Source organism: Amphiura filiformis, chromosome 19 (genome assembly GCF_039555335.1).
Source record: "Amphiura filiformis chromosome 19, Afil_fr2py, whole genome shotgun sequence".
NCBI lineage: Eukaryota > Metazoa > Echinodermata > Ophiuroidea > Amphilepidida > Amphiuridae > Amphiura > Amphiura filiformis.
The window spans coordinates 18,832,860-18,904,948 of NC_092646.1; the positions used below are offsets into that span (position 1 = coordinate 18,832,860).

The 72,089-nt window shown below is 36.1% G+C and overlaps 1 protein-coding gene across 2 annotated transcripts; it reads left to right on the forward strand.

Moving 5' to 3' along the window:
• Positions 1–11,065: 11,065 nt before the first annotated feature.
• LOC140141016 (galactosylceramide sulfotransferase-like) lies at positions 11,066–28,643 on the forward strand. 2 transcript variants are annotated; one of them, XM_072162791.1, is made up of 3 exons: positions 11,066–11,210; positions 26,390–26,512; positions 27,111–28,643. In XM_072162791.1, the coding sequence occupies exons 2-3, from the start codon at positions 26,403–26,405 to the stop codon at positions 28,366–28,368; spliced, it is 1,368 nt and encodes a 455-aa protein (XP_072018892.1). In that variant the 5' UTR covers positions 11,066–11,210; positions 26,390–26,402; the 3' UTR covers positions 28,369–28,643. The 2 variants fall into 2 exon arrangements, with proteins under 2 accessions (XP_072018892.1, XP_072018891.1); XM_072162790.1 differs by having other exon boundaries at positions 26,393–26,512.
• The last annotated feature ends 43,446 nt before the right edge of the window (positions 28,644–72,089 follow it).

Below are 72,089 nucleotides of genomic sequence, written 5' to 3' on the forward strand. Positions count from 1 at the left end.
AAAACAACTTCCAAATCTGTCCATATCTTTGGTCAGTGGAGAGAGCCATGGGATTTCAAGTGGGTGATTATTGAAACCACATGTTTCTCATTTACTTGTGTGATACAATCACAATTACTTTGACAAGTTTGACATGAGTTGTGCCATCAACAAAGTTGGTTTAATAACAATATGCAGACATTTTTATTGTTCTCATTTGGTTTAACATAGTTGAGCTGTTTTCAATGAGTTATTAGCTTAGTTTTATGGGGTTTAAGTCCTGCAAAGGTCGTGGTGAATTCTGCTGTAGCCATAACTGAATAATGCTATTAATCACACCACTCTTCGCCATACATAAATTCGCCCAGTCCCATTTCCCAAATATGAAATGGAAAAAAAAAGTGAATTTCAGTTTGGCAGAGGTGGGCCTCGAACCCACGCCGCAGCTGCATGTAGAATCTCCAAATCCATTGGACCACATGAGTTGTTGGTAGCCGGATTGAATTTTAAACATATAGGTTATAGGCAACTCCAACATTTCTCGGGTATAGCATAGAAATACAACAATACGTGTATTGTGATGCACACAGTACATAATATCGGTCCGTGCAATGTACAGGGAGTCTGTCATTTTCTTGTAGGCCTATAGTCTCCGGAGTATAGACGTTGTGTTTCCCCCAGTTTATTCAAGATTTTCATATAGAACCCCCATAGATATTTCCTTTTTTTTTGAGCGTTTATTTTCAGTAAATTCAACAAATATTTTGACGTATATAAAATTGAAATACAAAAAAATTATTATCCCCTCCTAAACAACACCAACTGTACCACAATTGGGTATCACGAATCGTTCTACATGTTGTGCAGTTAATATTCATATATTCCTTTATACATAGAATGCTTCACTTTTTACACAAAAAATATTTCAGCGAAAACCCGCCCACTCGGCTATTTTATAAAGATAGCCAGACTTCCCAAGAACATGCAATAATTAGCATTAAAACCAAGTTGTGTTTACGCATTTTAAAAACACTTTGGCCCGATGGCGAAGGCCGCTGTAGCTATTAATTGATAGCATCAGCAAGACGCAATATATGATGTTTTAGGCAGGGGTAACGTAATGAGCCGAGGTGTGTCAATACATTAGATTAGATCAGAGTCGAGTAGTTGATGGAATGGGAGTAGTACATGAGTTGTCTTTTTTGTATATCGGAACTACCTTTGCCATTTTTAAATCATCTGGCACAGTACCCGGGTGGGCGTTGATTCCTGTACAGGAAGGTGTACAGGAATTTTCCACGGTTTTGGGGTAGGTTCCTACCCTTTCAGCGATTTTGGTATATCGATGGGTCTGTTATCAGTGGAGACCAATACAACTAACTGGGTACATATGGGCAAAAGTGCCCTGAACTACGCCAAAGTATGGCCCATTTGGGTACTTTTTGGGTGCTTTTCATTAAAAAAAAATTGGTATACATGTACTGATGAGTTGCAAAAAGTAGGTATGAATAATTAAAGTCTTCATCCGAAAGTCTGCGTGGAATCCCAGTACAAATTTATTGAAGAACACCCCCTGGTGCCATGTGCTTATGGATACAGTAATACAGCTTGTAGCCCAAACTAGCACCACCAACTTGTTCTTGTATAAAGGATATGGGTCAAGAGAACCTTTTAATTACATTTTCCATGGTACTTTAAAATTTTATGATATACGAAATAAAGTCATCATCTAAATGTGAAGCATATATACGGTATGCCAATATTTGCATGCGGAGTTGATGGATGGGTGGGTGGGTTTGTGGGTGGATGGCGAGGGGTGGTTGTTTGTTATTTGTATATTCATGTCACGCGTCCAATCTACAAGTTTCATGTAGGTTTGAAGGATATAAATTGATTTTTGTGGCCATGTTGAATTGTTGGCGGCTATTTTAGTATCTGATTTGTATCTTTTAGCCGAACAATTATCCTTGTAATTGAATTCCATTTCAAAATAGCTTTAATTTGATACCAAACATGATATGTTTATCCCATAAACAGTTATTCTTTTACAATTATTACGTTATAAAAAGGGCGCGGCTTAAAACGTCAATACAAATGGCTTCCAAGTGATCTATAGTTGACTTATATATAAACCTTATATTTACAATCCATATGAAAATAGCGTTAATTTGATACCAAACATGCCGTGTTTATACCACAAACTGTATGTTTCATAATTATTACGTAATCAAAAAACGGGCGTGGCTTAAAACCTCATTAAAACTTTTTGCCCAAGGGGGCCATTTTGGCACCGTCATATTCTGAAAAAAAGACACCCTCGACTACCACTTTCTGCAAAAAAAAAAAATCGTATTTGTATCTTGTGTCACGCTTTTGTCATATTTTCATAAGTATCCTCTTAACTATGATGCTCCTCCTTTCAGAATATATACAGGGTGTCCCAGAAAAAAATTACCGGGCGAATGAATTTGGCCGTAAGTCGAGATATAGACATCAGAATCCAAAAATCTAAACATCAGTGTGTAACCCATCTTATTCTGCATCCTATGCGTTAATTTTACTAGAATCGATTGACCGATTGCGAAGAAATGAGCGATTACATAACGCATGCATCAATTCACCTCATTCCAAGTTTGAGAGAAAGATCATTCAACACAAGGCGCACTATAGTGTTTAACTGTCAATGGGCTTCATGTTTTGTTCTGTGAAATCCTTTTCGTTCTTTTTAAACAATCTGCTTCTTACAAAGCATTTAATTAGGTTTCGTTCAAATTTGAAAACCTGCACGATATTGAAAATGAAAGCTTGCATGTTCGGTACTTGTAAATATCTTTTTTCGTAAATGTTGATATAAATGTTGCATAAAGAATTATTGCATAAAAGAATTTCAGCTAGCTTAAAAGATTTCTCACACACATTAAAGTTTTAGGAAAATTTCGTAGACATTGTAATGGCAAAGTTTAAATCTTTTAAAACTTTTAAAAATCACACGTAAACTGTAAGCACTTGATCAGTGTCATTCTTGGCTCAAATGTTCTTTGGAAAGATACAATATAGCGTTGCACAACCTAAAGCATTAAAGTTGGAACGCTTCCAATAACTCGGGCCAATAACAGAAATAGAAGTTTTCTGGGACAAACGGTTATTCATCTTCAGTGAAAGCATGAATAACATAACAATGTCGGATTATAAAATAGATAATGTGGATTAAATTTAATGCGATACACAAACTTTAGGAAGCGGTGAGAGAGCATGAAGAAAGCTCATGTGATCAAACTTGGAATGAACTGCATTGATGCTCGCATTATGTAATCGTTAATTTCTTCGCAATCATTCAACCGAATCAAACAGAATTTTCGTACGGGATGCACAATAAAATAGTGTATGCGCTACATTTTTAATTTTTTGATTTTGTTGTCTACTTCACGACTTAAGTTCAATTTTATTCACTCGGTAATTTTTTTCTGGGACACCCTGTAATTGTGTTGCTGAACACGGCGGTAAAACCGGGCACCTTATTGTTAATGTTGCACCTTCAAACATACAAACCATCTCAAACGTTAGATCTTTATAGTAGAAAACTTTCTTTCGCGAAGGCACCATGTCAACAATGCCTAGAAAAGTAGCTTTTTGTCTTGTAAAAGTACGTAATTTTTCGCCATGTTCTGCTATTCCTTTTCTCCGATCGGCACCAGATCGGCACCTTTTTACGCGCTATCAACCAATCAAGGATCGCAGGGAATTTGACGTCAGACGCAAACTAGTCTTTTTATCTTTGTCTTTTATTATAGCAGACTACTTGTATCTTTGTATGTTTGAAGGAAATAAATTGATAAATTATCAGAGCCCAAGGCATTTGGTAGTCTTCAAGGTCCAGTCACGAAAAAAAGCTCTCGCTAGTAACTGTGTTTTTCCGTTTAGAAGAAAATGCTTTTTTCTGAGGCCCGATTTGTAAACAATTCAATGGATCTGTTTTTGGAAGGTATGTGGCCTTATTAGTAAACTAAATAGTGAATATGTATGTATTTATTTATTCATTTATAACATTTGGCACAAGGCCAGGCAGATCCAATATTGATTACACAATAAATTGAAGGATTTCCCTTACATTCAAATCAAGACATTACTAGAAAATACATAAAATCAATAAAGAATAAAATAAAACAAAAAATAAATTATGGAAACTGGTTAGAGGAGGTGGGACTGAATGGCCAATTTGAAGGCCTGGAGAGAAAAAGCATTGACAATAGCCTCAGGGAGATAATTCCAGATGGAGGAGGCAAATGGATAAAATGATCTCTGGGGTAATGAAATCCGGCGGAAAGGAACTTGGACAGCGCAGGAATTGAGGTTTCGTAAAAAAAAACATGCTAAAGTTAAATTATCACTTTTTTCTTGTTGTTCCACACTTTTTCTATGTCAAAATCAAATCGAAAATTGAATTTACATTATGAAATACGAGTGTACCCTAAAAAGTGGAATCAAAAGTTGATGAAAAATAAGTTAATTACCTATGGCTGACGTGATGAATGAAATATTGTCAATACACATAACGTAAACTTTAAAATCAATAGCGTAGAGGAATGCGCTGGCGGTATATTGTAGTTTGTATCAGTTCCCACAGATCAAAACAATTGGTGGGAGTCACAACCTAGTAATGGAAGAATTAGAAAATTATATTTATAGTTCAGTTTGACAAACTATAAATCAAAAACATAATGGTAACTGCACAGGTATAAAGTAACCTGGTCAAAAAGTGAAATTAATATTTGAAACAAAAATGAATAACTAAATATTATACATTCAATATCCCCCCCCCCCGAGACCGTGGACTTTCAAAATAAAGTAGGGTATAAAATATCAAGAAAAAAACCCATAATATTGAAAATAAATTGACTCAAACTTGTACAGGAGAAATGATTGATACATGCTATAAATTTCGCGAAGATTCCTTTATTCAGTTTAAATATGTGATGTGATCCGTGAAAACCCTTATCAGGGTGATATTTTTAATTCTTGAATCTTGTAGGCCAACAAATAAAAAATCAAACAACAAACAAACAAACAAACAAACAAACAAAAACACGGACATTGTTTTCAATTTGTACTATGAGCAAAGAAGGATTTAGTCTGGTGCCCAAGCGCAAAACCCAAAAGTAGCGTCCGCACAATGTTTTTTCCTTGTTTCTATATCACCAAGACCTACTGATTCAGAAACTGACTGATGCCACCTCAGCACCCTTGGGCATTTCGAGATATCCAAGATGGCCGCCGAAATGGCTGCCATCACCTATAAATAGCCATATATCAGCTATATAAACAAGTATGGTGATGATTTTAGTGTCTTTGAATGGGTTTTAGAGGTCAACGAATTCATATCTGTTCTTATCTAAACCACAGAAGTCTTTATTCAGGCTGAAATCCAATATGGCCGCCAAATTGACCGCCGCCATATATAAATAGCCATATATAAGCTATATAAACAGATATGGCGATGATTTTAGTGTCTTTGAATGGGTTTTAGGGATCACCGAATTCATATTAGTCCTTATCTAAACCACGGAAGTCTTCATTGACGCTGAAATCCAATATGGCCGCCAAAATGACCGCCGCTACTTATAAATAGCTATATATATCACCTATCTAAGCAGGTATGGTGATGATGTTATAGTGTCTTTGAATGGGTTTTAAGGGTCAACCAATTCATATTTGGCCTTATATGAACCACTGAAGTCTTCATTCACATTAAAATTCAATATGGCCGCCAAAATGGCTTATATACAGCTATGGTGATGATGTTAGTGTCTTTAAATAGGCTTTCGGGGTCAACAAATTTCATATTTGGCACATATTTATTTTTATATCTAAAACACTTAAGTCTTTACTCACATTAGAACCGAAGATGGTCATCATCTTTTTAAATGGATTGCTACATCTGAGTGCTGACTGTGCTTAAGAACTATAATAGTGATATAAATAGCTTTGATTATTTTGAAGGGGATTATGTGGTCACTTATTCATCAGGTACAACTACATTACCGGTATCTGACAATGTCACATGTGTCAGAGGCTTATTTTCATCTTTCAGCCACCCCAACTGACATGGATCCAGATCAGGTGGATGATCAGGGGGGAATGAAAATGCTCGCTTCCACATGATAACTTGCAAATGAGCTCGTCAGCAAATGCCTCAGCTGTTGGTGGCAAGTTATTCAACTTTGGTGTGGTTGTCAGTCACTTTCCGTTTGCAACTTTTGACAAACAAGTGCTGTACCGAACCGCTGACATTGTCCCAGTTGGCTACAACAAATGTGGTAGCCTCTGCAATTCTGCCATCCACTGATTGCTCTATATCACCTGTCTAGCTTATGGTCCTTTAGAAGTACTTTGATAACAATTGCCTTGCCAATTCTTCAAAGATATGCCATAGTGTCACAACCAGAGAAGGCATGATCAGCCAGAAGTTGTGGTACAATATATACATGCTTCTTTGCGGTGGCTGAAATATTTATTATTGTATGCTTGGAAAAAGTACCTTCCCATCATAGAAAGGTTACATGTAAGATTGCTGTGATGTAGCTATATGTGAGCAACAGGAACGCATTCGTGTCATCACATATGACTTTGATCTTCTTAATACCTGGGTTGGCAATGAAGACAACTTGCTGGGACATAATAACATCAGCTTCGCATGGTTTATTTTCATATCAGTCCGATGGATCACAATAACTTCTTACATAACAATTGACTTCTTGTGGGACAGAATAAGATCTTGCGCAACAAGTCGACGTGTTACAGTATTTGTTTTTTCACACTATACAACAAAAAAACATTGTGTGGATTAAGACGATATTTCGGGTTTCGGCACTAGACTATATTTACGAGAAAGAAATTAGACAAATCAGTGTACACAAGCTGAGATGTTGAAGCATACAATACTGCATTGCAGTGGCAAGCATTTTATGAGCATTCTGCAAAAGTGCTGGAAAGCAAGCCAGTATTTAATATCAGCTTGGCCTTATTAGCTCCCTGCTACAAAAGCAAGTCACACTTAATGGCATTAAGAACAATGTTCAGATCATCGACATCATTTGTCAACAGCTCTGGGATCGTGTGAAAGATCTTCAGCAAACAAACACTGTAGCTCATCGATGTATTGTGACTGTTCCACAAGAAGTCAATTTGGGTATTGTGATCCAGCGGACTGATTATATGAAAACGAACCATGCGAAGCAGATATTACTATGACCTAGCAAGTTGTCTTTATTGCCAACCAAGGGATTGAGAATATCAAAACCATGTGTGATGACACATGTTGCCCACATATTACTACCTGTAACCTTTCTATGGAAGGCATATTACTACCTGTAACCTTTCTATGGAAGGTATTAGTTCATAGTGTGCAAACATTAAAGTATTACATCGACCGCAAAGAAGCATGTAGATACTGTACCACAACTTCTGGTTGCTCTTATCCTTCCTGGCTGTAACATTGTGGCATATCGGTGGGAAATTGGAAAGGCAACTGTTATCAAAGTCCTTCTAAAGGGCCATAAGTTAGAAGTTTGGTGATATGGAGCAAGCCGTGGATGACATAATTGCAGAGGCTACCGCCTTTGATGCAGCATGCGATACAAGCAGTCAACTGGGACAATGTGAGCGATTTGATACTTCAGCACTTGGTTGTCAAAAATTACAGAACGGAAAGTTGAAACCTTGCCACCAACAACAGGGGCATTTGCTGAAAATGTAAAACGAGTGTATTTGCAAGTTAGCATCTAGAGCCAGTGTTAATCCAGGATCCCCTGATCGATGTCAGTTGGGTTGGCTGAAAGAAGTGACATTACCAGATATTGTGCAACCAGCATATTCAAAAAAATACTCAGGATGATATGTTATGGTTGTCATGGACAAACACTGTAGCTGAGCAAAGTGATCAGGAGGATTATGATAACAAATCTGATGAATAAGTGACCACATCTTCCCATTCAACATAATCAAAGCTGTGGCATTGTTATACCTCTTAAACACACTCAGATGTAGCAATTCATGTACAAGATGGCAACCACCTTGGATTCCAATGTGAATAAAGACTTCAATGTTTTAAATAAGGAAAAATATGTGCCAAATATGAACTCACTGACCTATGACCTATTTAAAGGCATTTACATCAGCACCATACCTGCTTAGATAGCTGATAATAGCTATTTATATGTAGTGGTCACGGCCATTTTGGCGGCCATATTGGATTTCAATGTGAATGAAGAATTTAAATAAGGGCACATATGAATTCATTGCCCTAAAACCTATTTAAAGACGCTAACATCATTTCCATACCTGTTTAGATAGCTGATACGTAGCTATTTATTATGTGGTGGCGGCCATTTTGGCGGCCATATTGGATTTCAATGCGAAAGAAGATTTCAGTGGTTTATATAAGGACAGATATGAATTCTTTGACACCTAAAACCTATTCAAAGACACCAACATCATCACCATACATGCTTATATAGCTGATATATGGCTATTTATATGTGATGATAGCCATATTGGCGGCCATCTTGGATATCTCGAAATGCCCAAGGGTGCTGAGGTGGCATCAGTCAGTTTCTGAATCAGTAGGTCTTGACGATATAGAAACAACAAAAAAACATTGTGCGGACGCTACTTTTGGGTTAAGTCGATATTTTGGGTTTCGGCACCAGACTAATTGAAAAAATAAAGAAATATCTATACATATTTTCTATATTTTCAAAGTAGGATAATGCTACATATAATGCTATGTATGAAGGGCTTTCACATTACATATCAACCTGCATATTAAAAAAATGATTTTGTTAAAATGTGTGATGTTTTCTCCAGTAGTTTTTCATTGCGCTTGCTTAGTTATGTTTATTTACATTCATATCCATGTGCATGGAAAACCTTAATGGATATTTGAAACCTACCCAGCAAACACAAAACGTTTTCGACATCATTCGCAAAAGGTTATAAAAGGTTGTCAAAAAACGTTTAAATGCTGTGTTATGTAAAGGGTACATTAATGGTATAAAACGTTTTCATAACATTAAATAACATTTGTTGGTAATTTACTGCACAGCAAACACAATTTTTTTACAGAAAACATTTAAATGTCGGGTTATATAAAGGGTATAAAAAGTTTTAATAACATTCCAAAAACATTTTTGAAAACTTGGTACAAATCATGAAATAGATGCATTTGTAGGATTGTGGAAATTAAACTTGGTTACATTTTATGATTGCCAAATCCATAAAATACTCACTAATTTTAAGAACCAAGCCTCCGAGAGATGAGAAAATCACCGGAAGCAGCGGCCAAAACCGCGGGAAAAGTGGATCCCAATGGTCATTTCTGAAGAAGCCATCAGCCGAGATGGCGAAAGTCTAAAATTAGTGAGTATTTTATGGATTTGGCAATCATAAAATTTAACCAAGTTGGTACAAATCATTCTAAACAGAATGTTATTTTGGGGTTGAAAAAATATTTTGCAAAAAATGTTTGCCCAAAATATTTACAATAACGTTTTTAAAATGTTTTCTCGACCTTTATATAACACGACATTTAAATGTTATTAAAACGTTTTGTAAAAACATTTTAAGAACATTGCTGTGTTTGCTGGGTGCAAATATTAAAGTGTTGACAAAATATTTGGCCTAAAATGTTTGCAAAGATAGTTTACAATGACATTTCGAAAACATTAATTTTTAAAAATATTGTTGTATTGTGTTTTCATACGAATCGTTTTAAAACGATTTTATGACCTTTATATAACCCGACATTTTAATGTTATTAAAACGTTTTTACCTAAACCAAAACCCAAAATATAACTTATTTAAAACGTTTTAAAAACGTTTTTGTGTTTGCTGGGCTATATGGAAATTTGAAACCTCCTTATTAATTTGAAACCTTTATGGAAATTTGAAAACTTTTTGATAATTTGAAACCTTTATAAAGTTTTGAAACATTTATGAGGATCTGAAACTTGAAAATTTGAAACCAGTAAGAAATTGTAACCTTTTGAGCATTAAATACCCTTTTGGCGGTTTCGGCCGCCTATATACAGGTTGAGTCAAAAAAAGTGCAATAGAGAAAAGAATCAATTTTTATTTAAGAACCCAGTTGAACCTTTTAGGTTTTAAAACATTTTATAAATAACATATCCATTAGTGATCTTGTGCGAAAAAGTCAAGGAATTAGCATTTACCGCTTTGTTTTAATGACACAATTTATAGCGATACCCAATTTTAATGTTTGTCCAAGAGACACCTAAAATTTGAATGTCAGCCCACTCTGTGTAAGGTATATTTGGAACAACTGCCAGTTTCCTAACCTCATTGGCATTGAAATAAAATGGAGCACCCAAGTGTTATTGCCCTTGTCTTGTTTAAGGAGAAGAAACATTATTTGTTGTTATTTTCATTTCCCTTTTACTTTAAAGATGTTTATTCTCTATCAAAACCATATAAATTTGTAGGCGGGTTTTTCAAATGTCGAAATGAAATGCGCGCAAATTGGAGTGGAGTGAATTACCAAACATCCAGTAAGTTGGACATATTAGGATTTAAAACAACTGGAATTGGAGTCGAGTGAGGTATGAAGGACTTAAAGTAATGTTAGAAAATGTGTTTGAACAGAAAAAACGAAATAAAAGTAACACAAAAATCAACCTTATTTAAGTTAAAGTCAGTTTCAGAGCTGGTGCATTTATCGTGTGCTCCAATACATACCTCGTGGACAAATAATGAAATTGGGTATCGCAGTAAAAGGACTCATAAATTTTAAACGGTAGCAGTGAGTCACTTCATTTTTTCACAAAAGGTGACTATTGAGTGTGGCATTTATAGGAACGTTCAATAATTGGAAAGTTCAACTTGGTTCTTACATATATATCGATTCTTTGCTCTATTGCCCTTTTTTTGACTCACCCTGTATATACATGGACCTCTATGCACGATTAGGTTTATACAAATACTTCATAATTGAGGCATAGAAAAAATGGAAATAGCAAAGTCGATATAGAGAATGGAACAATTGATCCATGACGACTTTTAGCACAAAGTTATAACGAATATTATATACATGGCATCGTTGTTGTGCATGATATTCCTTTTCGCTGATTACTCATAGAAACAGGACGGGTATAGGAATTATTCTCAAATTCAAATATTTCTGCACATTTTAGTCTTTATTGGCAGTGCCGTGGTTACATGTAAGTACATTATTCATAGATTTAATTGTTTTCCTAAATATTTTGTGCATTATAATTTAGTATTGTACGTATTTTTAAATGATTTTGTATCGGCTAATGTCTATTGGATATTTTGTTAAAATATATAATGGTATAACTTACAAATAGATCGAAGTTTTGGTATAATTCACCATTTAGCTTTTATGTTGGTAATACCTTAAATACCAATATTTTCTATTTTGCTATTATATTTATGGCACCAGGCGTATTAAAAGTTTAATCACCTTAGGTTTTTTGTCCACACTGATATTACCACACTATAATGTGCTAAGGCATAATGCTGTAACGTGAACCCTCATTGAATGACTTGCCAATGAATTGGGTACACAATATCAGGTTAAATTTGAAGCAATGGTTGTTAACTTGAGGTTATGGCAATATGTCACTGTGAATGCGGCTCATGGTCATATTAGTAATGAACCCTAATCATGCATGCCTGAATTTCAGCCCAACCATTGTAACTACTGTAGTGTCTGTTTTGTCTTGTGTAAATTCAGCTTATCAGTATATCCCGAAAGTATTTGCGTTCGAAGCCAAAAATACTTCACATGAATGCGCACATCATGATGCAGTCATGCATACAGTAGAATTCACCACGACCTTTGCAGGACTTGAACCCAATTAAAAGCTATTAAACCAAGATAACACTCATTGAAAACAGCTCAACTAAGTTACATCAGATCTTCTCTGGTAAAATCCACACACACATGTGTCTGTTTTACCTGTGTGATGAGCAATGAGCTGGTATTATAGTTTCAGTTGGGTGAACGATTATAAAGCAAACGAAAGGTAACAATTACTGTGTAGCCTTTGTTCACGAAATGAGACAATGCTGTGCATATTGTTAACCACATTCTTGAAAATGAGAAACATAATGGCTGTGGGCCGTAACACGGTTTGGAAATAATTTCTTCATATTTTTTGGTGTTATCTGTCGTTAACATATCCTTCCTAAAACACCAAAGTGCGAATATTTCCCAACACCTAAATTAGCTAAAAATTTAGGACATGTTACAAAACTATACTTTCGAGAATTTCAGAAGAGTACTTTTAATATTGGCCGGTTATTTTTCACACAGCGACGTTAACTAGGCAATGTACTATTACTAGGGATGCCCACTGTCAATACAGTTGCCACTAGAACGATTTTCCATTTACTGTGTGCCTGCACTCACACATGTATTGTCTATGAAGAAACTGATCGATACAGGAAATCCCAGGCCTGTTAAATGGCGTACAGTATACTGTGTTGATCCAAATGTAGGCCTATATCAGGGTGTTTCAAGAAATTCCTGATTCCACCAGAAAACATTAACCAAACTATTTTCTGATTGGTCAGTAAATAGAGAGGACCTTCCTTTATGAAGAGGTTAACTCTCTTTAAAGAACAATTTAATGAGATGAGAACTACAGCAGGTTGAAGTGACACCATTCTGTGCATCAGGTGTTGAAACGCAATTATCTCCGAATTTGGATTGATTCAGACAAGCAAACTTACATACTCATAAAATTTAACTATTTTTGAAGACAAAAAACTTCTGACCACAATGTCCATTTTAGATATGCTATACAGGGTGTCTCAATAAAAATAGGCCCTCTGGGTTCTTGCTCGTAACTTGAGTTGCGTAAAATATAATTTAAAATTTCAGGTATATTTTGAAAGCTTATAATATTCTTCATCGATGGTATCAATTTATTTCTGATTCATGCAAACTTGAGATAATCCCGATTACGTAATGCGTCCCAAATTCGGTCCATTCCAATGGTAAACGCATACACGTTTTAATACAAAGCAATGCATATACAGTAGGTTCAATACCATTTCCGTATATTATGATCAACACCTGGGGATCAATACGACATACATGGATATAGTCATACCAGCAAAAAAGAAAAGTTCATTAATAAAAAAAAAATTAACCTCAATTCTTCTGAACATGCATGTGTGCCTTTTATACACTTTTCATAAATAATTCCTGAGAGTTGTTTTGAAAAGTAAACTTTCCTTTGTTATAATCATAAAAAGAATCGCCAAAGTTGTCAATATTTTAAATTGACTGTAATAAATTGTAATTTGGAATGAGATTACACATTGTGCAAGATTTAAATTGCGTTCAAAATTTGCTGCATCCCTTACCAAACATGAATGCCTATTTGGCATTCTGTAGGTATTCGCCAAGCCCTCGAGTGCCAAGGATAGCGGTACTAGGTGGTCACTAGCACTCAGCAGCTAATGAATGCCTATAGAGCTGGTTCACAGACATTCCGAATGCCTCACAAGAATGCTACCGAATGCCTATTTACTCATTAAGCCCTCGTTAAAGCTCAATACTATTAACTTAGGCATTCCTAAGCATTCGTAACTTAGACATTCCTTTAATTAGGCGGTTTGCTATAGGCACTCAGTGGCATTCGGATAAGTCATAGGCATTCGGTTAAAAAAATTCTTAAGTAATAGGCATTCCACTGAAAAATTTCTAAGTATTAGGCATTCGGTTAAAAAAATTCTTAAGTAATAGGCATTCCACTGAAAAATTTCTAAGTATTAGGCATTCGGTTAAAAATTTCTAAGTAATAGGCATTCCATTCAATTAGGCATTCTGCTAATAGCCTTGACTAGCATTCCTTAGTGGTTGACCCAAGGGTCAAGCAGGTGCATGATGGGAATATATTTCTAACTGCCATTTTGAACTGGTGTGAATGCAGAGATGATGGTTTCTTAATCCTTTCATGTTTCCAGCTTTATTATAGGCCTTATTTTTCACTCTTTACATTTGGGATGTTACATATGACAATGCATATTATGTGGACAACATCATACATGTATGGGATCCATGTAGTTATCTTTGTGTACAATAATTATGCCACAATATGGATGGTGTAAGTATAGGTAAGCTTAAATATGACTAGATGTAACTTTGAATATAGGTTTTTATGCAGGCAGTTTCTTGAAATATGGAATGGTCTAGTGTTAGGAAAGAGGAGCTAGTTACCATATTGGGGCATTATTGGTAACATTAATAATAATAGTGTACAGTTATACCATGCACTAATCCACTAAAAAAATAATTATGACGTAGCTATAATTATTTTGTGTATTTATAAAACACACTGATCCCAGTGGGCACACCTAACGTTGAAATCAGGTTGAAATTTCGACGTCGACTAGTTGAAATCGGGTTGAAATCAGGTTGTATTTGCAAATGGACTTCAACCTGATTTCAACCTCCTTAAATTTTGCATTGAAAGTTGGTTGAAACCAGGTTGAAATTTCAATGTGATTTCAACTAACCGTAAGGTTAAAATCAGGTTGAAATCAGGTTAGGTTGAAACTTCGATGTTGTTTCAACGTTGATACAACATCAAAATCCTAACCTGTGCCCACTGGGATGTACTATGTACTCAATTTATCAGTTATCAATTTGATCATGCAATTTATGCTCTTGCTGATGCACATGGCTATATTTGAGTTAAAGGGGCACTTCGTGATCCACAGCCTCATCCCCCCACTTTCCTCAAAAAAAAAAAGTTGAGATTTTTATATCACTGGAAACCTCTGGCTACATAATGTTTATGTACAAAATATTTCTTGCAGATTATAGTTTTGCAAAGATATCGTGAAATTTTAATTTAGTTCTGGTGCACCAGAACGAAATTACAATGCATTGTCTATGGAGCAGTGCCCATATCAAAAAATGAGACCTTTTTCGGATAACTTCCCGATAGTCACCGGGTAGACACCGGCAAATTTCACATGCAAATTAGATAGGTAGCGGGTGACTACCCGATACATTTTTGGGAAACAATAGTGGATACCTTTCAGGTAATAGGTACCGGATGACTACCCGATGACTGTTTTGGGAAACTAGCGGGTAACCACCCGATGACTTTTTTGGGGAACCAGCGGATAACTACCCGATAACTTTTCGGGGACCTAGCGGATAACTTTTGGTGACGATATACCTGGTGACCTCATTGGAGACTTCCTGTTGACCTTTTGGGGAATGCAGAAATACAAATTCATGAGTATGCACAAATTTATTAGGCAATTTAGCTTATTATTTGAATTGTATAGTTTTTGGAGAAATACAACTTTGCAGTCATGGCAGTTGAGCTTGTGCTATCTTGCTATAAGAAACTTGAAAGTGTACAGTGTATTGTAGTTATTGTACAAAAATATTCTTCTGATTTAAATTTCAATTAATGTACAACCAAATTGATATCAGCATATAAACATGTATACAGTACCTAAGTGTGATCACATCACTGACACAGCCTATAATTTCTATATCAAATATTATAATTTATTTACAACAAATAGCTTAACATAAAGCTTATAAGTTAATTGACACATTAGCTGATGATTAGTAATTTAATTGACATTAATTTACTGTCAAAATCATGTATGATTTACTAGAAAAGATATAAACTAAACATTCAAATGTGTCATATATTAGGTACCGGTACATTGTGTATAAAAACTGCATCAATACAAATCATTTCATACAAATTTTCCTACCTGCATTGTCATATGAAATCAAGCATTCAATGCTTTATAATTCATAGAGCATGTTCCAGACTAATTATTAAACATCTTGTAATGTCCTACATGTAAATCCATACATTTTGGACCACAAATAACTTGAATATTCTGCACAAATATATTCCAACTGCCAACAGCTAGCTACTCCATTTTGAATTCATACAGTGACCTTAATTTGACCATATACCCACCCACGCATTCTTAAGATGCTTAATGCTATTTTCAAGGTCAAATTAAAAGCGGATAACCACCGGTAACTCCTGCAAAGAATATAAGTTTCTGGGAACCTTCTGGGTAACTCATTTGAAATATTTGAGTTTTTGGGAGACTTCCTGATGTCTACCCGAAAACTTTTGGATAACTTAATTAGGTATCCGCAAGGTATCCGCTAGCAGGCACTTTCGGATAACTCTGGAAAAGGTACCCGAAAGGTTTCTGATAACCACCGAATGGTCATCGGATGGTCACCGGGAAACTTTTCTTTTTGCTATGGGTGTAATACACATAATCCTGCATAACTCGCAAACGCAAAATCGGAATCAACTGAAATTTTGGGAATATGCTTTTTTCGTGGATATGTACTGAAAAATGTCATAAAAAGAGGATGCTAGGATCGCGAAACACTCCTTTAAATTTGTGCATATTTTTAATCCTTACTCTCCTAGAATTCCTATAGCAACCCCTATAGGGGTTCAAGTGCTATCTCGGGAAAATATGGGAAATCATATGGAAAAATATTTATCATGAGCCTCATTTGATCAGGAAAATGGGAAAACTAGCGGAAATTGTCTTTTTTTACTCTTGACCTAAAAATATCATAGACTCGACAAAGACATACGCTGTACTGAACTAAAATGCCTCTGCATCTGTCACAATGGATAAAAAATGGTTCTGGGCTCTTACCATGTGCGATTTTCTGCAGTGCATTATATTCCTATTTGTCACTCTCGTAGAATTGCTTAGCCAGCATATAGCTATATAATTATATAGTGGTTCGAGTGCCTCACCTGTAAGTGGTTGGAATACCTATAGGCGGTTGGAATGCCTATAGGCGGTTGGAATGCTTCTGAGGCGATTATAAATTTCTTTGGTGGTTGGAGTGCTTCATAGGCGGTTGGAATGCCACTAAGTGGTTCGAGGGCCTAGCTCATTTACATATTTCGCCTCTGAGGAGGGCTTATGAACCACTTACGAACCGCTTATAGCGGTTGAGGGCTAAATAAGTGGTTCGAGTGCTAACCGGTAGGCGGTTGGAATGCTTCTGAGGCAGTTGGTATGCTTCCTAGCGGTTGGAATGCTTCCTAGCGGTTGGAATGCTTCCTAGGCGGTTTGAATGCTTCCCAAGCGGTTTGAATGCTTCCTAGGTGGTTTAAATGCTAGGCGGTTTGAATGCCTCCTTAGTGGTTCGAATGCCTCCTTAGTGGTTCGAGTGCTTAGCTCATTTACATATTTCGCCTCTGAGGAGGGCTTATGAACCACTTATGAACCGCTATAAGCGGTTGAGGGCTAGCAAACAGGCGGTTGAGTGCTAATAACCGCCTATTAACTCAATGTTATAGTATTGGAGGCATTCATCATTTAGGCATTCATTAACGGTTCTTTACCATTCAATGGAATGCCTAGTGAGTGCTTAGGGAATGCTAGTTTTTTAGGTAAGGGATTGCACATAAATAAACAGGTCATTTAACCAGTTTTCAGAAATATTAATAATTGACTGTGGGTGACTTTAAACAGTCTCCCTGAGTTTGTTTCTTCTTCTGTTTTCTGAATTTGTTTGCCAAATAAATAGAGAGTTAGAACAGTTTCACCAATATCAATAAACACAATTATGAAATAATGTCAGAAGTCTATCAGTTTCTTAGTCATTTTATCCATTAAAAAGACTCTTTGTGTCTTTCTTTATTTGGATAAGTCCATTATCTTTCTTGGGATATTATCACGAATATGCTGCAGCTCGGCCCTCCACTTGCTGGCCATTCATGTCCAAACATCTCTGTGCTCGGACACGCATGTAAAACACAGCACGACGCACCATCCATCGCTGTCTGTTCAGATGTTGGACTGCACAGTTGATGATCAGGCAAGTTATCTCCTACCTAGCAACACTGGAGGTAATACTTCATTTATTTATTCCATTTTAAACTACAATGCAGCACATTATTGTGTATGTGTATTGCCCCATTGGAAAGGTCCAAAAATGAGTCTTTTTGTGCAAGTCCAATTATCTCAGCGATGCATGAACGGATTTTGATGGTTTAGGCACCATTTTGCAAAAGACACTCCATGGTTTTGAATATTAAAAAAGTTTTAATTTTACTGTCGATATTTTAAGTTGACCCCCTCCATCCGCATGGCCTATTTTTATTGAGACACCCTGTACATCATGGCTTCCATGCACACACAGTATATTGCTCAATGTAGTAAAGATAACCTTTGAATTGGAGCAAATTTCTCAAAATTGGCAGTGATTAATGTTACCAAACTTATATCATGATGAAATATAATCATTTTTGAAGATAAAATGTGCTGACCTTAAAAGATTGAACAATGTTTAAGACTGCCGCTATTCATTTGAAAAAAAGGCACTTATTGTTCAGCTCCTCTAGCTCTATGGAGATATTTTCCATGGCAGCCATCTATGATCATACATGAGGTTCCACCAAACAAACCATGGGTTTTGAGGTCTTATATTTTTTGTTGTATGTCAACAAATTCGTTTAAAATTTCAGTATGATCTTATTTCATGTGGTTATAAGCAAATATAATGTTCCAGATAAGATAAGGCTAGTTAATAAATACATTAAGAAAAAGCACCTTAAGATTGTACTTTCTGTTAGTATTCCATTTTCGACTTTTAACATGTTTTTATAGCAGCCCAATATAAAACCGTGACACTCGAAAGGCCATATCTCTGGAATGAAACGTCCGATTAAAATTATTTAAACGCCAAAATGCTTCTTTCATCAATTCCCAGCCAATAAGGTAGGTCTGAATCAATTTAAAAGTACTTCAATTTTTAGTGGACATGCCTACTAGTACCTATAACATACACTAAAACACCAAAGTGCGAATATTTCCAAACATTAGCTAATTAAACAAATTAGCTAAAAATTTAGGACATATTACAAAACTATATTTTCTAGAATTTTAGAAGAGTACTTTTAATATTGGCCGGTTATTTTTCACACAGCGACGTTAACTAGGCAATTACCCATACTTCTATCATACACTATTACGCGTCAATGGTAAGAGCAATGTGTATTGTGTATAGGAAAACGGACAGTAAAGCAGTATACAGACTTTTTATTGTACGTACAATATTGTATGTACAATATGTACGTTATTTAATCTATTGCCATTCTATTTCCAGTAATGTTTAAGGTCTAATGAATGTTTGATGACGTAAAATCGATACTATATTTCTGCTAGATATTGTATGTAACATATTATCGATTTTTCGTCATCAAACATTCGTTAGAACTTAAACATTACTTGAAATAGAATGGCAATAGATTAAATAACGTACATACTGTACATACAATATTGTACGTACAATACTCGGAGTCTGTATACGACTTAACTGCAGTATGTCTTTAATGCATTCGCACGTTTGTCTGGTTGGAAGTGTACGTATATTGACGATGTGCGCATCGATCGTCACGGTTTAAATAGCAAAGGCTTTCTGGAAATCCGAAATGGTTTCATGCTTCCAACTTTCCCCTGACGTATGACTTATTGTTTGAGAATATTATGTATGCATAGTTTTTTATTTGTATAGAAAATCATTCGACTAAGTCACGCTGACGCTATACGCCTTCTCTCTGACCTGCCCTGATCTATGTACTTACTAGGCGCACCCATCATTTTGGAGTTTGAACTAGAGAAAAATATAAATAAACCTCTCTTGGAGTTTGACGAATCTAAAATAAACGGTATCTTTCATCAACATATTATTTTGTATGTATGTACACTGTTCCCCTACTTTGATGTATGTAGCGAGTCACGCAAATCATTTGCAGATATCGACTAGCATCAGGAACTGTGCGTGATCTGATTTTTCAGGGGTGAGTTAGTTATGTACACATTTGTGATACGATCAAGCAAAATCAGTCGGAACTCGGAAATATTGAAGACGTGATGAAAGACTACTATTTATACCACATGGAATACCCCGGACAGCCAATGAAAAACCTGCTTTTCTGGGGAATCCCAGCAGCCTGCCCGTACACTCGCACGCACATACTAGGCTCTACCGTATGTTACTTTCTGGGATCCCAGCAGCGGTGTGTATGATCCTCTGGTCTGGAGTTCATGTTCACGCAGCAGCGTTAGAGACTACAGTGGATCGAGTCATACAAAATTAAAATCAACACACGGCATCTTTCTATTTCTTTACATTACTTTCCTGTCACTGGTATTCAGTTTATTTATCAGTTTAATCGTCGAAGTTAGCAGAAAATATTTTACGAGTGGTAGTGTTCACAGAATATTATCAGAGCTGCAGGAAAATGATATTAAAGATTTAAGATGTTTAAAAATACTTTTCCCGTCTTGATTTTTTCTGCGACTCTGAATTTTTTTCTGGGAACGCCGGTACCACGATACCGTGGATTTCGTAGCCCTGACTTTGTTGAGCTGCATGTATCACATTGATGATTGATAAAAAATCTGGCATAAAACATGAATGAACGAATGAATAAATGAATGAATGAATGAATGAATGAATGAATGAATGAATGAATGAATGAATGAATGAATGAATGAATGAATGAATGAATGAATGAATGTTGTAATTCTACGTGCACATTTGTAATATATATTCTTTATCAACGTATAAAAAGTGTTTAAAACGAATCCACTTGTTTTATGCAATAATGATTGGCTTATTGAATAGAGAACCACGGTATTCAGACCTGTTCTTCACAAATTAGATTCCAATGATTGACAGAAATAGAAAAACGCAAGGTATGCACGCCGGTAAACAAAATACAAAACATAGTATTAAAATCTTTATTGTGTCTGCATACCGTTGAACGCATCTTTGGTATGCAAATGTCAATAATGACAACATTGTCAAATACTTTCAAAATGTTGTTTTGGATAATTTCAAATTCGGAATCCCTCATGTGTAATAATTTTGCTATTCAAATAATACTCCCATTCTTTTCTGTATAGTCAATGCATGAGGATTTGGTCACGCTTGCTGGTCTTGGTATGGCGTGCCCAATGGTTCACGTACGTATTTATAAAAACGTATTTATAAATAAAGTCAAAAAGAGGATTTTTTTTCGAAATGGACTGTGAAAAGTCCATATTGTTTCATAAAATAAAAAAAAAATAAAAATTGCAATTTATTTTGATGCTTTAATTGAATGAGAAATTGTTGCTTAAAAGGACAGACTTGTAATCAGGCTAAAAAGTTAGCCCATTGAGAAATGCATACTTGTTGTGAGTATGTGGTGAGTAGACTTGAACAAATCTTGATTTTACACACCACCAAATCGGGTTCGAATCAAACTCCAAACTCAGTGTTTTATTCTGAGAACCACACCAGGTTGATTTAATGGAAAAAAAAATGGGGTGGGGTGGGGAGGGGTTGTAAGGTTGATGGTTAAAAGAAGTTGATGATTAGCATGGTATACAGATAATATAATAACATTATCATTATGAATAGCTTTATTTTGATACCAAATTTCATTTGTAGTTCCCATCAGCATTGACAAAATCATCAATATGAACATGTCGTTCAATGAGGATTTTTGCATGTATAGTGGTGTGCAACAAGAAAAACAAATCAAATAAGAATGGCGACATCCTATCTATTGCGAAGTGGCGGTTTTATCAAATAATAAGAGTTGAAACTTGAAAGTGAACAGTGTCATGTGCTTGAAAGGCTAGGTCTATATATTTAACTATAAGGCCTGATTCAATTCCATGTTTTCGTCGAAGTCAAGTTATAATGGATTTATAGTGAATTCAATGTTGATGAAGTGAGTACACAAAAATTTGTTTAAGCTTACTTACACAGTACACATATATACGTGCATGCATGTTGAACCACATTCAGTTTCAGAGAAGAACGGCAGTCCCTTACTCAGATTGACGCAAGCGCCCTGTTAATGAGCGACATTTTGACGCTTAATCGGCCAATCAGATTACCGCGTATGTTGTTATGATTGTCAGACGATTGAATCACCGATAAGAAACACACGTCCGTGTTTACGCTGTGCACGCTCTCAAAATGTAAACAAGTGCCGTTCTTCTTTGACCGAAACTGCATGTAGCTGAGCGCATGCATGTCATTGCCATATCTGTAATCGCCATAGGGTAGCAACAACATATACAAGATTATGAGCCTTTTTAAAATGAAATTGTATGCATACCGTACCGAATTTTATCGGCTAAATACGCATGCCGTTTGAAATGACGCGTCAATTATTTGTAATTTGTGACGCATCGTGAGATGGCGAACACATCCAACGAACCATTGATTAGCAAAAAGCCTGCATTTAATTTAAAAAAAATATAATTTAACTTTTCCCAGATGTTCATTTAATTTTTGTGCATTTTAGCATTCTATTCAGTAGGCAAATTTCCCAATACTACAATGTACTACAGTACACACATAACCTATGATTCTGCATGGCCATCTAGATGCTTGTTATGTAACACCTTTTGTAATTTACACCCTTAATCCAAGGTTATGAATATGAAATGAGGGCTAGCTGTTTACATTGTCTGTTTGCATTGCAATGGACCTGTGATTTTGCACAATGGATCTTGTTATTGCATGCTAAAAATATCCCATGTTGTCTAAATGGAAGAATGTTTTATAAATGGGGGGGGGGCCTAAAATTACACCCACAATCATACCCCTAATCTAACCATCGCAATAACCCTAAATCCTATATGTACTTCTAACGTATACCCTTCCCTAATTCTAAACCCTAACCTAATTTTGAAGTCGACGCCCGACGTCGCAAAATGACAAAAGCGTACGTCTAGAATAACGTCGAAAGCGAGACGACAGAGACGCGTCCAGCAAAAATCACGAAACGCGTATAACTCCCATCGTTCCGCTTCCGGCCGCCGTGCGCGCGTCGGTAGATGACGACGTCGTCGTCGTCGACAAACTCTAACTCTATGTCCGAACCCCAACATAAATATTATACAGCACCCATGCATAGCATAGGTGCACTGATGCTGGTATAATATTATACAGCAATACAGCATATACTGTGATGCAATGCACTGATCCATGGTATAATATTATACAGCACCCATGCATATAGCATGTGTGCACTGATTCCTATTTTTTAATTTTTTTTAACTTTTAACTTAAAAATGAACTTTTTCTGGTCCACTTCGAGAAAAAATCATGTTCATGCAGTGCACTGATGCTGGTATAATATTATACAGCATCCATGGTATAATATTATACAGCAATACAGCATATGCTATGCAGTGCACTGATGCTGGTATAATATTATACAGAATCCATGGTATAATATTATACAGCAATACAGCATATGCAGTGCACTGATGCTGGTATAATATTATACAGCATCCATGGTATAATATTATACAGCAATACAGCATATGCTATGCAGTGCACTGATGCTGGTATAATATTATACAGAATCCATGGTATAATATTATACAGCAATACAGCATATGCAGTGCACTGATGCTGGTATAATATTATACAGCATCCATGGTATAATATTATACAGCAATACAGCATATACTTAGATGCAGTGCACTGATACTGGTATAATATTATACAGCATCCATGGTATAATATTATACAGCAATACAGCATATGCTATGCAGTGCACTGATGCTGGTATAATATTATACAGAATCCATGGTATAATATTATACAGCAATACAGCATATGCAGTGCACTGATGCTGGTATAATATTATACAGCATCCATGGTATAATATTATACAGCAATACAGCATATACTTAGATGCAGTGCACTGATGCTGGTATAATAGTATACAGCATCCATGGTATAATATTATACAGCAATACAGCATATACTTAGATGCAGTGCACTGATGCTGGTATAATATTATACAGCATCCATGGTATAATATTATACAGCAATACAGCATATGCTATGCAGTGCACTGATGCTGGTATAATATTATACAGAATCCATGGTATAATATTATACAGCAATACAGCATATGCAGTGCACTGATGCTGGTATAATATTATACAGCATCCATGGTATAATATTATACAGCAATACAGCATATACTTAGATGCAGTGCACTGATGCTGGTATAATATTATACAGCATCCATGGTATAATATTATACAGCAATACAGCATATGCTATGCAGTGCACTGATGCTGGTATAATATTATACAGAATCCATGGTATAATATTATACAGCAATACAGCATATGCAGTGCACTGATGCTGGTATAATATTATACAGCATCCATGGTATGATATTATACAGCAATACAGCATATACTTACAAGAGGATTTTTTTCGAAATGGACTGTGAAAAGTCCATATTGTTTCATAAAATAAAAAAAATAAAAAAATTGCAATTTATTTTGATGCTTTAATTGAATGAGAAATTGTTGCTTAAAAAGGACAGACTTGTAATCAGGCTAAAAAGTTAGCCCATTGAGAAATGCATACTTGTTGTGAGTATGTGGTGAGTAGACTTGAACAAATCTTGATTTTACACACCACCAAATCGGGTTCGAATCAAACTCCAAACTCAGTGTTTTATTCTGAGAACCACACCAGGTTGATTTAATGGAAAAAAATGGGGGTGGGGTGGGGAGGGGTTGTAAGGTTGATGGTTAAAAGAAGTTGATGATTAGCATGGTATACAGATAATATAATAACATTATCACTTATGAATAGCTTTATTTTGATACCAAATTTCATTTGTAGTTCCCATCAGCATTGACAAAATCATCAATATGAACATGTCGTTCAATGAGGATTTTTACATGTATAGTGGTGTGCAACAAGAAAAACATATCAAATAAGAATGGCGACATCCTATCTATTGCGAAGTGGCGGTTTTATCAAATAATAAGAGTTGAAACTTGAAAGTGAACAGTGTCATGTGCTTGAAAGGCTAGGTCTATATATTTAACTATAAGGCCTGATTCAATTCCATGTTTTCGTCGAAGTCAAGTTATAATGGATTTATAGTGAATTCAATTTTGATGAAGTGAGTACACAAAAAGTTGTTTAAGCTTACTTACACAGTACACATATATACGTGCATGCATGTTGAACCACATTCAGTTTCAGAGAAGAACGGCAGTCCCTTACTCAGATTGACGCAAGCGCCCTGTTAATGAGCGACATTTTGACGCTTAATCGGCCAATCAGATTACCGCGTATGTTGTTATGATTGTCAGACGATTGAATCACCGATCAGAAACACACGTCCGTGTTTACGCTGTGCACGCTCTCAAAATGTAAACAAGTGCCGTTCTTCTTTGACCGAAACTGCATGTAGCTGAGCGCATGTATGTCATTGCCATATCTGTAATCGCCATAGGGTAGCAACAACATATACAAGATTATGAGCCTTTTTAAAATGAAATTGTATGCATACCGTACCGAATTTTATCGGCTAAATACGCATGCCGTTTGAAATGACGCGTCAATTATTTGTAATTTGTGACGCATCGTGAGATGGCGAACACATCCAACGAACCATTGATTAGCAAAAAGCCTGCATTTAATTTTTTAAAAAAATATAATTTAACTTTTCCCAGATGTTCATTTAATTTTTGTGCATTTTAGCATTCTATTCAGTAGGCAAATTTCCCAATACTACAATGTACTACAGTACACACATAACCTATGATTCTGCATGGCCATCTAGATGCTTGTTATGTAACACCTTTTGTAATTTACACCCTTAATCCAAGGTTATGAATATGAAATGAGGGCTAGCTGTTTACATTGTCTGTTTGCATTGCAATGGACCTGTGATTTTGCACAATGGATCTTGTTATTGCATGCTAAAAATATACCATGTTGTCTAAATGGAAAAATGTTTTATAAATGGGGGGGGGGGGCCTAAAATTACACCCACAATCATACCCCTAATCTAACCATCGCAATAACCCTAAATCCTATATGTACTTCTAACGTATAGCCTTCCCTAATTCTAAACCCTAACCTAATTTTGAAGTCGACGCCCGACGTCGCAAAATGACAAAAGCGTACGTCTAGAATAACGTCGAAAGCGAGACGACAGAGACGCGTCCAGCAAAAATCACGAAACGTGTATAACTCCCATCGTTCCGCTTCCGCGCCGCCGTGCGCGCGTCGGTAGATGACGACGTCGTCGTCGTCGACAAACTCTAACTCTATGTCCGAACCCCAACATAAATATTATACAGCACCCATGCATAGCATATGTGCACTGATGCTGGTATAATATTATACAGCAATACAGCATATACTGTGATGCAGTGCACTTTTAACTTAAAAAATGAACTTTTTCTGGTCCACTTCGAGAAAAAATCATGTTCAAAGCATACTGCCTTAACAGTTTAACATCTTTGTTTATTTTATTTTTTTCATTTGTTACAGCAGGTGGAACACAATGACATCGAAAATTTCGATGAAGGTTGTGCTGCCTCTCCTGGTAGTTCTAGTCGTAATCGTCAGCATCATGCAGTTTGGACCACCAAAGTTCATCCTTCAAACAAATAGGTAAAGTTAGGGGACAATTTTGCAAATTCCTCGTTTTACCGCGATATGATCCTTTTCCAAGTTCAAGCGTACTGAAAAATGCACAATTCCGAGATAACTGGAGCTAAAATTAACCTGTTAATCATTCAGTAGGTACTGCTGCATAATCTTTTTTATGTGGAGCTAAGTGAAACTTAGCTCATATTTTGGTTTAAAATACTCTTTTGTGTAACCTCAAACCTCCATCTACACATTCTAACATTACAATGGCTATAACTTGTTCAAAAGCCTTTGTTTGAAGCTCGAAGACACGTGTACAGTCTCCCCATAAAAGAACGGTATCACACCGATGATACCGAGTCAAAATAATGCAAGAGGGAATTTTTTTCGTCTTTGCTCCAGACATTTTTATTTTGACATCCCTCCACCCATGCCCATGCATGTAAAATTCTAAAATGTGACTTCAAAATTATCTCATTTGAAGGGAGCCAACAAGATAACGACTGTTGTGTGTTACTTGTAAACCAAATTTGGAAAACACCAATTGTGTAAAACAATTTGAATTAAAAGGTCACCTTTTTTAAATTTAAAACTATTTTTCCTTTTTCTTTCATTTCAGATTTGAAGAATTGCCAGTTACTAGGACTCCAACACTAATCCTTGTAGACTCAACTGCTATCGCAATGGTTGATATTCTGTCGAACCAGAAAAGCAATAATGAATCAGATGAAATTAGAAATACCACAGAATGTCAAGCTCAAAACAAGGCAGTGTTCATTAAAACACACAAAACAGCAAGCTCAACAGCAACGTCGATATTTGAACGGTACGGCTACAGTCACAACCTCACGTTTGCTCTACCGTGGGTTTCACATATATTTAATGCGATTGAGGTATTTGATCGTGACATGGTGATGACCTTTGCCGATATGACAAAATTTGACATGCTTACGAACCACGCCCGGTTTAATCGGGCAGAAATGGAAGCTGTTGTCCCGAGCGCTAAGTTTGTGACAATTGTTCGTGAACCAGCCGGGCAATTTGAATCGGCTTTTGGCTATTTTAGAATGGCTAAGAGTTTAGGAATCTCTAAGAAATCTAATCCTATGGAATTCTTTTTGGAGAATCCAAAAAAATATTTCTCGAAAAGTTTTGATATGAAAGTGCAAAGTTGGAACGGACAAATATTTGACTTAGGCCTGGACCATAGTGATTGCAATGACACTAGTAAAGTAAAGGAATATATAGGTAAACTAGATAAAGAGCTAGACTTAGTTATGCTAACAGAATACTTTGATGAATCGTTACTTTTACTTCGTCAATTAATGTGCTGGAGCTACGATCAAATTGTGTATCTCCCAAAAACAATTCGAAATCAAAAATATCGCTACAAAGTGTCGAGGCAGATTGCCGAAAAAATCCGAGCATGGAATGCCGCTGACGTGCAATTATACCGTCACTTTAATGCGACTTTCTGGAGGAAAGTCGATGAATACGGGATAGATTTTGAATCAGATATAAAGAAATTTCGTCAACTCCAACAAAACATGGTGCGCGTTTGTTTTGATACGAATAAGAAAGGATCCTTGGACTACAGGACAACGACATTCGTACGGAAGAAAAACGCCCCTAATATTTGCAACGATCTGCTGCGAATAGATACAGAGTTTGTAAGCCTTATACGTTGGAGACAGGTGGAAAATGAATTCGGACTTCCCAAACTACTAGCGGGTGGTATAATTCTGTTAATAGTAGTACTGACTGTCATAATAGTGTTAGTTCGTAGATTAGTGCGAACGTTTTGTAGCAGTGGAAATTCGGAGTCTCAATTGAATTGCAAGTACACGAAACTGGATCAAAATTCGGAAGTTTCATAAAACATAGCTTTGAAGATGGGGGAAATGAAATGATTATTGTTGTCAATGTGCATTGTACCAAATGTTTTGAAGTGATATTCTATATAAGACCACAAGAAATAAACGTTGAGAATAAACGCAAATGTAGGCTAATTAATCCAGCAGAAAGTGAAAACGAGGAATTGAGCAAACTTTATGCCGGACCGCATAAACACAGAAAGTGAAAAATCCAAAGTTAATCAATCGGACTTTACCAATAATAAGTTTTGGTTTTAAATAAATATTAATAAAATTGATATTGGTTTTGGTTTTGATCACCTGGTTTTCTATCATCCTGCCTAAGCTCTTGACTGACGTCATTACCAATGCATGTCCGTACCCTTTGTTAGAAACTTAAAACTTGTAGAAAGCACCTAAGGTCATCTCAGGTCAATCATGACGTCAATTCAGCTCCTTCACAACATCTTTAGAGTTCAGGAGGAGATGAGAACGTGTGTCACACGTCGAAATATTGAGGTTAGTTCTCAATAATTTTGCGTTGAATGACTGTTCAAACTTACTTTGTTGTAGAAAGCAATTTCGGTTTTCATTTCAGTTAGTTACATAATCGTGTGACCGCTGATTATCAGGTTTGAAATTACTTGATCAAAGTGTCCAACAGAATTTTTAATTTCGCTGTGCAATATTCACGAGCAGAGATATCCAACAAGTCAATTTACATTTGAAAGTGTGTTTTGTATGTTCAAATAACCCTAGGATTATTATACTGTGAAAAATATAGACCATCGAAATATTTCCACCGAGATTAAAAAAGAATAGACACTAAAGAATACGAAGTCTATTGGCTGCTGCGTCACATCAGCTGCATAAGAGTGTTTACCCCATGGACGTGATGGTACGTAAGCACGTTGGGATTTTCACATGGACTTCAGGAACTGGACGTAAAATGCGTGAAAGTGTTAGAAGTGCTGCAAATAACTTAAAAACAGAGTTTGCAACACACTGATGGCACACACCCTCACTCTCAGGTGAGTATAAATTTAATTTTGATCATTTGAATTAAAACTGGAGCAATATTTTGAATATTCATTTTTTTTTTCATTTATATTTTCACATTCTTAGGACAACGGTCTTTCAGAATACTTTCAACTTTGACAAATAACCTTTGAAATTGGGTAAAGTTGGTTTTGGACCACCCTGTACACACAAATTTGTCTGTAGTGTCATGTTAATGAAGTAAACATAATTACCACTGATATCTAACTCTCTTAAGTCGTGTTCATATGGTCGTACAGAAGTGACTTATTGCCGGTAATTAAGTGACGTATGTCCGACTGTGTGAGCCCGACTATACACAAGATGTATATGTATGTGAGTGGATACTACGAATGAGCCGTAAACTCGGCATATTGTATTCTGAGTGTAAAATGTACGTGGAGGTCGTATTCAGAGCTATCACATTTCAGTGCGACAAGTATCTCATAAACACTGTTTAAATCAATCAATAATATTATTGCTGAAGAGGATAATAAGCTTCTACCTATTTCTATAGAATAGTTCTTGTCTTTGTTTGCTTTGCATAAATCCTGTTCAAGTGGTAGATAACAAAGCATTGTATTTGGCCTAGGTATGTATAATCAACAGTTAACAATGAGAGGACATTTTTGAACCTTGTTGACTTGGGGATGATTTGAAATGACCGCCAATTATGACGTTTGATATTTATTACCAGAAATGTGGAAAAAGAGACACATGTAGAACCGATAAAAGATACAATTTTGTTGAAGGAACAGAGTTCAACAAAGCATAACCCCGCTTCTAGATATCGTTTGAAGTCAAATGATATACCATTTTAAAGCTTATGATATATATTTTTTAAACACGAAATTAAACAAAATTGACCGGCGCCGACTTTACGGCTGATTCGCGGTGTCCAGTCACATATAAGATCTCGCTCGGATGTTGATGGATTGATTCAGATAGCATTCCGCTGTGAATTCGCGTTGCAATACTTTTGATCCTCAGTATTACCTGTAAAATATCAAGGCCTATGTTTGCCATGGGTCCGTTATGCCAGACATTCCCCTACAAAAAATATTTTACACATATATTTTTGGTCAAAGGCCTAATTAGTACAAATTGCTTAATGATAAACACTGTCCTTCAGTTTAATTCACCCTAGCCAAATAAACAACAACTACACTGAAGTCCAGATTTTTGACCTAATTTTACATACAACACACAGGATGTATCAAAATGATTGGTATCCAACAATATCCACTGAGCATAGCCAAGACTCCCACATCAAATTGCAGTTTAACATCCACCTTATTTGTAGATTTGTAGATAAAACTGTACTTTGTAGTCATGTCAAATGGATCTAATGTTGAATGTGGAACAAAGCCGATGTCTACCAATCAGTTTGATACACCCTGCAGTTACAATTTTATAAAACACAAACTTGTGGCTGAATGAAGTTGTTATCCTATAGGCCTATCTAATTAATTTCATTAATGTGAAAGAGATGATGATCACACAACGAAGGAATATCATAAGGTTAATATTTCTTCCATGGTCTGTGCTGTACGCTGAGCGTACACGAGCGTAAACGCAAAAGTAATAAATAATCACGCTGATCAACGCTTTTTCAACAAGACCGGTGACATATTGGTCAACGGCGTGTAGAAGGGGAGGAGAACTCGCCGCCTCTACGTGATCGCCGATCGTCTGCGCATACCTGGACCACGGAAGCACTAAAAACATTTAATTTAGTGTTATATACGACATGCTGCTATTCTGTCCTCATATATGTACATTATACATTTTCGTACAAAATAGATTATTATTTCTTTTCTGTTAGCTTTTACTATCAGATAATTATAACCGCTTCTAGTTTTGAGCCGAACAACTAAGGCAATTAACAAATAAAACTAATCGCCAACAATAACAAGACTGCCTGATAAATGATAATGTGTGGTAAAAGTACATTTTAGGAGGTACTACACCCCTGGCCATTTTTGTTCCTATTTTTTGCCTTTTTTTTCAAAAATTATAAACAATACCTGTATCATACCCCATGTAATGAAGTACATGATTATCTATGTAACTCATCAACACCTGTGTCATGACTGTATGATAGCGTGTATGTGGTCGGAACCTATTAATTGACAGCATAGTGACAAATAGAAAGCATCAGAAAGAACGCAATGTATGATGTTTTAGGCAGGGGTAACGTAATGAGCCGATGTTTGTCAATACACGATGGGTGTAGATTAGATTAATAGTCTGCATCGTATCTTGTTGTTTGCACTCAAACCTAGTCTTAACTTGGCTATTGACTACATTGCTGATATTCAAGATAGTGTTACTTTGTAAATATAATAATGGAGCAAGGATCATGGTCTTCTCTGAATAACATGTATCCAATTCAAGGTTACATTAAATCCTAATAGGTGCACTAGATTTTTCGTCAACAAAATATAACACCTAGTCAATTGATAGGGTGTGCAGAGATTCACCAGTGGACTTCGGTTGTATATATAAATGCGCATATATAAATGCGCACGTGACATCTACAAGTCGCCATACCGTATTAAACGATATAAGGTACCCGGATGTACATAAACTCCCCGTGCAAAAGTATAGGGGAAAATGACAGGTCGCAAGGAAAATTGCTTTTGCAAAATAGTGGCATTGATTGCAAAGGGTAAAATAACTTGACCCGAAATATAAACTCTTTATTAACGTTTTCCATCACGGAAAAAAAAATAACTACGGAAAAGCTAGATATAGCTGATTTACAAACTTACATTTCATAATTTCCGTGCTAAATGGGCGTGCCAATTGGCCATATCTATGACGTAGTGCTGGTTTCATACTATCATGCTGCTTGCCGCCGAGCGGCGTGACACACGCGCATTGTAGACAAACAGACACAATCAAGACTTGTGAATGGCTGATAAGTCATGCCTCTTGTGGCAACGGCATGAAAGTATGAAAGGGGACATGATTGGCTTTAAGGTCAGAACTGTGCAGGCGGCGGATGACATGATCGAGCTGGCAACTTGTGAAACCGCCCGACCGTATGGCATTTTCCAATATGTGACCGTACAGCACGAATGAGCCGTAAATGTCCTCAATTGTATTCTGACTTACAGTGTAAAATGGGCATGAAGGTCATATTCATAGGTATTTCAATTTGGTGCTACGTGTATCTCGTTAAATGAGGTACACGTAGCACCAAATTGAGGTACCTATGAATACGACCTTCATGCCCATTTTACACTGTAACTCAGAATACAATTGAGGACATTTACGGCTCATTCGTGCTGTACGGTCACATATAGTCGGTTAATTTTGTGGGGTTCATTATCGAACCCCAACGGTTTTAGCTTGTATTTATATTATTTATCAACATAGGCCTATTTGTTTGTGATATTTCAAGCGTTTTAAAATTTCAAAATAATCCCATTCAATTACACGGTTGACGATGAAAATTTACTGAATTTAGAGAATGCAATGCGGCCACCACTTGGAACTGTGGTCGGAAATTTCAGTGATTGACAGTGAGGTAACACGAACATGGCACTGGTCATCTGGCACGTGCGCATTTATATATGCGCATTTATATATACAACCGAAGTCCACTGTTCACTGTCACTGCCGAATCATCTCTGTCTTTACGATATCCACGATTTGCCTGTTTACAATGATTGCAATGTCCGTTCTGCAAATAAAAAAAATAGAAACTGTCAAGAGAGACAGAAAAAACTACGTTGTGCGTTAAACTCTGTATGATATTTCACTTTAAGCCACAACATTAATTTTCACAAATTTAAGACAGTTGGCATGCAGTTGTGAATCTTTTATGCAATGTTTGAAATCGATTTAGCAGATTCCAATCGAACAAAAAACAAAGGAAGGATCACGACTGGAAAAGGGAATCTTGGCATTGGCAACAATTCTCAAACATAATATTAGATTAAGCTTAATGTTGGTTGATTATTACATGTTGCTGACGAACGTGGTGTCGTGGGCCTTTAGTACTTACAGGTACAATGAGTTAAACTATCGATAGGAATTCTGTGGGCCCCAGGTGTTGATGGTCGATGTAACCGATGCAATAACACTGTATAAAATTCCTTCCCTTTGGGAGTAGGGTCGACATGAATTTGATGATTATGGATTGTCTTTACTTCTCATGCATGCAGAATACTCGCGGGGAAAATATATAGTAATTAAATTTAAAGCATTTTAATGATCACCTCTATTATAATAGTCCGTATGCCTTCATCGAGGCGGTAATTGTTTATCAATAACGCAATAATGATAGTAATTTAAAGGTATACATTTACAGAAAGAAAATGACGCATGGAATACATTTAAGAAAATCACAACAAAAAGTAAATCAGTCGTGTTTGCAGCATCATATTTTACCGATGTGGAGTTGTGTCTGAGTAATATTACCAAGACACGGACTACATGTAGGCTATATATTTAGTGCAAAATACCACTTTGCATCTATCGTAATCACGTTTATATATTGTTGTTGTATACTTGCTAAGTTCTATCATTGTGATTATCACCAACAAAACTAACCTCATCAAATTTATCCACGGTTGTTTGATAGCATGTAATTTTTAAGAAAATGTGAATGTTGATGGCGCTATTTATCTGAAATCGTGTTTTCATCTTTCATCAGGGGTAGAAATTAAAAAAATAACAACAAAAACTTTAAACAACTTTTTATCATAGGAAACCTGCTATTATTTGGCCAAATAAAATTAAAAACATATGTAAATCATTATCATCATCATCGTCGTCGTCATCACCATGGTCAATGTACAACTTCAAATGTCACCTCAAAGTACAAATACTATAATTTGTCTGCAACAGCAATATATCAGAGTCATAATATAACCAGGACATCGTAATGCGTCCAATTATCTGTCAAAGCAAACAATGTTTAATGGTGAGATTCTTCCCTTTAATTTTTTTTCAACCTGGGTAATATGTTTCCTCTTGGGAATATTGCTTAGATGTTATTGTTGTCTTAGATACATCACTTTGGGATTATGTTCGACATGGAATTGATGAATATGGGTTGTCTCACCTCGCATGTAGCATACTAATCTAAAATCTAAAGCTTTTTAATGATCAGTGCTGGTAAATCAGGCGTGTTTCCAGTGCTACATTTGGCAATGTCGAGTTGAGAAGTCAGTGTAAGATGTCACTTTGTATCTATCGTGATCATGTTTAGGAATACACGACTTGCTTTATATTAGCACTTCTATGATACTAAAAAGGCGCTAAATCCAAAGGCTGCCTTGTGTCACGTTTTTCTGGTATATTTTAACATTTTAAAGAATAAAGGTATTGTTTTTAGCCGCTGGAGTACATCTATCGTCTCATTTATAACACGGGCGATATCATTATTTTAAGTAAAACAACGAGGCGGAGCTGAGTTGTTTTACGCTAAACAACACTTCAAAATAACAAAAATATTACATATTTTAATCAAACTAAATTCTACATTTTACAAGGAATTACCTAGGGCTTAAAATCGATCATTCCCGTTGTTGTAGTGCGCCTCCCATTGGTTCAAAAAGCGAGTACGCGTATCGCGTCGATGCACACGCGCTGACCCGTGTGATATCGTGTCATAAGTGTTTAAGAATGAGATTTATCCATTGGAACGGATATGTTTGTAACTCTAGCTTATTTTCTAACTATTTTCAGCATCATTTTGTCCCCTAAAATTCTCCAATGCAAAGTTTTAAAATGGCTACCATTCGATTTGGAACAAATAATTGTTTTGGAATTTTTTTAAAGATAACTGAAAAATTGTTATAAATTAATATTCCAGTGGTCCAAAGTTATTATTACTCTTAGGAATATCTTTGGAACCAAACTCTTTATATCCGTACAGGAGGCAAGTAAATCTTCTGTTTGACTTGATGATAATCCAATTGCAAGAATGTTTTGCAATCTGTTGAGGGAACTGTGACTTCGCATTCCGCAAGGTTGTAAAGTGTCTCACTTAGTCGCGGAAAGTGGGGTAGTAAATAAGAGAGCCATCCCTTTTGATTTGGGTTTGATTTCACTGAGGAGTTAGCTAACACCCTGCAGTGATCGCATTCCAAAAATGTTCATATATATTCAGATATCGTGTTGCTCACCATTGACCCACTTTTCCGTACATGATTACGCGGAGGATCAACTTTACCAATTTTGATACGCGATTTTTATTATTATTATTTATTAACTGAACTTCCTTTTTTACATGCTTACGTGCGTATTTACTTACTGACGAACCTGTTTGTCTTAAATTTGTATATCTCGAAATGTCACAAATGTATGACCTTGACGCATTATTGTCAAATGAAGAGAAGAAAAGTAACACTGAGTTCAATCTTCAAATGAAAACTATATACGAATTTAAGATACGCGATTACTACGTAAATCTTACACCAGTATGTTGCACCTGCCTCACGTTTACATTCGATTCGGATTAAGTATGTTGTAACTATTATTATTCCTGGAAGAACTTATTCTGTCTTAATATCCTGCCATGCATATTTTTTCTTCAACTTGGTTACCATTTTTCGTTGTCATCTAAAGAGAAATCTAAAAAGCAAGTTGAATAATAATTATGATGCATGGAAAAACGCAATAGATGAATTTATTCTGTCTTAATATCCTGCCATGCATATTTTTTCTTCAACTTGGTTACCATTTTTCGTTGTCATCTAAAGAGAAATCTAAAAAGCAAGTTGAATAATAATTATGATGCATGGAAAAACGTAATAGATGCATTTATTCTGTCTTAATATCCATATCCTGCCATGCATATTTTTTTCTTCAACTTGATTACCATTTTCGATGTCACGTAGGGAAAAAATTCTCAAAAGCAAGTTGACCAATTATTGTGCATGGAAGAACGTAATAGATGATGCACAGTTTATTTATTCTCTAATATCCTGTCATGCACATTTTTTCTATTGTAACTTCATTATCATTTCCGTTGTTCGCTGTTTTATATCTGCCGTCATGCGTCTTGCATTTTAATGATCTTCTTTTTTTCAGCATTTCTCCTACTTAATCACATTTCCTTCGTAAATCGGTTTCCTCTCTCTTTTCCTTTTCTTCCAAAATTTACCGACTCCACCCTCCCCAGCGCTCTCGGTCTATTGGACTTGGTGTTTTTTACCTTTAAACTTACTGTCTGTCGTTGTCACGTTGCCCTGTAAATTGTTTAAGTAGTTGTTTTGCTGATTATATAAGTTAAAATATGTGATGCGATCAAGCAAAGTCAGTCGGAACTCGCAAATATTGATTTTGAGATATAGCCAAACAAAGGCAATATTTCCTTTTCTTTCCTATTGTTTTGGAAACTCTGTAATTGCTCATATCTTTGGAACTGGTTGTTCTAATTCAATGGAGTTTTCTGCAAAATGCAGCTTTGTAAATGCTTTTTACTATTTTGTAAGAAACTGGAAATGTAATATTTCCGAGTTCCGACTGACTTTGCTTGATCGCATCACATATGTGTTTGTGGCTACACAACTTTCTCCCGAGTTTCTCCCGAACCCCATCATTGTTCGTGTGTTACTAAAATAAACTCGTAGAACGAATATCCTATTCGTAGCATTTGATATCAGACGTCAAAGGCTGTGGCAGATAAATGTTTCATTAGTGCATGTAAGAAAGTCAGGTAAAATCTAGCCGGCATATACTCATGACCGGTAGTCCGGTACTACATGTATAATAACCGGCGGCGTACTCGTAGAAACGTTATTTATTTTACAATACTTCGTTAAGTAAATCAGTAAGGATAAAGTAAAGTAAACATATCTTTCCACGATATTAGCATCAAACCAGAAATAAAAATATTATATGAAATGAGTGCCTGTATCATACCCCCGTTGTGAGTATGTCTACATTATTTTGATAGTCAAATACCTCAGACATACAAGTAATGACTGTACAAGATTATCTTTGTAACTCATCAATTTATCTGTGTCATGAACTGTATGTGGTCGGCAGCTATAAATGGACAGATTAATTGACAGCATGATGGCACATAGAAAGCTCAGAGAGAACGCAATGGATGATGTTGTTTGAGGCAAGGGTAACATAAAGAGTCGATGTTTGTCAATACACGTGGGAAGTAAATCAGATTAATGGTCTGTATCGTATCTTGCTGTTTGCACTCAAGTCTGGTCTTAACTTGGATATTGATTACATTCCTGATATTCAAGATGTATAATATTACTTTGTAAAATATAATAATGGAGCAAGCAAGGACCATGGTTCAATTCAAGTTGAATATTTACTTTTGTCCTAAGGCGCACTAGATTTGTTGTCAACAAAATATAACACTGAGTCAATTGAAAGGGTATCCACAGATTCACTGTCACTGCCGAATCATCTTTGCCTTAATGATTTCCACGATGTGCATGTTTACAATTATTGCTAATGTCCGTTCTGCAAATAAAAAAAACTTGAAACTGTCAAGAGAGAGAGACAAAACTACGATGTTGTTAGCTAATCTGTGATATTTTACTTTCAGGCAACAACAATATTTTTCACAAATTGAACAGTAAGTAGTTGTGAATCTTGCAATGTTTTAAATCAGTTTAATTCGCTCAGAAGATTCCAATCGAACGAAGGATCACGACTGAAGCAAATGAAGGATCACGACTGGGAAAGGGAATCGTGGCATTAGCAAACATTTCCAAACCCAATGTTAGATTAAGTTGAATGTTGTTGATTATTACTTTAATATCACTCAAAATATATATTAAAAGATGAAACTGTTCTCATGGACATGGTGCTGACGAAAGTGGTGTTTGCTGTCACGGGACTTCGGTTCTTTGTAGTCTTGGTTGGCTAAATAACTCTCATCTGATTTGCAATGTTATTGCTGTTTTTGAAAAATGCTAAAAGTATATCTGATCCTTTAATTGCCTAGTGTATTTCATATTGCTTCCTTTTGGGGACTCCATTTTCAAACACATTTGTAAATGCTTGAGGCCTGAAAATACCCGCAATGGACAATAAAGATACGAAAATCTAGTAATATCACACATATATTTGCTAATATGTGACCATCCAAATCGAAACGCTCGTAAAGTCGGCCCCTGGTCAATTTTGTTTTCTTCCATGTTTAGAAAATATATATCATAAGCTTTACAATGATATATCATTTGACTTCAAACGATACCCAGAAGTGGAGTTATGGCTTGTTAAACTTTGCTCCTTCAGTAAAAAGGTACATTATTTTGGTGCTACAATATATCTCTTTTTCTACATTACTGGTATTAAATATCAAATGGTCATAATTGGCGGTCACTTCAAATCATCCCCAAGTCAACGAGGTTCAGGAATGTCCTCTCATTGTTAATTGTTGGTTAACCCACCACTTGAACAGGATTTAGCCAAAGCAAACAAAGACTAAAGCTATTTACTATAAGTATAAGCTTATTATCCTCTTCAACAATAGGATTAAAGATTGGTATATGACTGGACTGAAATGAGAAACTTGTAGGACAATTATTAGGTACATTATGAATACAAGCTTTAAGCACATTTTGGACTGTAACTTGAAATTCAATTTGCCGACTTTACGAGCGGTTTGAGATGGATGGTCACATATAGGTATTGTTTACCATACAGATGCAGGGATAATGGACAAAGACTTGGAAATATACTCACAACAGTTTACGTACACTTAAAGTTAAACTATCGACAGTAATTCATTGGGACCCAGGTGTTACAATGTTCGATGCAGCTGAAGCAATAACACTGTATGAAATATCTTAGATATTATTGTTGCCATTGATACGTCCCTTTGGGAGTAGGGTCGACATGAATTTGATGATTATGGATTGTCTTTATTTCTCATGCATGCAGAATACTTGCGAGGGAAATACTAATTGAATTTAAAGCATTTAGAATTAAATCATTATCATCATCATCGTCGTCCTCATCACCATCGTCAAATGTCACCTCAAAGTACAAATGCTTAATTTATAATTTGTCTGCAACAGCAATACAATGTTTAATGGTGAGAGTCTTCCCTTTAATTTTTCTAGAACGTGGGTAGTATGTTTTCTTTTGGGAATATTGCTTAGATGTTATTTTTGTTATAGATACATCACTTTGGGATTATGTTCGACATGGAATTGATGAATATGGGTTGTCGTCACCTCGCATGCAGCATACTAATCTAAAATCGAAAGCTTTTTAATGATCAGTTCTGGTAAATCAGGCGTGTTTCCAGTGCTACATTTGGCAATGTCGAGTTGAGAAGTCAGTGTAAGATGTCACTTTGTATCTATCGTTATCATGTTCAGGATACACGACTTGCTCTATATATAGCACTTCTATATAAAGAATTAGTTTCTAAAAGGCTCTAAATCAAATATCTGCCTAGTGTCACATTTTCTGGTATTTTTAAACATTTTTAAGTTTAATGAGATTTAACCATCGAATGAATATGTTTGTAACTCTAGCTTATTTTCAGCATCATTTTGTCCCCTAAAATTCTCCAATGCAACGTTTTAAAATGGCTGCCATTGGATTTTTGTTTTTATATATCATTTTCTTCTTCGCAAGTGAGAGTAATGAGATTTGCTATTTTTTTTTTTAAATAACTGAAAAATTGTTCTAATTATTTATTCTAGTGGTCCAAAATTATTATTGGCAAGGATATTGTTACTCTTAGGAATATCTTCAAATGAATTTTATACAAAGCATCCTTTGGAGTTCGCGCCTTTTGGAACCAAACTCTTCATATCCGTACATAAAGGCAAGTAAATGTTCTGTCTAATTTGATGATAATCCAATTGCAAGAATGTTTTGCAATCTGTTGAGGGAACTGTGACTTCGCATTCCGCAAGGTTGTAAAGAGTTCCACTTTGTCGCGGAAAGTGGGGTAATAAATAAGAGAGCCATCCCTTTTGATTTATGTTTGATTTCACTGAAGAGTTAGCTAATAACCTGCAGTGATCGCATTCCACTCTCTTTCATATATATTCAGATATCGTGTTGCTCACCATTGACCCACTTTTCCGTACATGATTACGCGGAGGATCAACTCTACCAATTTTGATACGCGATTTTGTTTGCAATATTTTTAGCGGGTTTTTTGGTGAACTGTAGGATAGACGGGTATGTTACTTTTTTACATGCTTACTTACGTATTTAGTTACTGACTAACCTGTTTGTCCTAAATTTGCATATCTCGAATTGTCACAAATGTATGACCTCGACGCATTGATGTCAAATGAAGAGAAGAAAAGTAATACTGAATTCAATCTTCTAATGAAAACTATATTTGTACGAATTTAAAATACGCGATTACTACTTAAATCTTACACCATTATGTTGCACCTGCCTCACGTTTACATTCGATGAGATAGAAATGATTGATTTAATCCAATTTTCCAGTACGAATTATTATTTGTTTGGGGTAATTTTGCAGGAACCAGCTGCCCTGTTTAATGAAAATCAATCACTGACAGGGTAGGGAAGTAAAGTGTTAAATGTAAAAAAAAAGGTTCTCATAAGTAAGTTGGAACTATTATTATTCATGCAAGAACTTAAAAAATGCATTTGTTCTGTCTTAATATCCTGACATGCGTATTTTTTTCTTCAACTTGAATACCATTTTCGTTGTCACGTAAAGAAAATCAAAAAAGCAAGTTGAACAATAATTATTATGCATAGAAAAACGTAATAGATGCATTTATTTTGTCTTAATATCCTGTCATGCATATTCTTTCTTCCTTCAACTTGAATACCATTTTCGCTGTCACGTAAAGAAAAAAAATCTAAAAAGCAAGTTCAATAATAATTATGATGCATGAAAAAACGTAATAGATGTATTTATTCTGTCTTAATATCCTGTCATGCATATATTTTTTGCTTCAACTTGATTACCATTTTCTTTGTCACGTAGGGAACAATTCTCAGAAGCAAGTTACGTGTACATGTATTATGCATGGAAGAACGTAATAGATGCACAGTTTATTCTCTCTTAATATCCTGTCATGCACATTTTTCCATTTCAACTTGAATACCATTTCCGTTGTTCACTGGTTTATATCTGCGGTCCTGAGTCTTGCAGTTTTATAATCTTCCCTTTTCAGCATTCCTCCTACTTAATCACCTTTACTTCGTTAATGAATTTCCCCTCTCTTTTCCTTTTCTTCCAAAATTTAGCAATTCCGTCCTCCACAGCTCTCTCGGTCTATTGAACTTGGTGTTTTTTAGACGAGGTATTGTTGGTCGAAGCAGCCTTTAAAAAAAATCAATTTTCATTATCTAAATCAATATATTATTGTATAGACCTGGTCTAAATGGAATTTAGTTGCATCAGAACTGGACCTTTATTCTTATTTCCTTCCTAGAGTAGCTGGCAAATTCTAAAGATTTTAATGCAACGTTCAAATGCAAATGTAAAGGAACACATCCTTTCTCCTGTGGATAAATTCCACTTAGACCAGGTCTAACTTTAGACCCGGTCTAACTCTTTTGTGCATACGGAACAAGGGGCTTTGCAAAAATTCATTCCACAAATCAAATACTTTGAAACCTTGCTTGATTTGTTGTTGTGAATGAGTTATGTACGTTTTACAAAAGTGCGGTTGTTTCAGCCCTCCTTATAACATATCTTAAGAGCCACAGGGCCTACAAAAGTAGATCTGTGATATTTGAATTATTCTTCACGCTCGCTATGGAACGATCAATTTAATTCAGGCCAAAGCTCAATACCATTCGCAAGATGCTGTGAACTACCAAATCAGTTGAAAATAGTTGCTAACCTTAAACTTACTGTCTGTCGTTGTACAGTTGTCCTGTCTTGCCATTTCTTCTGTTATTGTGGTAATAACTTTTCCTCAGACATTGTATTAATATTTTTAAATAATTTGTTCTGCTGATTATAAAGGTAAAAATATGTGTTTTGTAACAGTTGTAAAGGATTTCTGGCTAGCAACTTTCTCCCGAGTTAACTCATCGGCCACGAGCACCATGTTCTGTCATTGTTCTTAGGCCTATGTTACTAAACTCGTAGAACTAAGATCCTACTCATAGCATCGGATATCAGACGTCAAAGGCTTTGGCAGATACATGTTTCACAACTAGTGTATGTGAAAAAGTCAGGTCACAATGTTATGAACATTTTGCACAAAATCTAGGCCAAAATGCTCATTTTTGGCCTCAAAATCCAAAAAAACTGTTTTTTGGCCCACTTCTTTTCGTACATCCTACCAAAAAAATTCTTGGGCCAAAAATTTGTTTTTATTAATTTTTAAAAACTCGATAAAAATATCTAGCAGTGCTTTTTTATTTTTTTTGAATTTTGACCAACTTCAACAAAAATATTTAAAATTTGGGCGAAAATCGGACTTTTTTATGATTTTTTTTTTTTTTTAGCATTTTTTGACCATTTTTGGTGCAAATTTCGAAAGTTGGTCGAAATTCAAAAAAATAAAAAAAAGCAATCTAAAACGATCATATCTCAATGTCAAATATTGACTTACGGTCTTCTTGCGCTCAGGTCTTATTGAAGACAGTTGACAGTTGTGAATCTTGCAATGTTTTAAATCAGTTTAACTCGCTCAGCAGATTCCAATCGAACGAAAAGCAAATGAAGGATTACAACTGGAAAAGGGCATCGTGGCATTGGCAAACATTTCAAACACAATGTTAGATTAAGTTGAATGTTGTTGATTATTACTTTAATATCACCCAAAATATATATAAATGAATGAAACTGTTCTCATGGACATGGTGCTGACGAAAGTGGTGTTTGCTGTCACAGGACTTCAGTTCTTTTTAGCCTTGATTGGCTAAATTATATATTACTCTCATCTGATTTGCAATGCTATTGCTATGTTTGAAAATGCTAAAAACAAGTCTGATCCTTTGATTGCTTAGTGTAGTTCTTATTGCTCCTTTTGGAAACACATTTGGAAATAATGTAAAGCATTGAAATAACCGCGAAGGACAATTTTATGGAGATACATAAATCTAATAATATTATACATTTTTTTGCTAATATGGCAATTGTTTATCATACAGGCATAAAGGATTAATACTTGGAAATATACTCACAACAGTAACCTTACAGGTACACAAAGTTAAACTATGATGAAGTTAAGCTGATGGTCGATTTAACTGATGCAATAACACTTTATAAACTTGCTTAGATAATATTGTTGATATAGATATGTCACTTTGGGAGTAGGTTCGACATGAATTTGATGATTATGGATTGTCTTCACTTCGTATGCAGACAGAATGCTCGCGAGGGAAAATAGTAATTTAATTTAAAGCATTTTAATGATCACTTCTATAGTCCGCATGCCTTCCTTGAGGCGGTAATAATTGTTATTATAACTCTAAACGCAATGATGATATTTATTTAAAGGTAAGGTTTTCAGAAAGGAAATGACGCGAAAAATACATCTAGCATAACGGATTCCTGCAAAAACGACCAACTTTTGAGAAAATCATCATAGACATTATTTTATGTTACTGCCTTGAGGAAAGGCACAGCGATTTTGTACAATTTCACTCCAACTAGTAAAAGACATTTATTAACCTATGGATAGTGATCGTATTCCACCCTTTTAATCCATACTCAGATATCGCTATTGATGCACTATTCTCTACATTATTGCTCTACCCAGTCGATGATATTTTTACCAAAAATATATTCCGCGCTTTCTGTAAAACTAGTAATGGCAAAATATATTTGCTAATACAGGATTTGTTCATCATACAAATCAGATATGCAAGAAGAAAAGATAAATAGGTGGAAATATATACATAATGGTTGCACATAAAGGTATACGAACTGAAACGATCGTTCGTAACTATTTGGGTGGTGGTCATAGTAAAACACGTAGCACAGGGTAAGTCTGGATGATTTCATCCAGGTAGATGAAGAACATTTGTTTTATATTTTCGTCTGTTCAGATTCCACGGGGAGGGGGCGTCATTAGAGAAAAAAAATATTGAGCGGGACGTGTCCCCTCCGCCCCTTCCACATGCAGCGTCTGTGACGTACCCTCAAGATCTACATTTTAAGTTGTCTAATACATGCACTTTTAGAAAATGTTATGTATACGTTTGTTTACCTGCTAAGTCCTTTGTGATCATTGTGATTATCATCAACAACACCAACCTCATGAAATGTATCCGTATCATCATCGTCATCGCCGTCATTGTCGTCGTGATCATCATTAATATCATCATTATCAGCACAATTATTGGCATCATCATGATCATCATCACTATCATCATCATCGTCGTCGTCGTCATCACCATCATCATCATCATCATCATCATAATCGTCGTCATCATCATCATCATCATCATCATCATCGTCATCGTCATCTTCATCAACACCATCGTCAATGTACATATCTCACCTTAAAAGCTCTCGAACTGCAAATATCAATTTCTCTGCAACAGCAATACATCATAACCAGGACATCATAATGCGTCCAACTATCTATCAAAGCAAACAATGTTTAAGGGATCTAAAATGAGCGTTTATTGCGTTTCGACAGTATTTTTTGTGGGACATGAGAGCACCTCAGACCTATCGAATTGCATTCTGAATACGAAGCATGTATTTCTGATATCAAATAATTTTCATTTTTTGAAAATCACAATATAATACAACTTTTATGACAAATTATAAAAATTTGATATTTTTCAAATTTTTGATATATAACAGTCCTCGAAGTAAATTATATAAATCGAATGATATATTCTTAAAGTGTATATAGCAGCGAAGAAAAGCCGACGGTCAATTGAAAATTTTGACCTTTCATATTGAAGATATGGATTTTTTTCCCAAAAAGACCTATTTTTTGTGTGTGTTTTGGGAAAAAAATCCATATCTTCAATACGAAATGTCAAAATTTTCAATTGATCGTCGGCTGTTCATCCCACCTACATACACTTTAAGTATAAATCATCAGATTTATAAACTTTACTTCAAGTACTGTTAAATATCAAAAATATCAATTTTTAATGATTTGCCATAAAATATGTATTAAATTGCGAATTTCAAAAAATCAAAATTATTTGATATCAGAATGACATTCTTCGTATTCAGAATGCAATTCGATATGTCTGATGTGCTCTTATGCCCCAAAATAAATACTGTCCAAACGTTCATACCCCAGCCCTTAATGCTAAGAGTCTTTTGTAGAACGTGGGTAGTATGTTTTCTTTTGGGAATATTGCTTAGATGTTATTATTGTTGTCTTAGATACATCACTTTGGGACTATGTTCGGCATGGAATTGATGAATATGGGTTGTCGTCACTTCGCATGCAGCATACTAATCTAAAATCTAAAGCTTTTTAATGATCAGGCGCTAAATCCAATAGCTGCCTTGTGTTACATTTTCCCCGTGTATCTTAACATTTTAAAGTTTAAATGAGATTTAATCATTGGAATGGATATGTTTGTAACTCTAGCTTTTTTCAACATCATTTGTCCCCTGAAAATTTCCAATGCAATGTTTTAAAATGGCTTCCATTGGATTTAGCCCATTTTGGAATTTAAAAAAAAAAGTGTTCTAGTTATTATTTTCGTCTTTGTACATGGATTTACAATCATTTTTTTTAAGATCACCAAGCAATTGTTACAAATATTCTAGTGGTCGAAAGTTTTTATTGGCAAGGTTACTCCTACTCTTAGGAATATCTTCAAATGAATTTTATACAAAGCATCCCTTGGAGTTCGCGCCTTTTGGAACCAAACTCTTCATATCCGTACAGGAGGCAAGTTGATGTTCTGTCTGACTTGATGAGAATCCAATTGCTAGAATGTTTTGCAATCTGTTGAGGCAACTGTGACTTCGCATTCCGCAAGGTTTTAAAGTGTTCCACTTTGTCGCGGAAAGTGGGGTAATAAATAAGAGAGCCATGTTCAGCCATCCCTTTTGATTTGGGTTTGATTTCACTGAAGAGTTAGCTAACACCCTGCAGTGATCGCATTCCACTTTTTCATCTATATTGCTCACCATTGACCCACTTTACCGTACTATGATTACTTGGAGGATCAACTCTACCATTTAATACGCGATTTTGTTTGCAACATCTTTCGCAGTTTTTTTTGGTGAATTGAAGGTACAACCATATAGAAGTATTATGTTACTTGCTTACTTGCTTATTTATTTACTGACTGACCTTTTTGTCTTAAACTGGCATATCTCAAAATGCCTCAAAGGTATAAGCCCGGCCATTGGTGTTCAAGGAAGAGAGTAATACCAATTGTCTAGTTTCGAACGGGAAAGGCCGATGTTCCAAATCCCGCTGAACGATACGGCGTGGATGTGTCACTTGCTACTAAACATCCAACGGAGAAAGACGTGGGGTTTTCATCTCTCACCTTCCGAGTACGCGGGGTTGACTCCGTGGAACGGATTGAAAATGAAGTAGTATCGTAAAATTCTTGTATTTCAAAAACGGAGCTGTCAAATTCACACGGTTGTTTGATGTGATCATTTAATTATTCATGTTTGTAACAAAATATTACATAATTGTCAATTCTAGACTTTTGCAATACCAACAGCTATCACACTTACATACACTTTTGCATTAGCGCCAATGCTTGAAATGTGTGCGTGTGTGTTGAGGGGGAACGGCCGGTATTGTTAAAACGTGGCTGAAAAGAACAAAAAAATTGCCCCCCCCCACGGATTGACGCCCATGCACATATGAAGAGCTTTGTTGCAAAGGCCTTAGGGGTGGTGCAATAATTATGTGTACCCCGGGGGTGAATTCTCAAATGGTCTGCCAAAATCGCTTGCCCCCCCTTTGGTCGTGCCAAAAACCTTTGCCCCCCCCTTCGATGTGCCAAAAACATTTGCCCCCCTTTTGACGTGCCAAAAATCTTTGCCCCCCTTACACATGCAAGATTTTGGGGAACCTGAATTTAAAACCTGAAATTGTCTTAACATATAATGCGAGCGCAGCGAGCAGGAAATTTTGCATATTTGAACGTGTTCGTAACGTTTTCCTACGCCTTTTTAGGGCGTAATATAGAAACGGTGCCCACAATATCTGTGCCAAAAATTGCTTGCCCCCCTTTCGACCTTCCAAAAATCGCTTGACCCCCCTTTCGACCTGCCAAAAATGCTTGCCCCCCTTTTGGCCTGCCAAAAATCTTTGCCCCCCTATAATTCACCCCCGGGGTACACATAATTATTGCACCACCCCTTACATCCACCTTTTGACTTGTTGTCAAATCCTCGCTATTGAGACGTCCTGCACGTCGGTGCTGAGTGTCAATAACACATACAACAGCGCCCAATGTGTTTAATAGGGGCTGAAGAAAGTCTAGCGACTTGTAGACAGACAGACAGTTGCCCAAAGGAGAGCTATTTTAAGCTGAGAAACAAGATTCATTTAATATGACCTTATGCTGCCTCCTTCACACGTCACATTCAATGTATCTTGCATCCCGGGCAAAGATTTGTACTTTGCTCAAAACAACTGGCTGGCTGGGCCATTGAATGTGAATGCGCTGAGCTGAGAGCTTTCAGTGTAGTGGTAATCGGATGATGTTGCCCCAAGTATGTGGGTATTTAGTTATGTTGTCTATCAACATGGAAGAAGTAATTGAACTTTGAAGTTAAATGACCTTACTGTACGTTGCCTTCATCACACGGCTCAGTCCAAGTATCTTGCATCCCGGGCAAAAATTTTAACTTTTCTCAAAACAACTGGGTCACCTGGCCATTGAATGTGGATGCACTGAGCTGAGAGCTTCCAGCGTGGTGGTAATCGGATGATGTTGCTCTAAGTATGTGGGTATTTAGTTTATGTTGAAAGGAACGAAAGAGGTAATTGAACTTCCATTCAAATATCACGAGAAATCGAATCTGAGTATGCCGGCCTATTCCCGCCACGAATAATGTAATATAAGTAGAATATAAACGTTGTCTCTCTCAACAGCTTTTAAAACCACAATGTACGATCGTTTAAAATGAGTTTGTTCATTTTGTTAAAACCTGATTTCTTGGTGTATTTGTTTACACATGTGCCAAATTACACATAATTTGATTCAGCCAAATTCACTGTAAAACAGAGGAATTTTTAATTAAAGTCATAAAGACTTTAAATCCCCCATTAAGGAGTGTTCATAAATTCTTTGGTGGGGGTTGGAAAATATGGGGTGGGGATCAAAAAATTGTGGGTCCTAAAAGGGGATAAAAAATCATATCAGTCCTTAAAAGGGATAAAAACAATTTGAGGGTAAAATTCCGGGGTAAAATGTACGAGAAGGCATGTACATTCCAACATTTTTGCGCGCTCCGCGCATATGAAGTTTAAGTATTCAATTGTGTAATCTCAAGCTACAAATCAACAAAATGCGCACACTTTACAATTTGGGTGTAACACTATGACTCTAATGAGTAATAACTCCAAACGGTAATTTTTACCTAATTACCATAGGGGTAGATTCCGGGGGGATGGGGGGGGGATAAATCCCCCATATTTTGATAAGGGGATGGTCCATACAATCATCCCCCCCCCCCCCCATGTTGACGCCTGTACATGGGTTTCTAACCAAAATTAATCCCAAATTTGGTCATTTTAAACTAAAAAGTGGCATTTTTTTGCGCTTCGCAAATTATTTCCAGTTTTGTACTATATTTCACCAGTTTAGCTTCAATATATCAATTTTGGCGCGCTTCACGCGCATTTGTACCATTAACTTATGTTGTCGGCAAAATGTGCTGGATTGTTAATGATGCATATTTCTTTTTTAGGACATGAAGGGGGATCAAACAAAATTTATACCATAAAAAGGGGGGATAAAAAAATCCACTTTTTTTAGGGGGGTCCAAAAATGTTGACGTCCGAGGTTCCAACTTCCCCAACCAAAGTATTTATGAACACTCCCTTATATGACACCACATTAGTATATGAGTTTTCGCTCATTATACCTCATCAGTTTGGCTTAAAATGACCAAAACACATTTCTGACAGTTGTTACTTATACTTTTAAAAAAAATATTATTTGGCAACGAATAGCCAAATTACAATTTGACCGAAATCGTATGATTATTAACGCCATGAGCACTACCTGCCGATCTAACATTGCCTCTGATTGGTCACTTACGTAACATTTTCACTTGAATGGAGCTTTGCAAATAATTCACCCCATTTTTTTGTGTGGTGAAATTATTCTAACAATGTTGCTGATTGGGCCAATTGATAAAAAAAAACGTCTTCTTGGCCAATCGGCAGGTAGTTGGGAGGGGGGTTAAGGCTTTAAGACACCGTGTGTGAAAACAAGGAAACGATGCTTGTACAGTTACGGTCCTATAAGTTGGTAAGAGTGTTTTGATGCTACATCCGATACTCGGGAACCTCAAGGGAACCATTGTCTTCAACGTGAGTAAAGAGTTACTGCTAGTAACCGACGGATATTTACCCTCTTCTTCTCCTCCTATATACTACATCTGGGAAAAATACCCTGAAGGGATATTGAAGTACCCTTTCTTGTCTTTCGTGTTTAAATAGATTCATGCTCCGTTTCATTTATCCGATCAAGTGTTGCTGTTTTTCCGGAAGGTCTAAACTGCTGTTATGAAAGTAAATATCCATCGAAGAAACAACCACCGAAGAAAAACAAAACAAAACAAAACAAGCAGCTCATTATAAAATGTCATTGTGAAACTTATTTCGAAGACCTGCTCGTCTTTTAAAGATTTCGTGTTATTCCATTAACACGTTCTGTGGTTTGTTTTAAACTAAAAAGTGCCAATTTTTTGGCACTTTAATTAATTCCAGTTTTGTACTATATTTCACCAGTTTAGCTTCAATATGGCAAATGTTTTGCGCGCTTCATGCGCATTTGCACCATAAACTTATTTAAAGGTGCTGGATTGTTAATTATGTATATTTTTGGTTTCTTTTTTAGGACATGAAGGGGGGATCAAAAAAATGTATACCATAAAAAGGGGGGATAAAAAAATGTTGACGTCCGAGGTTCCAACTTCCCCCAACCAAAGTATTTATGAACACTCCCTTATATGACACCACATTAGTATATGAGTTTTCGTTCATTATACCTCATTAGTTTGGCTTAAAAAGGCCAAAACACATTTCTGACAGTTGTTACTTATACGTTTAAAAAAATAATATTTGGCAAAGAATAACCAAATTAAAATTTGACCGACATCGTATGATTATTAACGCCCTGAGCACTACCTGCCGATCTAACATTGTCTCTGATTGGTCACTTTCATGATATTTTTACTTTCATCACCAATCAGAATGGAGCTTTGCAAATAATTCACGTCGATTTTTTTTGTGTGTGGTGAAATTATTCTAACAATGTTGCTGATTGGGCCAATTGATAATAAAAACGTATTTTTGGCCAATCGGCAGGTAGTTGGGGTTCAGGCTTTAAGACACCGTGTGTGAAAACAAGGAAACGATGCTTGTACAGTTACGGTCCTATAAGTTGGTAAAAGTGTTTTGATGCTACATCCGATACTCGAGAGCCTCAAGGGAACCATTGTCTTCAACGTGAGTAAAGAGTTACTGCTAGTAACCGACGGATATTTACCCTCTTCTTCTCCTCCTATCTGGGAAAAAATACCCTAAAGGGATATTGAAGTACCATTTCTTGTCATTCGTGTTTAAATAGATTCATGCTCCGTGTCATTTATCCGGTCAAGTGTTGCTGTTTTTCCGGAAGGTCTAAACTGCTCTTATGATAAGTAAAGATACATCGAAGAAACAACCGACGAGAAAAGAAAAACCAGCTCAATAACTTCTTGTCTTTTAAAAGACTTTCTATGTGATACTGATACTACATGCATTAACAAATTCTGTGTTGTGTATTATGTTCAATGTACAATTGCTGGATTGCAACGATCTGTTTGAAAATAAGGAAAGAGCTAACCCATCGATGAGCAGTGAGTACGATAGGGCCACCAATTTCAAATATACCGAACCCACTAAAAGTAAGGTTGCCTCTTCTCCTCTCCTTTTAAGTGTGTATTAAGTTATGGTACAAATCCTGTAGTCATGGTCTAGTTCAATGGACAACGGATCACCTGATTTGCCCCAAATCAAGGTGTTTAACGGGCTAAGGATGCGCTGTGCAATTCTGGCGATGTTTGCCATGCGGTCCGTGTGCACGAAAAGTCCCCTAAGTTACTTTTCACAGTTGTTATGTAGACCAAGAAAAAGTGAGGTTGAACTTTGCGTCCCAGCAAGGAGTCAAATTGAAAACTTGTAATAATCATGTTCAAGTATACCATAAAGATACAGCAAATGTATATTTATCTCGAGTTATTATCGAAAAGGTCAAAAGTACACTGTTGATCTCCGCAGGAGTCAACCAAGTGAAAATACTTCGATTTTAACGAAAAAGGTATAAAAATGTTCGTTTTGATAGAAAGATTATAAAAAAGAATTTGGTTGCACTACGTATGATAAAGCGTTACCTAGTTAACACGACAATGAATTGTGACAAGGTGCTTTTACCACCTATTAATACACAGTTCTAGATTATCGGATATCCCTGAAAGAACTGTATCGCCGGAAACTGATTTGTTTGGGCATTTTAATGCATAAAAACAAAACAACTGAGGTGGTTGAGGATTATCAGCTATTGACCACTCCGGTTTTGAAATAAAAGAATTTTGCGAAACTGCCTAATTTACAGGCCGTTCCACAGAGTCAAATATCTGTTAATGACAACAGACGCCTCGTGCGCTGATGATGTGCAATGATTAGCACACCGAATACAGATCATCGACTGATATTTGAATCCGTGAAAAGGTTTGAAAATGAAGAAAGTTTCGTAACATTCTTATATTTCATGAACCTTGTGGTCAAAATTTAAAAAGTATGTAATAGCTGAGTTATCCCTCAACCACACCAATACATTTTCTGACGCTACAGTTCTTTCAGGGACACCCTGTATATAAGTAGAATTTTGATATTTTTCACCATCTTCACCCGAATGATATTACGTGATTTGTAGTCTACAATTCCAATTGACAAGTTGTATGCAGCATCACAAAAAGTCAAAGAACTTTTAATAAAAAACGATCTGATAAAGTAGGTGAAGAAATACGTAATGACACATAGAGCATGGACCTTAATTAATAAGTAAAATGCATGCCGTAGCTCTCTCAAATACTGAGTGCAACTTCGTAACTTTGTTAAGAACATGATAAACTCGTCTAAGATATTAAAAAAAGCACTCCGTTATTGTTTTATCAACGTTGGTATAATAATTCGAATCAGTTGTTTTTGATGTTGTCATTGTTATCATTTTATATCAGCACTGTTTTATATTAAAATACATCTTTCCTAGGAAGATGAGATCATCAAACATTTTCAGAATTCTTTCAAGGAGGAAATAGGCCAAGCACACATTAAATTCAAAATAATGACTGTTTAAGTGTTTGGTCTTGGTCATACTAGACCTTTCGACACGCATAAAAGTATGTAGTTTTCAAATTGCAATATATGTTTGGGACAATACAAATACCTACACCTTGAAAAATCATTTGCGTTTCAGTTTAGCACAGCAATTGACCTACCTCTTCAATCCCGACCCGAAGGATGGGTTTTCCAGAATTTCCAGAATAAAGGTGGTTGTTCTTACAAAAGAGATATTGATTACAAACTTGGTTTTTAGATTTTTTTAAACTGTACCATTAAAAAAGTCCCCATAGCGTGAAACAAAAACCAAAAACAGAAAACAAAAACATTAACGTTGCAAAATTAATTTTGGCGCAAGTCAACTATTACCGTTTTACTTTGATAATATGCAAAAGAAATATTGTTTTTAATATTACAGGGATATAGCTTTGTAGTCAATTCATTCGATCAAAAAAAGTGAATCCTGTTTGAATAAAAGTTAACTCAAATCTAAACTTACCGAGTAAGTTTGACTTATTTTCAAATATAATAGGGCGTTTTCTGAGTATTTGGATTATTTTGCTCTGTAGCTGGGTTAAATCACACATGAAAGAAATGAAATGCGAAATGCGTCTGTGGTATTTTGTCTGAGGTGAACAAACACGTTTAGTAACATTAGTAACAGAAGATTGTCAACATTACTTTAATTAAGTCGTGCACGCTTAGTTCAAGAGTCACTTGATTCTATTCTATGTCTTGGTTCTATTTTAGCATCAAAGGAAATGCGATATTTTTAAAAACCACACGTGGATAAAGGTACTCAATTTGGCACTTGAAGTTCTGTATTTTATTATCCCTGTATTTAATAAATAAAAGGTGGCGTCGTTTATTACTTGACCTACTTTTGTGGATTACATTGTTATAGCAGTGTAGCAACACAGAGAATTTGAGTGTTTCAATTTACCAGGAACCTGGTGTTTTGTAAAAGGGTCATTGTTCAGTGTCATATTACGTATTTTAAAAAGTTGATGATATGATATATTGGGAATGAAATTGGGATTTGTTTTTCTTCGTCCTACTGAGTTGAAGATTTAATCTAAATCTGGTCAACCTGGCTTCTAAGGACTGGCGAATAGTCTTCTTGGGTTTGAAATCGGTGGTGATCCCGTGGGCGCAAAATTTATTAAAGCCCCCGTGAAATACTGATTGCTTTACAAGTCTGGTTTGAGCTCCGGCAGTGGGTTTGCTCTTTTCTTTGGCCTTGTTAATGGCCTAGTCTTGGTAACCACAGTTACATAGAGCTTAGCAAACATGTTGCTGTTCAGTCTTCGGCTGGGTTGTGACGCAAATGAACTTGAGTATCGGCAACTTCTGGAATACTGAAGGTTCCAGTCGCCAAATAGACAATATATATAACTAGACGAATGGCGACCGTAGCATTTTGATGGAAGTGTATACATTTGTGACGTCATTTATAATAGTATTTTCTCAAAATTATCGGTACCTAAAAGTAACGAACATTTTGCACTTTTCATTCCATTACTGTCATGATATCTTCTGGAATAAGAGGGAAATGAAATGCGTGGAATTTACTGTAGAATCCTATGATGGGCTTCACACGCCACGGTACCTTACCTAGCGATGTTCCTACCGCGAGTCACCTCACCGTCATCCAGAGTCTTACGTGCGGGAGCGGTTTCGTCGGTAGATTTGGTCTGAGCGAGTGCTTTGTGAAAGGTCCAATTACGATAACCGCAAAGGTTCAGTGGTTTTTGTAGATGTTTCCGTTCCTGTTCCTTCGCGTCCTCACTAGAGGGAATAGTGTTCGCTCTATGAAATAAAGTGCGTATTACACCCAATCTGTGCACCAATGGGTGGTGTGATTCAAACAACAGATACTGATCTGTGTGCGTGTCCTTGCGGTAGACCGATGTTTCTAGGCTGCCATCGCTTTGCACTGTAACCAAACAGTCTAGAAACGCAAGTTTGTTGTCTTTCAGTTCTTCCTGCGTGAACTTGATATGTTCATTGACATTATTGATATGATCGTAGAAGGGAGCTAGTTGATCTTTACGTAGCTTCACCCAAGTGTCATCAACATAACGATACCAGTGCGAAGGGGGGTACCCTTGACACTTTACGTCAAGCGCTAGTCCACCCCAAGGATAAAAAACAAGCAAAGCAACATCGTTTACGCAATTCAGTGTCAAGACAGTGGATGCGAAGAGCTGTACATAGGGGAGACTAAACAAACGCTTGCTAAACGCATGCACCAGCATAGACGAGCCAGCACTGGTTGCGGTGACTCCGCCGTCTATACGCATTTGGACATTACAAAGCATTATTTTGATAACAAGGATGTGAAAATCTTGGACAGAGAAAGCAGATGGTTTGAGAGAGGGGTCAAAGAAGCGATTTACGTGAAACGGGAGGAGCCTTCACTTAACAGGGGAGGCGGCCTACGTCACAACTTGGCCGGGGCCGGTACCATGCCTACAGTGCAGCGATCAGGAAGATACCTCTCAGGTTGAACTCAAAGGTGGTGACCTGTGATACTACAACATCCGTTTCACAGGTCAATGAACTTTTGCCGCCAGATGATCAGTAGTGCTGATGATGCGTTCAGGATTGGACGTGAAAATATCAAAAATAGTAAGTCCAGTTGACTAGATTATAGTTTAATATTTATACTGTTTACTACCTGGATGAATGAAAATCTTCACAAACGTATGTATACCATTAGTGATGATGTGAGTTGGACCAGTGGTGGTGACCGACTTTCATTTTGCTGACGACATTGCACTGTTGTTTGAGGAAATACAACAAGTACAATAACTGCTTCACAGAGATGAGGCTTCAGATGCAAAAGTAGGCCTGAAGATGAACGGGAGTAAAACAAAGTTCATATCATACAAAACAAGAGAAAAAGCTTCACAACAAAACGAGGGTGTAGTACTAGAGGAGGTCGATGATTTCAAATACTTAGGCGCTTGGATGAGAAGGACAGAAAGGGACTTGAAGTTACGTAAAGCAGCAGCATGGAGGGCGTGCAGTAAACATAAGAAAATCTGGAAGTCAACTCTTACCAAGATTTTCAAACTTCGAATCTTAGCTGCTACAGTGGAGTCAGTGCTGCTTTATTGATGTGAAGCGTGGACCATCACCCCTAAACTTGCGAAGGAGGTGGATGGCTGTTATACCTGTATGCTAAGAACGGGCCAGAATGTGCATTGGAAGGAACATATGACAAATGTAAACCTATATGGAGATCTACCACTAATATGCCACAAGATCAGGGAAAGAAGAATCCTGTTTGCTGACCACTGTTCCGGAAGTGAGGAGCCCGCATCAAAAATGGTTCATTGGATACCCAAGCATGGGAGGCGGAAACCTGGAGACCTGCTTTGACCTACATAGACATTCTGAAAAATGACACTGGACTGGAGGCAGCAGACTTCATGACAGCAATGGAGGACATATTAAAAGTCATCACAGTTCGAGGACACCACTCGAATTAAACAAGTAAGCAAGAGCGTGTTTCAAAATGATGAAATTTTAAACATGAAATGCAGCGTCATAACCTTCATGCTTATAATTATTCATCCTATTCCTAGTTGCCCACAAAAGTATAATGATGTATGGTACACCCACTGCTAGCTGCCGACATAAAGTATAATGATGTATGGGTGTCAGGACGTTTCGCCCCACACCAGTACATACCACTACCAGTTCGCCCCAATACACGTACATACCGCGACCAGTTCGCCCCAATACACGTACATACCACGACATTGCAGAATGTCAAATTATTACTAATTCGTAGTATGCAAAGCAATATTAACATATGTTCGCAAAACTTATTCCTGATTGGGTTAGTCATTAACGCCAAATCCTGTTTTGACACCAATAACATTGAATCTATGAATCCATTACCCTAATTCAAGAAAATGTCACCTTCGCAGACTCATCTTCAATAATTAAACATTATCAGACAGAAACAAATGACAGGGCATTTACAGGCGCACGTCAAGTAACAAGAAGGCATTTTAATTAAAATGCTAGAAAGTTTTTAATTATTCATGCATGATCATACAGAAATGCACATGAAATGTGTCAAGAAATGAAAGATTAATCGTGTCTGTTGGTAGATAAATACAATATTAAATAGTCTTTCGTCTACCACGCTTCATCAGCCTGAAAGTGATGTATAAAGTAGGTTAAATGTCATCTGGGCATTTCGTCTCGTCCTCTTAGAGCTAGCGCACACAAGAATAAACTTTGAAGATGAGGCTTTAATGAAATCGCAGAAGAATAAATGTAATTATGTTTATCATGATCTATTTCATTAAGGATGGTCTTAACCCTGGAAGTATATAAAAGTAGTATACATATTTAAAATGGCAAAGAATAGATAAATTCATTCATGAGGTCAAATTTGGGCAAAAAATAATGCTTATTTTGGAAGAAAAAAAACCAAAACGGGTTTTTTTTGGGCCCACTTTCCCCCACAACGTAACAAAAAATATCGAGGACCTGTTTTCTTATTTTTTGGAATTTTGATCAACTTGGCTAAAAATTTTTTGGATTTCCTCCAAGATCCAAAAACCATGATGCAAGTATCTCAATTATTGCAATTGTCTCATTCACGCGTGAACGGATTTTGATGATTTTAGCACCTTTTTAAAGAACATATAGGATGGTTTATCGATCTTTAATTTCTTTTTACATTTTATGCCTATATTTTTAATTAATCCATATGATCTTTTTTATTGAGACAGCATGTACATCATGAGTTATCCGAGACCATTTATCAACAATTAAGCAAAACGTACTAGGCACCACCAAGTACCGAATGCATCATATTTTACTACGAGGAAATTAGAAAATATTATCAGCGTTGATAAGTTTGGACTTACGTGTTTCAGTTATTTGCACTTCTACTAGAACACTCTGGAAAACAGATTATTCTAATTAAACATGGGCATAGAAATCGTTTCCGTTATGGTGATATGCATGTTCTTCACTGTCTCAAGCGTTGGTCATGTTTTCTTTTGTTTAAAGATCTATTCGTTATTTTTGAATACCGACAAAGTTAGAGTCCTATTCAGTGATTCTAGTGAAAGTATAAAAAAGTTAAAATTGTTTATAAATCTGTCAAAATTGCAGAATAAGTCGTTAAAATTGTCATTTGGTGTCTCTAAGATGAAAAATTTGGGCCAAAAAACACACACGGAAACAGCATTATTGACAAAGCGGAAGCCCCCATTGAAATTTATGTTACCAAATACTTGTAGAAAGATGGTCGTTAAGAAACTTTTCAATTTTGAAATCTGAAACTTAGAAAGTAGGTTTGGGCCACCCTGTACATTAACATCGCGTTCCCTTGGATCCGAGCCTGGCCTGGTCTTTCTACAAGAAGTCATCACTCGAGTTGCCGACTTCAAATCTAGTACTAGTTACTTAAGGTTTGTGCAAATACTTTAAGGTTTAGCAAGGACAATTCGACTACATGTATGGTTTAATTTCAGAATTGCAAATGTAAGGGACTTGAAGCAAGCAATCAATCTGTGTTTTGACAGAAAGAGACGCAAATAACGAAAAGCCAAAATTATTCTATATATCTCCAGGATATTTAGACTATGAGCAAATAACCTGTGTCTCGTTGCTTAATTTCACGGTCTCCTAACCTCATTCGTCTTCATGTCGATTCATTTTATTTTATTGTTAAAGGTGTGTCGGCAAAAGGTGATGATTCCCTCCTAGTTTTGGGGTAAAATAGTACATTTCTTAAAAAGTAAAATTCGCAGTTTAACAGGGGATAATTATTGTATCGTGGCAGGTCTGACACCAATTAAAATTATTGAAGAGTCCCAAAAGCATACCCATTTTTAAAGATATCGCCTATAGAATCACACTGCAGTTACTGTCCGTTTTCCTATACACAATACACAGAGCTCTCACGATTGACGCGTGACCTCCACAAGTAGTGTATGTTAGAAGTATATGCAATTGCCTAGTTAACGTCACTGTGTGAAAAATAACCGTCCAATATTTAAAGTATTCTCTGAAATTCTAGAAAATATAGTTTTGTAACATGTCCTAAATTTTTAGCTAATTTAGGTGTTTGGAAATGTTCGCTCTTTGGTGTTTTAGTGTATGTTATAGGTAATAGGACATTGCCTAGTTAACGTCACTGTGTGAAAAATAACCGGCCAATATTTTAAGTATTCTCTGAAATTCTAAAAAAAATAGTTTTGTAACATGTCCTTAATTTTTAGCTAATTTAGGTGTTTGGAAATATTCGCACTTTTGTGTTATGTAAACGACAGATAACATCAAATAATATGAAGACATTATTTCCAAACCGTGTTAAGTCTGCAAACCACTATGCTTCTCATTTTCAAGAACGCTGGTTAACAATAAGCAGACCATTGTCCCATTTCGTAAACAAAAGGCCACACAGAATTGTAACCTAGCGTTCGCTTTATAATCGTTCAACCAACTGAAACTATAATACCAGCTTTTTCTGTTTGTATAATTATATTAAGCTGGCGGGTAAGCATCATTAATTGATCTCGTATATAATGTATTGTTTGTACTGTTCACCATTGACTGCTCATATCCATACGTACCAGACTTAAGTCCTGTTTATCAGGGACAGCCTGTGTAGCTCAGTGGTAGAGCACTCGCCCGACAAGCGAGGGGTTCCGGGGTTCAAGTCCCCGCATAGGCAGTTATGTCCGGAGTTTTGACTCTGGTATATCTGCCTATGCATGTTGTGTTTCCATTTGTACATTCATGTTTAAATGTGCTAGTGTGCGATGCGTACTTCTTCTTTCCCCCGTATATAAAATCTAGTTAGGACATTTTGCCTGAAGACAAAATAAAATTTAAAAGAGTGTATCACAAAAGAAAAAAAATGTTATTTTGGTTTCTAAGAATCTATTAACATTTCGGAGTAGAGTAAGTTAAATTTCTGCGACTTAGCAACTTAAGACGCGACAGCGCCGATATACATTTATGCATAATCATGTTGTCGAATTTCTTTTTGATTTTGACACAGCCCCTAACCCCTTAGTGATAATTACATTTTGCTTAAAAATTTAATTTAGTCCTGAATTGTTTCTAAACCGTTTAAGATTTTGCACCCTTAAGATAAGCAGTTGATTAATATTATCTTGAGATCCTGGGAATAAGTTATTTGCTGCATGGGTTGTTTGCTAATTATCAGAATGTCTGGATTGCTCTACATACATGAGGTCTGAGAGTTTTGCAGGGTTAAAAAGACGTGTTTTTAAAGACAAATCAGGAATTTATCCAATGTTTCCAGACTTTGTATTTGATTTAGACAAACCGATCAAGACATTTTATAAGCATGACTGGTATTCAGGACATTTTAAGTCAATTAGAGACATTACATGTGACCGTACACCACGAATGAGCCGTAAAATCGGCACGGTCAATTTTGATTTATTTCGTGTTTAGAAAATACATATCATATAAGCTTTAAAATGGTATATCATTCGACTTTAAACGATATCCAGAAGCGGGGTTATAGTTTTTTGAACTTTGAACAAAATGGTGCTTTTTTCGATTCTACATGTGTCTTTTTTCCACATTGCTGGTAATATCAAACAGTCATAATTGGCGATCGTTTCAAATCATCCCCATGTCAACGAGGTTCTGGAATATCTTCTGATTTTTAGTTATTGGTTATACATACCTAGACAAAATACAATGATTTGTAAGCCACCGCTTTAGCCAAAGCAAAGAATTGGATTTAGCCAAAGCAAACAAAGACCAGAGTTATTAAGAATTCTATAAAAACTTATTACCCCCTTCAACAATAGGATTCTTGATTGGTTTAAAAGGTGTTTGACTATCGCTATCAAAATAGATACATGTCGCACTAACCTTAGGTACCTATAAATAGGACCTTCATGCACATTATCACTGTAACTCAAAATACAATTTAGGACATTTACGGCTCATTCGTGGTGTACGGTCACACATTGTAGTTGGAGGACTTTTGGTGTTTCCAGTGATATAAATTCAATTAAAATATGGAATTTTGTACCAAACGTGTTTTCATCTCCCTGTTTTTTTTTTTTGTATAGGCGTACAGCCATACTTTAATTTTGTTTTGCAATATTTGTTCGCACGTTTAACGGGTTATCTAGCCACTGTGTAGATTGAAAGTTGCAGGGTATATAGTATGTATGCGAATAAAGAAGTAGATAGATTTTCTATAATAATATGTCTTCAGGAGAGGAGATATTTAACAAAATTAAAACACCTAAGTCCGTCAAATGCACGACTAAGAAGCTTCCAAGAATACGTGTAGTATCATAGGCCTATGCACCACTGGGAGCTATTGGGGAATTGCCGCACCTAATTAAGGTCGTTCATTTCGTAAATGGTCTATGATTTTGTGCGGTCAATAGCGGGAAATGGGTGTATTTTTTGTTTGCTTTTGTCTTGCCATTTTTGGAAACGCTCTCGCTCACGCTCGCTATGTTGTGTTTTGCCTCGTTTATATGTCTGTCGCATTAAGGTGGTATTTGAGGCATTGTGGAAGTGCTCTAAGCATGTTTTAAAAATATAGACTAATTGAGTAGGGCAAAGAACACTGATCAATACGCCTTATGTTTTAAGCTAATCGGACATACTGTTTTTATAATTCACACATTTTTTGTATTGTATTATTTGTATCAATTATCAATGAACCAATATGACTCGAAAGTGCTCATGAATATGTAATAACATTTTTATTTAACAATAGAATACTGGTTTCAAACTTGGTCAAAGTGTTCCTAATGACTTCCAGATAATTAATTAGTTAGTTGCCCTCCTTTGCATAGTTAATTAGCTAATTCTGCAAATTAGCTAATTAATTATGCAAATATGCAAATTAGAGGGCGGCTAGACAATATAATACATAAGAACATATTAGAAACACTTTGAAGGCAAACATCTGCAAAATAAAAGTAGCATGAACTTTCAATAGGTGGCAAATAGAAAATTGCATATTTAATGTCTGTACTCCGGGTGTTGAAAAGTTTTTCTATTTAAAAGCTGGCAGGGTAACATGTGCACTTAAACATGTTAAATTGAGAGCATTTCATTAGTTTTCGCTGAATGCCAATAATGCGCAAATGCCCCCATAATCATCATAATGTCATGTAGGCCTATATAGGCCCACATAGTGTTTTACATCTCAATGTCGCTCCGGTTATGCGTTAAAACGAAAATATTTGCACCTATAGGCCAAGATAAAAAAAAAACCCATTCCTTCTTCTTTATCGTTGAAAAGAAGAAAAACGAAAACAAAAAAACAAAACAAAACAAACAATCTTAATAGAGATGTGACGGCCATACTATGAATTCAAATGTTAAAAAAATGACAGAATAAAAGGTTCCGAAAGTCATAACAGAAGAAGATCAAAAGAAGGTTGATTAGTGCGGTGGTTATGCCAATATGGCTCGGCCCAATTGAAAAGACAGTTCCGAAAGTCATCACAAAAGATGCCCCCATCCCATTCCAAAAGAAGGTTCTAAAAGTCATCACAAAAGAAGGTTGATGTTACAAGTTTTTTTCATTTGTTTTACGTGTCAATATCGCTCCGGTTCGTTACCAAACATACTGGCAATATAGTGCTATCGGGAGCATATCCAGCTTTCTTAGTCGAGGGGGAGGGGATTTCGGGTGTTGGGGACCAAAAAAATCCCGGTTGCATCATTTTGACATGGGACATATAAATAGGCCTATACCGTTATTTTTAAAAGAGACTGTCATGACTGAAGGCTGTAGTCTACATGTTAAGTTCGAGCTTCCAAAAAAGGGCTTTATTGAGACATTAATTTTAATGTGGTCCATGATCAGGATGAATTTTGGTAAAAACAGGGCTCTTTTCCCTTTTCATTTCCTTTGCCTTCTCGGTTATCTCTTTAATTTTTTGTCAAGGTGCATTTTCCTCTTTAAGTTTTTGTCAAGGAGACACTCTTTCCCCTTTCCCATCCCTCCCGGATCCCGCTGGCTGCGCTACTTTGTCTGCACTGTATGAAAACATTACTTCTTTAGTTTTCGTTTACTATTTAGAAGCCGACAGGGCAACTTTTAAAGTAAGACTACTTAGAACATTTGCACTTGAATGAAAATATTCCTTCATTAGGTCTAGTCAAACAAATCAAACTCAAATGATTTATGTTCAAATTACATACCTTAAAATCTTCTGAAAGTCACAAAGCCATTTACTAATTTCTAGAATATGCCTCAAATACCACCTTAAGGTCTAAGCATGACGATCATAAACTTTTTTTTTATTGTCATTGCATCCTATTTAGCTCTTTTACTGCTAGCAACATTTGGAATTTATTGAACATTGACTTCAACGCCCGGGCTTCAACGTACCACACCACCAGGTTCAACTAAGTTAGCAAATAAAGGTATAACGAGTTATTGACTTTTCTCCTCAATAAGCAAACGTGCAAACACTTATTGATTGGCTTGAGCAAATAGTCCGGGCGATTTGTATTGCACAGGGCTCAAAACTCATCAATGCTAATTGTATCTGAATATAGCTGAACGAGGCTTTGAAATTTGCGATAAAAAATGCTTGAAAATGCTGTTATTTTAATCGATAATAAAGGAAATGTGTATGGCATTTGTTCAATATTTAATTACCTATACTGAATACGCTGAGAATATCTCATCAAACTGAAAAAAAAAGTCGGTCAGATGGGGTATGAAAAGTCGGGTATGAGAAGTAGGGTCACAAATTGTACCGACCCACCATCTCATGATCTTGTAGACCTATAAAATATTTCTTTAATGGGCGTGCATCGTGCGAAAGGAGGTCGGAAACCACTGTCTTGTAGTCTTAATTCTTTTGGCCAATAGAGCTAAATAGTTACTAAACACCTTCAGAAGACATAGCATGTGTAGCAGTCAGATAGTTAATAAAAAATATTAATGTGCATGAAAAATCCGCAAGTAAGGAGAAAATTATTTCGGAAACCATCTTGTAGGCCTATATAATTTTTTTTAATGTGCATGCATCATGCGAAAGTCGGAGAAAAACGAAGTCAGGAACCCGTCTTGTAGGCTTATTCTTTTGCACCAATAGAGCTAAATAGATAACTAAATACCTTCAGAATCATCTTCATCTAACTGCTACACATGTCTTCTGGCGGTATTTAGTTAACTATTTAGGTCTACAAAAGAATAAGCCTGCAAGATGTTCCGACTTTGTTTTCTCATGACTTTCCCATCGTGCATACAGTGGCACGTTAATATTTTTTCTTTAACCATGCATAGACAACTGCTATATATACATACCCAGTACAGTCTTCTAATTAACATTAAACTGTTTTAATTTTTTTGGAAAACATGAACAAAACCCGATGTTAGGCCTACAGCAGAATATGATGCACGGTCAAATTAACTACAATGCATCTAAGGGTCAATATTACTTAACTTATGATCCTATGTCAACTCCCAAGAACATGACCTGTGCATGCTTATTATTACAAACTACCTGAAAAATACTACAGCCAATAGACCAATCACAAAAGCAATGTATCTGGTACTTTGAGATAATGAGTACATCATTCTGCGCTTGTGAAATGCATCCATAAAAGCTGAGACGAATATACCTAGGTATATTCGTCTCAGCATAAAAGTGTATAAATAGGGGCAGACATTGCAAACTAGCATGCATTCACGTTTTGCAACTCAGTACAGTCTAATTCTAGCTCCGGAGACAGGCGAATATCAAGACCCTCGAACAAAAGAACCAGTACCAAAATACCTTTTAGGCTAATCATAAAAAAAAAGTCCACCAGTCTATGTAAAATATCCCCTAATAAATTTACAAAATAACGCAACAGTAAACCCACAGTTCCGCCTTCTTATTGTTACACAGTATTATTGTATACATCATAGTGTACCCCTACTTGAAGCCTAACCGCGAGATACCAACGTTACAAAATAATAAAATAAACCCACTCCACACTCCCCAACCACCATCCTAGCTACGCCTATACAGGGTTCTAAAAAGAAACAAACATCTAACACAACCACGCAACGTTTCACCCACTACCATACCATCACCCAAGAACCAAGAACCTTACACACGAACCGCGAATGCCGAAAACCGCGCAACCCGAGAACCGCTCTAGTTTCTTCTAATTTTGGTGCAAGATCGAGTCTTAGGCCTACCAGTAGGCCTAACTCTCGATTAGGGAATTAAACCGAGCACAAATGGGACACAGCTTTTTATTCGTCAGAAGTATTGTATTCCAACTATATTTTAAAAGATGTAGGCAAATATAGGTTAACTTATATCCCTCTCAAATTTGAACGCTTTATTTGAAAGTATATTACAAAACAGACACCGCCTTAAGACATTCAAAGAATTCTGTCTGCTCCTAAATATAAAACGGCAAATCTTTATTTGCCGATACCACGTGTTTACTTCTCTACTTATTGAGTAGAACATGACTCGTCCATTGGAGGTTCACAAAGGTATTCTTACGCTATGAAAAACTGTTAAAGTGGATTACGAAAACATCGTTCTTTTTGCTTCCGGAAAGTGTAAATGTTTTCAACACACCAAACACAAATATGTTTTTAAAACGTGCTGTAAACGCGTTTCGGTTTAGGTCAAAACGATTTCATAATATTTGAATGTTGGGTTATAATAGAGTCATGAAAAAAACACACCAAACAAACAAACAAAAAAATTATGTTGGCAAAAAATTTGTTTTGCAAAATATTTGGTCAGCACTAAAATAACAGTATGTTATTGCATATATATTATATCAAGTTATCAAAAATGTTTGCTAAATGTTATTTAAACGTTATTTACTGTTTATATAACCAAACATTTACACGCTTTCCTTTAAATAAATAATTTTTGTGATTTCTAGGTTAGGTCACCGTTGCGAGAGGTAACGTGTTATTTCCCGCGTTACGCATCCTGAGTATATTATATTACTTATGGCTTGAACACGAGCCGAAATACTCAGATAGATTAGATTCCTCCTAATATAATGAATATCATAAGTGAGCCTTGATCATTACTTGTTCTCAAATCTAAAACATTATTCAATTCCCTTGAACTCGCCCTATGTCTTATATTCTGTGTTTCCTTAAGAAAATATTGTGTGACATTTGTGTGAAAAATATGTGACCGCTTGAGAAATCCGTGTGTTCGATTACAGATTTTTCACCCCGATGGCGGATTTTTGTCTCCTAATGATTCCTCAGTTTGGACTATGTGAAGATTAACGCAAGTTCTCACATATTTGCCAAAATAAGTGTGGCAGTGCATGGTGTAGTGTCTCTGCTCGAGAGAATCTTAACACAATATGACATACATAAATAATTCACATCGGCTCTGCCAAAGCCAGATCGAGATATAGTTTCCACATTGTGTTTGAACACACATTAATGTAGGCCCTATAAAAATAGGTCGAATTGGTTCTCCAAGGAAATCATATGAAAGTAGAACGCCTTTGACTGAAGAGGTTCATCAGTTCTGTTGATTAAACAGCTAATTAAAGTTCTTTGCCAAGACCAAAGGAAAAACTTACGTTTTTCTGCTGACAGTTTCGTCAGAAACCTTCTGGCTTTCTCAAAGCGATTGATGTTGTTATTGATCCATCTGCTTAGAGCGGGAATCCCGCCCGGATGTTATTTTTTTTACCGGAAGTACTCCTGTCTCCAACGTTGGTCTTGAGCAGAGGATCAAAGATGTGGCTCAGAAAGAATGTCCCCTTGTCTCTGTTCATGGTGTTGTCTCCTATCTTCCGAATCCATACTGATTCCTTGACCCATCGTGCCCTGCGGTTTTCTTCCCTATCAAGAATTGATGAGCTGTCCCAGTCTATTAAATAGTTAGCCCTTGACACGTGATCTGTGATGGCTGATTTGTTAATTTCGGTAAGCGATTCCTTCCTCTTGGATCGTGTGTATTTAAGTTGGCTAGCTTTCCTTTGGTCTTGGCAAAGAACTTTAATTAGCTAGTAGAACGCCTTTGTTTACTGGAAACTAGTATTGCCATAAAGCACATGGCCGATTGGGATAATCATCAAGTGGGGTTACACATTTGTGATGCTCTCAATCAAGGACAATGTCGTTAACACTTTTCAGATTTTTTTCATGATAAAGAACTTTTTAATCAGCTTTAGTTTGACGTAACGTCATTACAATGTGGCATAACTGAGCTAACATCTTCTTGAAAACAATGGATATTTTTACAATGAAAAATACAAATGCATTTTGCATGATTAACTTCACATTTGCTCAACTCATGCATGAGCCGCGGTAAGTGCAGTTTCCTTACATTGCTTAAGTTAAGATTAATTGCAGGGTGTGAGTGTGAGAAAACATACGATATGCCTGCTTCAAGGGACAAAGTGTCATTTTTAAATAATACCGCGTGTTTACTTCTCTACTTATTGAGTAGAACATGACTCGTCCATTAGAGGTTCACAAAGGTATACTTACCCCCAATACGCTATGAAAAACTGTTAATGTGGATATACGAAAACATCGTTCTTTTTGCTTCCAGAAAGTGTAAGTGTTTTCAACACAGCAAACAGAAAGTGTTTTTGAAACGTGTTGTAAACGCGTTTCGGTTTAGGTCCAAACGATTTCATAATATCTGAATGTTGGGTTATAATAGAGTTTTGCATGAAAAAACCAAAAATAGCAGTATGTTATTGCATTTGTATTACATAAAGTTATCAAAAATGTTTGCTAAATGTTATTTAAACGTTATTTACCGTTTATATAACCAACCATTTACACGCTTTCCTTTTTGTGATTTCTGGGTTAGGTTACCGTTGCGAGAGATTAAACGTGTTATTTCCCGCGTTACGCAAATTGAGTATATTACTTATGACTGGAACTTGCGCCGAAATGCTCAGATAGATTAGATTCCTCCTAATATCATAAGTGAACCTCAATCATTATACTTGTTCTCAAATCTAAAACTTTATTCAATTCCCTTGATTTCATCCTCTGTCTTGTATTTCGTGTTTCCTTGAAGCTGCAATGTGTAAGAAAATATTGTTCTAGCATCATGTTTTTCCCGCACTACGGATGTCTCTTGATCTAATTAAACAATATTTTCAGGCTGTTACCATTCACTATTTTTCTGTAAAAACCTGTGACTGCTCAAAAAAACCAATGGAAAAATCTGTGTTTGATTACAGATTGTACACCCGATCACGGATTTTTGTCTCCTAATGATTCCTCGGTTTGGGCTGTGTAAACACAGATTCTGGAATCTGTGGTGTGAAGATTAACGCAAGTTCTCACATATTTGCCAAAAATAAATGTGACAGTGGTATAGTGTCTCTCAAGAGAATCTTAACACCTTATGATACACATAAATAATTCACATCGCCTCTGCCAAAGCCAAATCGAGATATAGTTTCCACAATGTGTTTGAACACACATTAATGTAGGCCCTATAAAATTAGGTCGAATTGATTATCCAAGGAAATCATATGAAAGTAGAGCGGCTTCGTTGACTCGAAAATAGTATTGCCATAAAGCAACATTGACGATTAGGATTATCATCAAGTGTGGTTATACATTTTGTGATACTACCAATCAAGGACAATGTGGTAAACAATATTATCAGATTTTGAGTCATGATAAAGCAATTTTTAATCAGCTTTAGTTTGACCCAAATGTCATTACAATGTAGCATAACTAAGCTAACATCTTCTTTAAAACATTGGGTATTTTACAAGAAAAATACTATTGCAAATGGCAACATAGTTCTGATTTTGCATGATTAACTCTACATTAGCTCAACTCATGTATGAGCCGACGTGGTTTAAGATTTATATCAATACTTCACTGCGTGCAATTTCCTAGCGTTGCTTAAGTTAAGATTAATTGCAGGGTGTGAGTGTGGGGAAACATATATGCCGGTTTCAAGGAACAAATTTTATAATTTTTAGATTGTCCGCAAATCACAAACATATGCCTTTCCAATCTTGATTTCAAACTTGGTGAAATCTCTCTACTTCCGCGGTGAAATTGTTTGATACGATACTGGCTGAATAGTATCAATGTGATTGGTACAAACAGGGTTCCAATCCTCACCCCACCTCACAGACTGTGTCACCCACTGTCAAGTAGCTACCATTTACTTTTGTTCCGTGATTCCTTTACCCAGATTGTGCCCTTATGTGAGATCATCACTTATCATCATTTATTTCCCCCTTTTTTCTCATTCCTGTTCTTTGCTGCCATTCAGTTTAACTATTTGTCCATCTATTGTTCTCTCTACGAAGTTTGCCTCTTCATAAAATCATAAAACATGTAAAACTATAAACTTTTGTCATAGCCAAAAGACCCGATTTTCCACCAGAAAGAAGCAGGCCTTTCAATAACCATCAGAACTAATGAGTATCAATCATTTCTATACATCATGTAGTTATGATAATATCGTAATCATATTTACTTCAACAACTCCTCCTATACCTTTGTACAGGAGCCAACCGTTGTTAAACCGTCATGAATCCACACTTTTACTGTAGCGTATACGCGAACGCGAGCGAGACTACGCGTTACGCGAGCGCGCGTAAAATTCGTCATGCCTGGAACCTTTGTGCGTATGCCAGCTTACAAGATGAATTCAGTATTTTTCAGGTAGCGGCTAAACATTGCCGTTTTATTCTGTAGTTTTATTGCTGATATCAAAAGAGAAATCATCGAAGTTTTTGTAAGGCTTAAGTGGCAATGATTAACTGACATTCCTCGTAAAATAATCGTGAATTATACGATATTTAGCTTCTATAATTCACGATTAAAGCTGCCCTCGCGAAGTAAACCACGCAGACGACGCGGCCGCATCGTTGTTAAACGGTGATGAACAACGGTGAAACATGATTGAATCCCTAACTCTACCACCACAATGGTCCAACAGCTTCAAAACATTCAATGTTGAACTAAAAATAATTACCAATTGTCATTGAGGGATGGATATAAAGTACTATTCTAGACGGAATACTACTCAAAAACAGCTCAAAATTCGAAGTTCAGTGCTTGACGTACTGGAAACGATCATTAAAAGCCTTCACTTGAAAGTCCGTTTATTTCAGAACGTATCATTAATTATAAGTTAGAAATCACTTTCATGTCGCGTGAACATGTTCTCAAAGTGCTATATCGTCGAGCAACAATTAACAAGTAATGTTCCTTAAGTTGGTTTACACCCCTTGATAAATTTAGTGACCATTTTGCATTTTTCTAACAAAAACAATAACACACTGGTAACAAAAGTTATGTATACCGTATTATAGGGGCAAGGAATCCAGTTACTACACTGGAATTTAAGTGACTCAAGACAAGCGGTACGTTATTCATGATAAGAAAAGAGGTACCGCTAGAATGTACCACATTTCTTAACATATATAATGAACCACTTGTCTTGAATCACTAAAATTTCAGTGAAGTGATTGGATTCCTTGCCCCTATAATATACATAACTTTTATTACTTAGTTTAGTTACTTTTTTGAGAAAATGCAAAATCAGTGACAAAATTTATCAGGGGGTGTAGTACCACCTTAAAGGAACAAAATACATTAACAGGGAAATACTTCTAACCATACAACATTTCTTGATTTGATAATAATAGAGGAGGGTTAAAAGATTACCCTTCATACTGTCTTGAAAAATCAGCCTCTTTGATTTTGCTTAAACACATGTAAAATTGTTATTAAAACGTTTTTATTTAAACCAAAACCCAAAATATAACATGTTTGAAACTTTCTAAAAGCATTTTTGTGTTTGCTGGGTATTCATTGCAATGGGATTTGCATTTAGTATTATGCAACCTTCCTGGAACTTTTATTAGTAAAAGCCAACCGCTATAGATTTTTTCTTAAATCCCTTTGCTTGGGTGTTTCCCCGCAGACATCATTTTGCTTTTTATTGGGTAAAACGAAACTGGATAAACCCCTAGGATTTGAATAAAATCGGTAAAGATTGATTTTTATGTTATGAGATAGCTGGTTTCGTAATAAATCCTAAATTAATTTTTCTCGTACATGGAATACAAGCCTGGAATAAGGTCAATCTACGTGTTTTTGTTATTACTGTAGAAGAAACTTGAGTTGCTAGCGCAGTATGCCTATATGTATTGAGTGTTTTGAACATGTGAAATATGCCATATTGACGGATTCAGCAAATTTGTATAAAACATTTGATTTGAAACATTCAAAACGTATGATTAACATCACGACCTGAGGATCAACATCACATTCTCCGTCTCGCAGATTAAAGGTGGAGTAAATTCTGAGAGGAAGGAATGGCTTTCTTGTGGTTAGATCAAAAATGATAAACATTATTCTTTCAAAAATACCCAAACAGGTGAACTTTCATGAACATAAAACGTTTGTTTTTTGATCGAGTACAGAAATTCACTACAGATTTTACTCCAATGGCCCTTTCATTTCTTCAAAACATTTTTATAATGGTTCACCTACAAAAAGTATAATGATGTATGGTAAACATTACAGAGTGACAGATAATTTAGTAGTATGAATGTAATATTAACAAATTCCTGTTTTGACATCAGTAGCATGGACCTATTAATTCCTTTTACAATGATCCAAGAAGATGTCACGTACCCAGAAACATTTTCAATAATTAACACTTATTAGACAGAAACAAATGACAGGGCTTTTAGAAGGCGCATATTGCGTCACATAAAATGCATTATGTTAAGCATTAAAATGCTAGAAAGTTCTTAATTACTATACTCATGCACTATCATACAAAAGTATACAGGAAATGTGTCAAGAAATGAAAGATTATTCGTGTCTGTTGGAGATAAATACATGCAATGGCCTTTTTATACACACGCCTCATCCGTATGAACGTGATATAAGTCGGTCAAATGTCATTTCGGCATTTCGTCGCTTCCTCTTGGTGATAGTGCATGCAAGATTAAACTTTGAAGATGGGGCTTCAATAAAATCGTAGAATAAATGTAATTACGTTCTCATGATTTATTTGCGTACATTAACAATAATTACCAAGGTACCAACGAGTGCCTAATACATCATGTTTTATTACAAAGACTGTATAAATGAGCGTTGAAAATGATGATGATGTGGAAATTCAAGTGATTTAGTTATTTGTACTTATCTATTACGCAAACGCTCTGTAAATCATATCAGGTCCACTTTATTAATGTGATCTGAAATGGGGAGTAACTCATTAACCCATATTTTGGTCAACAACAACAACAACAAACAAATCCAGTCCAGACACCTCTTAC

Excerpts from the sequence above, each read along its gene's own strand:
- LOC140141016 (XM_072162790.1), top strand. Across the intron at positions 26,513-27,110 it reads TTCATCCTTCAAACAAATAG|ATTTGAAGAATTGCCAGTTA; the intron begins GTAAAGTTAGGG and ends CTTTCATTTCAG.